Source organism: Porites lutea, chromosome 10, assembly GCF_958299795.1.
Source record: "Porites lutea chromosome 10, jaPorLute2.1, whole genome shotgun sequence".
In the NCBI taxonomy this organism is placed as follows: domain Eukaryota; kingdom Metazoa; phylum Cnidaria; class Anthozoa; order Scleractinia; family Poritidae; genus Porites; species Porites lutea.
Genome location: NC_133210.1, coordinates 1629543 through 1690490, shown reverse-complemented (window position 1 = coordinate 1690490; position 60948 = coordinate 1629543). Strand labels below are relative to the sequence as shown.

The 60948-nt window shown below is 38.3% G+C and overlaps 5 protein-coding genes across 6 annotated transcripts in view; all 5 read right to left on the bottom strand.

The window, feature by feature from the left end:
- Nucleotides 1-2406: 2406 nt before the first annotated feature.
- On the bottom strand, nucleotides 2407-35514 carry LOC140950906 (FERM, ARHGEF and pleckstrin domain-containing protein 2-like). Of its 2 annotated transcripts, XM_073400121.1 has the most exons (35): nucleotides 35215-35514; nucleotides 31286-31390; nucleotides 30352-30394; nucleotides 29206-29284; nucleotides 28556-28600; nucleotides 27345-27397; nucleotides 26960-27033; nucleotides 26765-26811; nucleotides 26348-26435; nucleotides 25355-25443; nucleotides 25216-25282; nucleotides 24171-24265; nucleotides 23773-23913; nucleotides 22148-22999; nucleotides 21392-21546; nucleotides 15087-15259; nucleotides 14895-14950; nucleotides 14769-14799; nucleotides 14386-14519; nucleotides 13639-13717; nucleotides 13304-13405; nucleotides 12936-13020; nucleotides 12182-12232; nucleotides 11207-11265; nucleotides 10817-10888; nucleotides 10356-10424; nucleotides 10005-10094; nucleotides 9530-9643; nucleotides 9007-9042; nucleotides 8334-8442; nucleotides 7735-7979; nucleotides 6679-6786; nucleotides 6109-6168; nucleotides 5006-5097; nucleotides 2407-3987 (listed from the first exon to the last, which is right to left on the bottom strand). In XM_073400121.1, the coding sequence occupies exons 1-35, from the start codon at nucleotides 35338-35340 to the stop codon at nucleotides 3906-3908; spliced, it is 3906 nt and encodes a 1301-aa protein (XP_073256222.1). In that variant the 5' UTR covers nucleotides 35341-35514; the 3' UTR covers nucleotides 2407-3905. The 2 variants fall into 2 exon arrangements, with proteins under 2 accessions (XP_073256222.1, XP_073256223.1); XM_073400122.1 differs by lacking the exons at nucleotides 30352-30394; nucleotides 35215-35514 and having other exon boundaries at nucleotides 31286-31351.
- Nucleotides 35515-40065: 4551 nt separating this feature from the next.
- LOC140950847 (extracellular protease-like) lies at nucleotides 40066-41980 on the bottom strand. Its single transcript, XM_073400068.1, has 4 exons — nucleotides 41963-41980; nucleotides 41259-41371; nucleotides 40640-41145; nucleotides 40066-40469 (listed from the first exon to the last, which is right to left on the bottom strand). The coding sequence occupies exons 1-4, from the start codon at nucleotides 41978-41980 to the stop codon at nucleotides 40066-40068; spliced, it is 1041 nt and encodes a 346-aa protein (XP_073256169.1).
- Nucleotides 41981-46136: 4156 nt separating this feature from the next.
- Nucleotides 46137-49051, bottom strand: LOC140950846 (collagenase 3-like). The gene is made up of 3 exons (XM_073400067.1): nucleotides 48971-49051; nucleotides 46743-47128; nucleotides 46137-46479 (listed from the first exon to the last, which is right to left on the bottom strand). Exons 1-3 carry the CDS (start codon nucleotides 49049-49051, stop codon nucleotides 46137-46139), a joined length of 810 nt encoding a protein of 269 aa, XP_073256168.1.
- Nucleotides 49052-51300: 2249 nt separating this feature from the next.
- Nucleotides 51301-54817, bottom strand: LOC140950588 (glutathione peroxidase-like). Its single transcript, XM_073399827.1, has 2 exons — nucleotides 54456-54817; nucleotides 51301-53067 (listed from the first exon to the last, which is right to left on the bottom strand). The coding sequence occupies exons 1-2, from the start codon at nucleotides 54746-54748 to the stop codon at nucleotides 52737-52739; spliced, it is 624 nt and encodes a 207-aa protein (XP_073255928.1). The 5' UTR covers nucleotides 54749-54817; the 3' UTR covers nucleotides 51301-52736.
- Nucleotides 54818-56242: 1425 nt separating this feature from the next.
- Nucleotides 56243-60948, bottom strand: part of LOC140949886 (X-ray radiation resistance-associated protein 1-like) — a 19242-nt gene continuing 14536 nt past the window's right edge. The window contains exons 10-16 of the mRNA XM_073399029.1: nucleotides 60716-60932; nucleotides 60480-60537; nucleotides 59183-59599; nucleotides 58339-58602; nucleotides 57551-57659; nucleotides 57126-57202; nucleotides 56243-56699 (exon numbers count right to left, since the gene is read on the bottom strand). Coding sequence (XP_073255130.1) covers nucleotides 56484-56699; nucleotides 57126-57202; nucleotides 57551-57659; nucleotides 58339-58602; nucleotides 59183-59599; nucleotides 60480-60537; nucleotides 60716-60932 — 1358 coding nt within the window. The 3' untranslated portion in view covers nucleotides 56243-56483. The remainder of the gene's footprint in view (nucleotides 56700-57125; nucleotides 57203-57550; nucleotides 57660-58338; nucleotides 58603-59182; nucleotides 59600-60479; nucleotides 60538-60715; nucleotides 60933-60948) is intronic.

Here is a 60948-nt window from a genome sequence, read left to right as displayed (position 1 = left end):
TAGTTTTCTCTAATATCATCCACAGATAAATAAATATTGTCTTGTAGAAAACTTAACAAAAAGCATAATGTTTGTTGGCATTAGGACATATTAGACGTAAAACTTGCTTCAATCAGTTTACCCAATAAAAAATTTGACTAATAAATCCATCTGTGAGAGCAAGTTTGAGTTTATGTTAATGGTTCTTTCCCTTTACGAGGAATAATAAAATTAGATAAAGCGATATCTGTACATGTAGCAGGGGAGAGCTAATTTTACCGTGATACTCCATGAGAGATTGAGATTGGCGTCAACTTCATCTTGCGTGTTTCTGCATGTGAAACAAGGGATCTTTGTGTTAGCCTTGCTTACAAAAATTTCACATACACACGCCCGAAGGTTTCCAAAGAGAAAAAATATTCGAAAGACACTCTGTACGTGAGCAGTCAAACCATAGTTATTAGAGGAGACTGGTTATGAAAAGCGGCAAACATCAATGATAAAAACAACAGTGCTGCAGTTTATGTTGGAAGCACCCTGAAAGTACACAACCCTTTGTTTTCTGTTGGCAAATTGTTACGGAATAAATTAGTGCAACGTTTTTATTGGTCAATACAATCAAAATGATAGGAATTCTTTTGAACGTTGTGCACTTACAGGTCCACAAAAACATATAACAAAGGAGTCTGACGGGTTTCATAACCATTCCACTCAATTAACTATGGTCTAACATTGCGTCGACCCTTAATTCCTTAACTTTGAATTATCTAATGAGAAAAAAGCGAGGTGGTGTCATAATTCCGGTTAATCCTAGGGCAGCGATCTTCCATGGATTATATTATTAAAGAGCAGTCCAATCAGTCTGCCCTAGATTAAAATCTTGGACTTAACTGAGTACCCATCTACTCCGCAGAGGCTCAAAGGGGCATTGCGCGGGTGAGTGAGGGCGCAATCTTTCGGTTTTCGCGCCTGCGCTCACTTCGCGCAGCAGTCAGATATCCAATAACGCCTCATTGAACCGGGTACAGGGTAAATGTCCGAAAATTTTAGATGCAATTTAACGTTTTAAGAAAGTGAGATTTTTTCTTAATCCTCTTTCCATCACATTTTTGAATCCGAGAAATTAAGGTTTCCTTTTTCTACGCAAATTAGTCCAACATGAAGAGTAAAATGTGAGAAGCCGGTTAAACTTCAGTTTTTGTATCTCTGACTTTTTTTGTTTTGACGGGACATGTACTAGACCTATATGTGAATTTAGGAGTTAAAAGTCGATTTTCTTATTACGCCACTATCTAGAGGAAATATATATGTTAATGATTCTTTGAAATAGCCAATCGGATTTCTATTGACGTAAGACTAAATTCAAAATGAGTAAGATTGACAGCCTTCAAGCGAAGGGGTCAATTTTATAAAACTTGGGAAAACGATAAGACCCTGGGGAAGAGCGAGGTTGGTGTAACACTTGTAAATTACACTTGTTAAAATTTTATGAAATTAACCCTAAAATAGAAGAAAAAACAAAGAGCTTTTGGAAGGACTTTAGAACGACTTTGATCTTTTGACTTTGGGCCTGTTTCTCGAAAAACCCGGAAACTTTTCGGGGCCCGAAGGCAAATATTAAAATCACAACCTGTTGAATAGTATCACAGTTCCCAGCCCACAAACCAGTCAATTTTGCTTCGTTAACTGATAGTTTCATTGTATTGCTTTCATTATACTACTACATGAGAAATTTCTGCAATTTGATTAGCTTAGAGCAGCGATATTTCAGCTTAATTTGAAATACCTACACGTGAAAATTACAAACCTTTTGTGGGTAGTAGTATAAACAAATAATAGCATGATTTGTACGTGATATTTGGCATAAATACCACTTGTGATATTTCAAAATTGTCTCAAATTTCACTCACCTAACGGCTCGTGAAATTTCGTATAACAATTTTGAAATATCACTCGTGATATTTATGCCAAATATCATTACAAATCATGCTATTACCTATACAAATTATGAAACTTTGATCTTGAATACAAACACAGCAAGTACAAAATATCTTTCCGGGCCCGAAAAGTTTCCAGCACTTTAGAGAAACAGGCCCCAGCCTGCCCCCCATAGTCTCCTTCGCCACAGCCGCTTAGGCTGGAGTCATGCAACGCTCCCCGCCACTTATCGAACCGCGCGAAAAGTCTTTTGGATGAAGCTATTGTGTTCTTGGCTCAACAGGATTAAAGAGGTAAAAAAAACTACTCTTCTTCTTTTTATTGACTTCGCGGTTACACACCAATGCTTCAACCTGCAGCTTTATTAAAGAGCATTAATCACTAGAATTGACAACGAAGATTCCCGAGGAATCCAGAGAAATAAAATCTTTCATGGATAACTCGTACAAATGCTACGACATCTTAGACAAAAGTGATCGCCTGTCCAAGTCGGTTGTAGATACATTAATTTAATGCAATTTCGAGTTTTTACATAAATTCTGCTGTCTTTAGAACTAAAATAAGCACTTTCCTGGGATGGGAGTGACTCATTTGCACCCTTAGGTTCCTTATACACGTCATAAGTAGCTGGTGCTTGCAAGTAATAGAAGCGCAAGAAGAGACCAGGCCCTGGAGGGAGACACGCCAGGGTAAGGGGAGCTCCCTCACCCCTGGGGTGTTCCCGGTGCGTCCCGTTTTCTATCGCACCCATTTCTTCCAAGCGCCTGCTAAACGGGGCAATAGATACAAGTTCCTTCAAATTATGCCCTTTATTAGCATGAAATAAGACAGCACAGCAAAAGCCTCTGGAACCCTGAAATGAGGTGAGGGGGGAGGGGGTTATAAGACAAAAAATTCCGGAAAAAGTTCTTACAGTGAGGGAATATCAAACGGGATTTCAAGGCTGTGAATTATCTAAAAAATAAAATTTAAATATTATTTTAGGAGAAGTAGGTTCCTCGGCTAGCCGATTAATCTTCTTCAATTCATACCAGCAAATTCGCCTGTTTCTAATTCCTTTTCCAATCTTTTGTTTCCACTGTCCAGTTATCAAGGTCACACTGGCCTGACACACGCATCACTTATACAAATTTCTATTGCTTTAAAACACCTGATTACTTTGCTAAGCAACTTGACTTTAGTACAATAATAATATAAATTCGTAACAACTTGTAAAAGCCACCAATTTAAATGCAATAGGCTGGCATTGAGAAAACCCAATAAATCTTTGAAATTACAAATATTCGAACGAATATTCGTCAACGTGTAAGCAATTAGTTACTTTTAAACCGTTACGAACATATCCTCTATTCGACACGAACGCACGTTTCTGTTTGTGATAAAGTTTTGTCCTTTCACAGTCCTAGATCCCCACACCAGAATTGTCCAATGTAAGGCAACCCAGATTCCGGAATCCGTATCTTGGACTCTGGAATTTCGAAGTCCGGAATCCAGGAGTCCACAGCGTGAAATCCAGAAAGCAAGATTGTCTTGAATTATTTCACATGGAGTAGAGGGGGAAGGTTGGGGATGGGGGTGGGGTGGGGGTCGACCAGCTACAAAGTCTCGAAGAAAGGGGAAAGGGTTTACCCTCCCTACGACTGCGAATATTGTACGCTGTTAGGAATCGCGTAAGATAATTTTGTGACGGACTTTTGTCAGAGGTCCTTCCACAACCCAGTGGTACTCTTAAGGCAATGAGTTTCCTAAAAACTTGTTATTAATTTAATTAGGGAGGGTACGAGTAATCCCTATGCTGAACAGCAAAATCCAATACGCATTTTTTTCAGCGGTTTTTTTTTTCACCCTTTCCCAGGTTTTTCTGGGAAGATTCGCATTCCGCGCGAATATACTGACAAACTATTGTCGTGGCCAACCCCGCATGACGCGACAGTATGGTCACTTGTGTTAAATTAACTGATATTGGTCCATATTACATTAATGTGTGTCTATGGAACAGCACTAGCTTGTCGGCTGAAAATACGAACTCTTGATGAGCTCTGTGTTGCACTGGCTATTACTTCCATCCACCTAAAAACAAAATCAAAACCAACCATGTCAATCGATAAACAAAAAAATGTAAAAAAAAAATCATTTTCGCTGATGGTAGGTAACCTATGAAAAATTAACCTGCGATTAGATTCGTTTAAGAGAGAGAGAGTAATTGGACAGAAAGAAAAACGCCCAGTTTAGCCATTGGGATATGCGAATGTCACCAATTAAGTTATTTTTACACCAATCTTCACGCTTTAATTAATCGAAAGTTGTTTTCCGGAGAGGTCCGCAAACTTTTATTCGGCGTTGTCAAAAGAGAATTAAACAGCCGCCATTACAGACATTCTGCATTTTTTTTTTTTTGCTTTGAGGACTTGATTTCTGGACTTGATTAAAATATGCGGACGTATCAGGAATTAAACTCCCATTTCATTGCAACCTCTAAAAATAACTTTAGTGAAATTCACATATCCCGGCCAACGCTATAAGTTTCCCTCTCTGTCCCTGATTATACTCTTTTGATTAGTGAGAGGGAGGAGCCATAAACAGCCGACGAGCTTCAGTCCCCAATCCTATCCTCATAAAAGAGTGTCTGACCGTAGTTAAATCAAGAAAAACAAAATAATAACGTCACAGGAAAGCGGGGTCAGAATATAAGGAATTTGTATGATGTAAGTGTCTTATTTCTTATCTTCGAACACCCAAGAGGAACTAAAAAAAAACCTTCCGCCCTCAAGAGCTATGATTTTCTCTGAATAAAAAAGGGTTTTAATGCTGCTGACTTTATAAAAGTTATTTCACGTAAATTAAGTACCATAAACCCTCCTCCGCGATAAACAACTGGAAGAATGGGACCGAGCTCTCCAGTGAGATTTCTGGGATTGCTTTAGTGGATGGACAATGTAATCAACGATTGGCTAATGGTTCCCTTCTGATACTACAGATCAATCATAAACAACGATTGCCCACTCTAACGACCCTGGAAATCGTTGCGCAGAAAGCTTGTACCAAATATTTTCCCTGTAGTTAATAAAAAGGTTCATTTGACTCATACCTGAAGAAGGTGTATTCGTTTTCTGCTCTGAAGAAATAGACGTGTGTCTTGTACTGGAGCTTGAACACCAGCTCCTTATCAATACCGTCAGCCTGTAACGATAACAGGCGAAAAGTGCTCAAAAATGTTATTCAATTTCAATATTCCTGATGATACCGTTGATCGACAAAAGCTTAAATTTTCAACTTTTAATTTTAACAGAAGTGAAAGGCCTCAATCTAACTTTAAAATTGTTACAAATAATATGACGTCAAATCACGACGGCGATGGTTATGGTCTTAATAAGATCAGACCATCCTTGAGAATGCTGGACATAAAGACAATTCACAAAAGATATACCTGTCGTCTTTTCACATAAAAGCTAAAATAACGCCCACAAATGTTTGGTTGACCACAGCTGAACTAGACCCACTCAAATTTGCTTTCATTTTCCTAAACCTAATTTAACTAGTCACGACTATTAGTCGCAAAAGGTGAAGAAATAAATTTTTTTTACGACCTTAAAAAACAAATGGTACGATGCAAAAGATCTCCTAGAGAGGTTGTATTTGAAGGCTAACACCATAGGATTTCGTTCAAAGATGTTATACAGTAAAAACCCGCAACTAAGAACCTACATTTTTAGGAGTTAGCCTAAACAGGTTCTTATATAAATGGTAGTTAACAGAATTTTAGGCTATTTAGGTTCTTAAAATGGGTTCTTAATCCTGGAGAAAAAGTAGTTAGTATGCTTTCTAAGTCTACATATCTTGCACTCATTTTTCTTTAAAAAACATTTTTACAACAATGGCAATCTGCTTTTTTTGTTTCAAATATGATTCTTGCAATGCAGCGGTAACGTACCAGTATGATTTTAGAAAGTAAGAACCTGTTTTAAATTTCTTAGGCTAAATAGGTTCTTGTTTATAGGGGGTATAAATGACCAATTTTAGGCTAACAGGTTCTTAATTTTTAGGTTCTTAGTTGCGGGTTTTTACTGTAGTTAGAGGGAAAGGTCACAAAGCCACATCAGTGAATCATTGCAGCGCCTTTCTAGTATCTTTCTACTTTTTTTGAAATCTTAGAAATATATTGACAAGGTGTTGAACGTTGGTTGTCCCTACCTCCACTGGTCTGCCAATAGAATAACCGAGCAGCGGCAAGCTAGCCAGCGGAAACTCGTCCTTAAAAATATAAAAATAATAATAACTATGATGATGATAAAAAACTTCTGAACAGAGGCACTCCCTCTTTACGCTTACAGAAAACAAATGAACGAAAAGCCAAAAAGTACTTAATGAGAGCACAACAGCATTTTTCAAAACTTCGCGCCGACTCGTAAGTGTTGCGGTGAGTGTGTTGGATGAAAGATTACTGCCTTTGAGGGTTTCACAAGAACTTTCTCATTTACTTCATCAAACCTTTAGAAATAGATCTATAATTACACATGACTTTTTTCAGTAATTTTAACCGTACTTTTCTTGGCCACATCAGGATGTGAGTGAGCTCCCAGTTAATTCCAAACCAAACAAAGGGAAACAGACAGCATGTTGAATTGTGTGGCTAAACTATGGTAAGATACGCAGACGGGGTTCGGAATAATTATATTAGCATTATTGTCCATGAAACATCAATGTTTGTCTGCTAACTTTCCCCTGTAATAAAAAAAACTGTTAGTTGTCCGTTGTTCATACCTCGTGTGTCTTGTTAAAGAACAAACAGAAGTTTGTAAAAACAACCCACAACTTCTGCCATCGATTTCCAGTCTTGAATTTCCTAAGCAATTCACCACTCATTTGATTCTGAAAAGATACGTTGAAAGCATCCGTGAGTTTTCCCTGTGGTCACAGCTTCATTCCCAAAGTATCTCTAATTCTCGTTCCCAGAGACGAGAACATGAGTGAGCCTTGGAACGAGATTGCTCTTCTAAATGTGACATATAAATGGCCCTTATGCATTTGTGCGCAGGTATTCTTATCAACTGCACTGCCTTGGGAACTCATTTCAGTATGCAAAACCTCGCAGCTTTACAATTTCAAAAGGAGGTTTGTTGGTTAAATTTGTTCATCTGACGTAAACATACGTAAGAACGATTTGAAAAAAAGAAATAAAACACCAGAAAGCTCAGAAAAAATTTCGAGCTTCAGCTGAAACTCGAATGATTGGCATCTGAAAAGTGGCAAAGAGTACCAGCGACTATCTCAAAAGTAACGACTTTTTCCAGGGGTCAAAAAAATGGAGCGACAATAGACTCTCTTCTCATCGACAGTTATTTAATAAGGAAACGTCCTGACACTTCTTTCCTTTCAACTCAGTGTTAAAAATACTGAATTGCAAATATCCACAAAACCAGCTGTACATTTGTGCTAGTGTTGAAAAAACAACAAGACGCGCATACTACGCGTGTATTGGACTGCAGTGGTCTAATATGTTCTATGCTGAGTTTATAGCTCCTCCAAACCCGGGTATAAAGGATAAAAAACACTTGTTTCAGCTTTCAATGAACGGAAAATTCATGGTCAAAAAGCCGGGAACCTCTCCCCTCAGAAGTCTATTCCACCACTGCAGGGGAGATAGGACACGCAACGCCTTCTGGGAGATCTGTCCGCCATTTTGTCTTTTTTGACACAGACTCGACTTCTTTTTTGATTGGGCCACAGGCAGCCCAATAATTACGCACGGAGCCTCATTTGTGATTATACATAACAAGGATTAGGGTTATGAATCCAAGCTGCCAATACAGTACTTACCCTAACTGAAAGAGAGTGTTCTATCATACTAATACTCGTGTTTCTATGCCAACAAACTCTTCGCGTCGACATGGTGTGTGTATGCGCATGTCTTTTATCCAAACTTGAGACGGGACTTGAACTAACATCCTCATCAGACCCCTCGCCGTTTGTTCTTGCTGTTATTTCCACAGGGGTGGGTAGGGGGAGCACCTTACCAATAGGCCCCGTCTGGGGGTAGGGTGAATCTCCATTTAACAAATTGGCTGAAAACAGAGGTATGTCAACATAACTAAAAAACTCACGTGTATTCCACCAAAGGGTCCATCTAATTTTTTATCAACATTGAAACGCTATCTTTAAACCTGCACAAAAGGACGTTCTACGTGTTAAGCTTCTTTTGGCCTGATAGATGTGGGTCACAATGTACTAGCAAAGCTCTAAGCACACTTGTGAAAGGAACCTTCTGAGAGATGTTGATCAACAAATATGACTACTGAACAGGTAATATTGCCATGCTGAATGAGCATCGTCTAGCTACGATTTTCTACTGATCCCCAGTATAATTCCCAAATGACATCAACTGGTCGCGAGATCACATCAGAGTGCAAAGTAGATACCTTGTTCAAGATCATTATAGCATTCTTCACACACAAATCTTGTTGATCTCATGTTGGGTGTCCTGTACGCCAAATTGGATCGTTTCTGTGAGCAACTTCCACAGGACACCTGCAAATGAACAACCTCCTCAGTTTAAGGACTGCATGGAATAAGCACATGATTGACGTTTTGACCTGGCCCAGGTTGCTCAAACGTCATGGATAGTGCTATCCACCGGATAAATAGCTATCCAGCGGATAAATATTACGAAAACCAACTGCGTCATCCACAGGAGAGAGATTTATCCTGTTGGTAGCGTTATCCACCTTTTCAACGACTGGGCCCTAATGTTCAACTCTGGATTCCTTTCAAAAGCAAATAAACGGCAATTTGAAAGAAGACACTGCAGTTAATTAGTACTTTTCCTTTTACAGCAAAGCTTTAATTAGCAATTACGGAGGGCGAAATGACACCACTATAACTGCTCAACAAAAATTTTAATTATCACATTACTCTCATGAGAGGCAATTTCAACAGCTTTTAAATCAACACCGCCGGCAAGAACTGATCAACAGCCTCCGAGGAATTAAAAGTTATATACACTTTAGTTCGTGTGAATGGCTGACCCATCTTGCAACAAGGTCGAGTAAACTAATACAAAAGTAAAGTAAACCTAAAGCATTAAAAACTCACCCTGACTTTGGCCAGTTTTACTGCTTTTTTCAGATCCTATTTCAAAATGAGCAGGTACAAGATTAAACATAGTAGACATGAGGGGATACAGTCAAGATGAAAACTTCATTTCTTTAAAAAAAGAAACAAAAGCAGCCATGGCATTGAAGCTCAAAATTACAATGACTAAGATGGCAAACAGATGAAGCGAACAATTCAAAAGACTTAGAGAAAACAACTTTTTTATCAATGGTGGAATTGGCTATTTTTTTGGCCGCGCGTGAGACTGAGCTGTGTTGTCAGGTCGAACTGCATTGTAGGACTGTTTTCAGGGGACAAATTTTAACCAGTAATGCATTTCGATACACTACCGACGCACAATCTCACGCGCCACCTAATGGGCGAATGCCAACACTTGTTCCTTTTACTAAACCGCGTAGGAATTGTCCTGCCTCAGTGCCGAAAGGTAGACTAAAACTGGAGCAAGCGGAGGAAAAAAATTAGTTACCTTACTTTCTTGACACTCAACCATTTTAAACCTTACCTCCATCCACTTGTATTTCTCCTCTTCTGAGCTGGCAGCTAACAGCAGCTCCCTGTCATCTGTGATCACCGCAAACGAATAAAGACCATGCATCTCGGGGCCATCATTATCCAACTGAGAAACAAAAACAAATTATTTACATGTTTACAAGGGGTTGGACCACATATTAAACTTTTCAAATCGTTGCCAATGCCAGTTGAAAATCCAATTTTAAACAGCAGCGTTAATTCTTAAAGAGACAAAGAAGGGTGAAGGGGACAAAAAAACCTTGATTCAGTGATTCATTCCAAGCTCGTATCCGCAACCTCCCATTCAGCCGGCAAACAGCGCTTCACTAACTAAGCTAACCGGAGGGGGGTGGGGTAGTGATAAGCCACTATGAGGAGCCACTGCCGACTAGCAAATAATACAGTAACAAATATAAAACGGTTATAGCTACTGCAAAACCTTAGTTACTTGGAGCTAATTATATTACCTCTATGGAGTCCAACGATATCTGCCCTCTTATTCTGAACTGGTTTGTTAGCGTTACACCTTTGCATGTGTAAATCAGAATATCTGAAAACTAACCACAGACAGACAATAAGACCAACTTAACAAAAATACAAAGGTAATACATCATCTCTATCTTCTTTTACTTAACATCTCTTTAAAACAAAAAGACAGAGCTGGTCCTTTCTGTTGTTTCCCTAACTGAGACAGGCACTAACAGTGCCAGTTCGCACGGGTGTTAGTAGTACATCTACAAAGATTTTCCGTATTTGAGAATAGAAGAAACAGAACGAAGCAGAACCTTAAAAGAACGATTATGCAGGTTTTATTTTACCAGGAAAAACATTCTTGGTTGTGGTCCTTTTCTATCAATCTTCTGCAAACATCCCTCTCTGATGAAGTCCTACAAGTCGAGGAAAATAATCACTGATGTTAACTTTAGTAAAGAGAGCAAGTGAATTTGGTTTTTCACTTTAACATGTGATGGCCAGGGCGAACCTACTCGCATAACGTGTCAACCTGGCGATTAGTCGAATTTGGTCATAACTAACTTGCAGGCAGGCAAGGGGATTTCGAGTATAAATCCACGCATGGAAGCACTCTCGCTCGGCCCGGCCACTTGTTCACCATTTCTTCCTAACAAGGAAACTTTATTTTAGGGCACTACGTTGCGTTTTTTGCGTTTATATCTTTACTGTATTTAATTGTAAACGCCAACAAAAATGCACACATGCATATTTGAATAACATCATATCATAGCCGTTGTCGTTATGTTTATCATAGAAAAACACCTACCCTTCCTGCTTGAACAAGGTTTTTAATTCCAATGAGATCTCTTTCAAGTTCAATGATCTTTTGGAAATTCTCCTGTAAAGCAAAGAAAAAGAAATGTAACGTTACACCTATAATATCATGGGTGACATACTACGCCTTAATTTTGGCACGAAATTTCAGCGTTAATTTATAATCAATTTCAGTCTGCATAGCTGGCGGGATTAGCAGGCGAGTGCTGTAATCTTTAGGGCGGCGGAGCCGAGTGAAGGCTGGGAGCGAGTCATATTTATTTCACATGTAAACTTACAAAATTGCTATGACAACGTTCCAAATGTCTCAGTGCCAAGATGGCGTCATGGGTGACGTCAGAATCGTTAATACGACAATTAATTATACATTCAAGTGTTTTACCAGCTTTCTGATGCTTTCCTCTACACCTTTGACTGATTCATTTACTTCATCTAAAGCGCCTAAAAAATAGATAAGAACAAGTGATCTTAAACACTGATATCATCACACAAAATTTATGTTCACATTAATGAGAGACATTGAAGAAAAGGACCAGACTACTTGGCAGATTACCATTTACACAAACCGCCCAGGGGAAAATGTTGTACAGAGACATAAAACTATAAAATCTGACGTGGTGAGAGAACAACACGCTACAAAGTACATCCAAATCTGCTGAACTGCAGATTAAATAAAGTGGTAAAATTCCATCACCTCAAATCACAACCCTTATTATCTGAAGCTTCCCAAACGGAATGGCGCGAACCATTTGATTTTCCAACCAGGCAGAATTTCCGGTTTTGCCAAGCAGATGGTAAGTACCCCTAGTCTTTTACCAGCATCATGTACTCATGACAAACAGGAGGAATGTTTTTGACAATTATTCCTCTAGCCCGAATGGCCTGTGAGTCAATAGCCCATTCGGCCTTCGGCCTCATGGGCTATTGACTCAGAGGCCATGACGGCGAGAGGAATAATTGCTTTAGTAAAATCTATCGAGAATAAAAAATTTTTTAGCTATTTAAAGCTAGACTTTACTCCTTTTTTGCCGCCAAAAAGCCGGCGCTTTTCGCTACTAGTGGGCTATAACATATAGCCTAGTCGTAGCTCAACCAATCAGAAGGCAGCATTGATAATAGACCACTAGTTGGATTTTACTAATATTTGATAGCCATGGAGCTCCGCTTTTGGCCTCCAAGATTGATACATTTACACAATGTACGTTTTCTAACGAAAATAACTCAGTGTTGGGCCTGAGGCAAAATGTTCTTTAGTTGCCAATGCCAAATTGCTGAGTTTCATCGAAAAAAAAAATTAAACTTAACAGGGTCAATGGCTATGTGAAAAGCTGTAGTTAGGACTGATTCAAATCATTACCTTGAGTGTCTTGGTAATCAACGTGCTCCTTTGGATAAAACTTAAGAAGCCCTAAAATTAGAAAACATGGCATTACTAGAGAAAAGCCGACTTTACGTAATTTGACACACCCTACACATTGTCCCCTGTGCAGATTCGACCAATTCATTATGTTTTATTTATTTATTTATTTTTGTGATAATCAGTTCTAACTTGATTTAGCTTTTTGAACAGTAGATGGGACACAACAAAAACCCACAGTATAGCCTTAGAAATTCTAATAATTTCATTTTCCTACCGGCCGAAAAAAGACGCAAGTTATTTGGAATGCACGACGCTGTACCGCTATGAAATGACAAACGACCGAACAGTCGAATCACGCAAGGTAAGACCAAAAAGATCCAGAACGAAAGAGTGTAGCTATAGTGCTTTGACCGGCAGGGAAACTGATTTTGGTATTGCACAAACAAATGCCGAAATTCCACAATGTACCTCTTAGACAGTTTAGGTCCTCTTAGAGCTTAAACCTAAAGTAGGGAGAATTCTCCATCCCCTTTTTTGTTCCCCGGCTTCTTTTTTAGCAGAAGCCTCTATTATGATTTGTTCAAGCAATTACCGTTTGTAATATATTTATGCTAGTTTTTATATTTTACTCGCACTTGAAAAAGACCTTGGAGGGGTCGAAACATCATGACTTTTTAGCGTTAACGTTTATCACAAAACGCATATCCAAGAAATTTCTCATCAATTAAAAATCATTCTCAATTCCACTCACTTTCTAGCAAGAACTTGTAATGTACTATTCTCTGTGATGGCTTCAAAAGGAAGGCATTGAATGGCAGGTAGCACACCTTTTGAGTCTTAAAAGAAAACACACAGTGTTCAACAAGTTTATATGGTTATATTAAGCTGCACTTCCATGTCGCTGTATTTGGGAGTCTAATGATCCGGTTCAAGAAGGAAGGGGTTGGTAGTGATGGAGGACAGAACGAATCAGGGCAATTTTAGAGCTGCACGTTGGGGGTTTGTGAAAGATTATAGGGGGGCAGGGTTTGGAAATATTTTGAATTTGGGGTAAAATACTCTCGCAGCTAAAATACGGACTTCAATAACTTAAACTATAACCAAATAATTTCAGCATACCTCAAATTCTTTGTAGGCTACTTCAAAGTCTTTGTAGGTTTTTGTAGCATCATCTAACTCAAGCATTACTTGATCGTGTCGCTTCACATGGTGTAAATAACGCTGAAAATTCAACCAATAAACGTACAATAAGTTACCAATATTGTACACAAACGTTTCACTAGCGCTGAGTGAGTCAAACAATATACAAACGCATAACAAGTGAAGAATAATTATTATCCATAACTGTTTCAAACAGTCCCCGATGTAAAGAGCAGTTCACTCTTGATCACCAAAAAACCGTGAAATGTTGTAGTTTTCTAGGAGGACATTGGCCAAAACGTATCAAAGCTCACCTTAATCTGCTTCATGTTACGAAGCATGATGTCTCCTATTCTTGGTGTTGTCTCAGATCTTGATGGTTCACTTGCATCCCTGGTATGTCAAAAAAACAAATGAAACCTTTTGCTTTATTTCTTCTCTGACAGAAACAACATTACAAAGGGAAACGGACTGAAATTCGCCACTTTGGAAACGGACAAGGGAACCGGGCCAAGTTCTTTATCGCAAAGACTTCTGGGAAAGTTACTAGAATTGGCCAATAGCTGGCCGGCGCATCCCAGAAATAATGCGAGAAAGCTTTCATTTAATAGCTTCGAAGATGGTGATACCTCAATTGTTAAATCCAACTGAACAAAGGGAACGGTAAAGTCATATCTGTTTATATTATATGTTCCAGTGAAAAAACTACACAAATCGATCTAGTTTTACAAAGATAGGCAAGACTTGGCAAGTGAAATCTGTTAAATTATTTGTTAGGAGACAGCTACATGCACAGAAATGGTCGCAGGCGTGTTATCCGTCATGGCAGCCAATGCCTGGCTCGAAAGGCTTCCATTTCCGTAAACATCGCCTAATCATAAAATCGAATCATGCGCTTTTGCCGCACGAACTAAACTTTTTTTTTTTCACGCGCGAAACAAAGTCACGTGGCGCTGCGGCTGGCACATGATGTTCATAGATCTGGGTAAGCTTGTTCAGTGCCCTCTGTGAAATTTAGGGTTCCGTGTGAGAATCTCCTGGGACATGAATTTATTACTTACCACACAGCCATCCTCTGCTCCAATTCTGAAAGGAACGCGCAGTGAAAGTCGTAAATAGGATCAAATGTAGAAAACAGAAGTTTTTTCGTTGGTTCTGGCAGCAATTCCTCTTCGCCGACAACGTCTCGGAAAGCCTAACACGACAAAGACAACAACCTATCAATCAGATTGACTTTTACTTGGAAAAGTAGTCTTTATTCGTTAATTTCTACTTGAAAACAGTATCTGTAGAGCTGGTATACCGCCCACAAAGAATATAAATGAAGATGCAAACCCGCTCAAGGAAATGGCTAGGTGAAACACCCCAAAATAAGAAAAAGACCAACTGCATATTAGTTGGTTATTCTCATAATAGAACAAGCCACAAGTATCATCTCACTTACTATAGTGATGACCTCTAAATCTTTAACATATCTGTTGATAAAAACCAAACAAAGATAAATTAATACTTCACAAGTGAGAAACAACTGGAACAGAAACAGCCGGTTCAGTCATGCAGTTCTACTTACGTTCTTTCCGTGTTTAAGAGCTCCCTGGCAACATTGTAGGCAGCGCCATATAATTCCTAATAATTATAAGAGGCAACACAAAACGGTTGGAACATCGTCAAGATAGCTGTTAAGATTATCTTGGAAACTAGAGGAAACGTGAGGTTTCATAAACATCATTACAAGGCAACTTAGTGTTGTTATACTATTTACCTTGGAAATATAGGCCTTTTGAAACATCGTGGGAGTGGTTGGAGAAACTGGAGGAGACATTTCCATGCTGCTTCGGAATGGCGACCCGGGCTCTTCAAACACAGTGTCTTTTGTTTCTCCAGCAGAGTCGGAAGTTGTACCACTATCTGTGCTGTGGCGAGAACCTCTGCTACCTGAATAAGAAACCAGGGCTGAGCCTTTATATCCTCACTGTAGATTCATTGAAGAACCTTTAGATTCTATAAAGACGAGTACGACTACGAAAAAAGAGATTTTCCCAATACTAAGCAATGCGCGCGCGTGAACCAGCGTCATAAGGGAATTTAAGCAACGACGACGGCGACATCAACGAGAACGGCAACTTTAGATTGGCAAAAAAACAACTCTGCACGTTCATCACGCTTTTCTGCACATATCTTTCCACATATCTTTGCCGTCACTGCACGACTAGGACGTGAATGCCTAATTTAACGTTTTGTGAAGGACGTGAGCACAAGACAACGACGTTCTTTTTTTTTCCTGAACTTTGATACAGTCTTTTAAGAGTTCAACTCAAGAAAGACGAATTAGACGAGATAGAATTAGCGCGATAAAGTTTGAAGCAGCGCGACTTCACTTTTTAAGTGCCGTTTTCGTCACCGTCGCCGTCATTGTTGCTTAAGCTCCCTATTTTGGCGGGAAAACGAGCATGATAGCCGTCGTCATTTTGTTATGAGTTTTAGCGAGAATGTCGTAGTGGCAGAAACAAGTTATCAAATGTTAGAAGTTGTATCATTTTGCAAATGTGAAAGGGCTTAACCTCCTTCGGTAAGAATGAGCGTGGTAACTTTTCTGGGGAAAAAAAGTACAATGAAGCTTTCCGGGGTGTCTATATTTTAAGAGTATGCGAAAAAAAACCTGAAGTTAAAACTCTTAGTCGTCCTCGTCCTGGAATCTAAAGGTCTCCATTAAAGTTGCTAGAGTGCAAACATGTTAGCACCACAGACAGTTTCAGACTGGCTTCTACTGTTTTATGAATAACACCTAGAGTCTTCAAGAAAGAAGTTGTGTTTTCAGGAATTTGATTTACAAACGTTCTAAAAGTGCATGTTCTCGGATCCCACTAGATCACGACCTTTCATCGCTGTGTTTTGAAAACGGTCACGTTTTTCCATGCATCAACGCTTAGACAAGTTGAATTGCAAAGATCCTGTCGAATCTTGGCTGCGGTAACAAGGTATCCTGGGTTTATTACATACTGCAAGCGATGCCACATAATTATAAACGTGCTTTGGTAACCTTTCACCCACCTCGTTCTCTTCTGACTCCACGGTTTTACCCAAGACAGTGTTAGAAAGTATGCTGTGAATGCGCTCTTTAAGGTTAAAGTCGCAGATAACAGAAGAGTAGGAGTTGGTTGGGGGACTTATGGGTGCAGCGATAATCTTAAGCCTTATGGGCTCCGAAAACGTCTGATCAGCGAGTAACACTGTACTACGCAATCGTTTCTTCACGACGATAAGACCTGTCCTTTTCGAGATAAAAAAGGAACTGCAAAACTGCAATAACAATACGCGATGTACATGTGCATGTAAAAGGTGGAGAGGAGGCTACGCTTAGCCGAGGGCGGGGTTCTTTCGAGTAAAACTGCTAATCGCCTACGAGTTTAGTCCGACTGTCGCAGGCTTCATCAAGGAGTTTTATAAGCTTGTCATTACACAGCGGAAACTACAGAAGACACTTTTCAGATCAAGATAAGAAAGCTACATTTTTAACAAGGCATGAGTATAGGGTGTGGAATATGAGTGAAATATTTCCAGGAATTTTATCTTACAAACGCGTGACACAGATTTAGTGTTGTAAGGGGGAAGGACTCAGTATAGAGTACGGCTTACTAAACAAAAGCGTCGGTCAAATAACGTACATGACAACAGTGTATACTTCTCTGCTGTTTCAAAAAAAGGGGAAACTAAAATTGAAAAGATTGCCCACAAGATGTATGATGCCCATGATGTAAAAGAGATTTTGTGGAGGATCATCAGTTATATATAATAATACAGTTTACCGAATACAAAGGTCTTTTATTTTGAAGTTTTAGTGTTAAACAAAGCGTCCAATACTAAATACTTATAAAGATACTTGCAAAACTGGACGAACTTAAAGTGGACACTTGTGAGTTAAATTAATAATCACAAGGTAAAATATTTTACAACCAATATATATATCTTTTACCTTACCAACCTAAAAAGCTATGCTTCTGAATTTATGATAATCAATAAAATCTAACCCGGCATTTCTAAGTTAAAGTCCTCTCAATTTCCGGCTCACTAATTCTCCTTTCATCTTAATTGCATATATAAAAAACATTTTGCCAACTTTAGCCTTGCATTTTTGTAACAAATACTGTTCTCTTGGGAAGCTATGTATATAAAAAACTTGACAACTTGACTTGACATCTTAAAATCTGTGTCAAAACATTCCGCTGAACCCAAATTGAGAAAACACTTTGAAAAAAGTTTGATATAAGACGTCAACACTTCCTTAACCAACACCCCTTGAAGACAAACGCACCCATTAAGCGGACATCAACAGTGAAAAAGTTTGTCTCCTGCATTCTTAATTCGTTTTCGTCAACTCTCTGTGAGGAAAACACTTCTCACACTCACACTCTTTACTCGGGTCCTAGTGAACGGCTGTAAATAATGTCTCTTTTGAGAAAGGACATATATGCGGCCGGGTCACAACTTTAATCGTATTGGAAGGAATAACTGTATACAATCCGGCGCTCATGTAAGAATACATTGCATGAACACACCATACCTAGAACTAGGGACATCTAAGTTTTCACTTGATCGGCAATGGGTTTAGCATCCAATCATTAATTCTCTGATGTCAAAAGTTACGTTACAAGCACTTTTAAGAGTATAACAAAAAAAACACACTATAGTTCCACATAATACACGATGTCTCGTACAATATGATACGACACTAGTGCTCCAAAAACCTTCACTAAATGTGGCCATTACGCTAAAGAAGGATTATCTCTTACACCAGATAAAGAAGTTGAGATTTGCTTGCACAAAGAAGAGTTAAAAGGATTATGAAAGAGACGTATTGTACCTCTCTTAAAACCTAGTCATGTGTATTATATATGTATCTGTATGTCAGCAACTCTCAATCAAGAATATTTCTCATGGAAGTAACAATATAAAAAAATCGCTTAGTCACCCAAGTCGTACCCTAAACTTATAAATAATACAAAGAACATTGCATTGTCGAATAAGTACAATTTTCCTCTTTCCTATTTTCTTTCCTGTTAGTAAGGTAAAAAGGAAGGTTCAAGTAGAACCAACAACACCATAAACAAAACACGAGGATAAACCCTTAACATTGAATTGAAATGTTTATCAGTCAAGCCTCAGTGATTTATAAGCCGCTTTTAAGCCAGATTAAAATAAAAGTGTCATTCTTTTTAACAACAGGAAACATTAGGAAAGTTTAGACACCAAAATAATACATTCTTAGCATTAGTGGAATAGTTTTAAACATCGGCAGCTTTACTCTAAATTTTGTTTGTTTAAACATTTTAATAGTTAACAATACAAACAATGCATCAGGCATTTTTGTAAATAAAGGCCTTGTTGAGAACATTACCTTGTCACTGAGTTTAAGCATGTAATTTTTCTTATGTATTCGTGTTTTAAACTCTCTTCCTTTTCTAAGAGGCAATTGGAAACTTACAAGAAAATCAATGAAAAAAGCCAACAGCAAGCCAACAACAGCTGCGAACTGTAGAAGCTTTCCACTGAATGATTGCACTTACTCTTAACCTTTAACTACAAAAGTGGCCAAAGTTGAAATTTAACAAAATTTCCAAATTTCTTTTCGTAAAATAATGAAAAACAAAAAGAACCTCGTGAAAGTACTGCAAAAGAGGTTTCATTTCATTTGAATGGTCACCTTGCAGGATTTCATCTATGGACTCGAAGGTCAGGACCACCTTGGAAGACTCCAACATTCACTCTCAGTTGGGAGCCAAGGGGTTAACATTCCATGAGCAGGTTTAAGTTAGAATTGTTTAGTGCAAGGAAAGAAACTGCGATAAGAAAGTATTGTCCTTTAGAAACTTTTCTGTGGCTCAAGGGAGAGAGTTCAATACAAGAATACATAATTTAAATATTGTCCATTCTTAGCGTGGAAACTGTTACTGTTGTTGACATCAAGGGCCACAGACTTCATCAAGATCTAAAGAAAGGTTAGGGAGAAAAGAATTAGTCAGAGAAAGAAGAGTTAAGAAGAAGAAAGTAACAAGGATTCAGAAAATGAAAGAGATTGAGAAACAGAGATACAAAGAACTGAAGAGGTGTTATTTATGAATGTGCTAAATTGACAAGAACAGAAAAGAATGTTAAAATGTGTGCATAATTTTGTGCACTACTGATTCTTTCATAAGCAAGCACCTGCAGTGATCCTGCAAAAAGTGAGGTATTTTATATTTTTATAATCATAATTGCTTTATTTTTATTTTCAACGATCTGATGGTACACTGTGAAGATATGACTTGTATTATTTTAGAAGAAACATCTGTGTTGATGATCATTATTTTAAGACTATAATATGCACCAAGAGGGCTGCCAAAAAAACATCTATCTGAAGCAAAAAAGGCTTACAATTTAACATAGGCCTTAAATAAATGTGTTTTGTGATGCATATTAAAGCCAACAATGTAAGAAATGCCTGTATGTTATGGTGCGAAAACACTACCGAAGCATTAAGTTACAGAAATTACGGTACCTCTTGTAACAACTATACTAGTAGCATTTCTTAGCTGTCATTACTTTAAATCTTTTTTAATTTTTAATTCTTTATTACCTAATGTTTTTAAACTTAGCTTCATGATTATAATGAAAGACAGTTCATAATATGACATAATCCACACAGTAAATATGAACCAAAAATAATAAGCCTGTTCACAGACCCTCTGTTTTCTCTTTAGAGACTGTCAAGCATCGTATGAAAATAAAACTGCCGGGGATTTATTGACTGCTACCAAAATTCGTTGAAAATGACAGGCAAACAAAAAAAGTTACTATCGTAGGCAACAAGATCCAAGGTGTCATTGAGAAGACACCTTGGACTTGGCAGTGATTGAGCTATTGTGCAGTGTTATTATATTACTATGTATTTGTACAGTGCAGGCAGAGATAATTGATTCACTGTTAGTAGCAAAACAAGCTACCTTGTGTACAATCCTTTTTGGGTGATTCAACAACAAGACACACAACAAGATCCGCATTACACAATTTACTTGAAAAATAAGTTTGCTAATTTCAAGAGCAACCACAAGGAACACACAAAACCTGATTTAATAAATTGCAGTTTCTGGGAGCCGCAGATGTTGTAATAACCAAACAACAAAATACAAATTCATGAAAACACATTCAAAATAAATCATCCCTACAACACAACACATTGCAAATAAACAACCATACAACAGTGGTCTCTGTAACACAAACGCAAAGTCCGCCCAAACCAAAACACAACTTCAGTTACACTCCTATCCTATTTTACGTAAAACGTTTTTCCGCAGTTAATAATATTATTAATAACTGGTGCAATCTCAAAAATAATAAAAATTGTTATTATAATTATTGTTGTTTCCGCATTAACTAAAGCATTATTGCACAGAAGCCCCCTGGAACAGCTCCCATCATCCACTTGTATGAGTATTAAGTTGCCAGTTATAATAATTTATTGTACCTACTTACTGACCCCTTGCAAGAGAAAGAAACTCTGAGACAACTTTGTTGAATAAGGAGACAAACAAAAACAAGGAGAGTGACTGTCATGCTGCAAACAACCCTCACCCAAGAGCCCAGCCAGTATAATGCTGCCATTTTTACTTCAAAGTAAACAAGTACAGTGAACAAATGTATTACACAAAACCTCTCAGCAGAGTCAGTGCTGTAGTAAGGATAGAATTAAATGGCCAGTGGTTAACAAAACCATGATCCATGCCATTTTTAATCTGTCAAACTCCAATAACAAAACTTCATCTACTGTTACCATGTTCAAGATGGTGTTGAAGGCAGACTAAAATAAATTCTTTTTCCAACTCAAAATAACCCATTTACAAACACAAATGCAACTCCAAAATCTGTTTTAAACCATCATGATCCAGATTATAGACTTTGTTCAAATAACTGGCGCATATCTTTGCCTTGAAGTATGATGGCAGATGATAGATGTAGTAAAACATGTGTAAGTACTCATCATTACCCTGGCTAATCTTATCATTAATCTTATTAATATGATTTTGTACAAACCTTTACTGTGTCTGGTCACTCCTCCATTTTGCACTTTTGTTACTATGCTACTGCACGTGATGCTCAACTTTGCAGAATCACGTTTGCTTTCATTGTTTACAGTTTCAGTGCCATTGTGTGGTACAACTGCCTCCGGGGCTTTTGTTTCCTCTGTCCTATAAGGTCAATGCCATAATACATGAACAGCTGTATAAGACAATATTGTATGCTTTAATGGGACTTAACAGAGCCTTCAAGTCTCTCAGGTGCATGGTAGTAGACTATGGCTCAGTCGCCATGGCGACCTCCTTGCTGCTAACGAGATTGCTACCTAGCCTCCCGTCTTGCTAGCTTGACAGCAACCTACACCTTAACATCCATTGGCTTAATGATAATAAATATATTATTAAAAACCAAGGTGAAGTTTACTACATGTAGATACAGCTCAGATTATTAATTTAGCAATTCAACTCACGCATGAATTTGACTGAATTAAAATAACGCATTATTATTCTAAATCAAAGTGTTAGCTGGGTACATGTATGCATGTGACATTAGCTTTTTATAAACTGAGCAAGAGCAACACGGTCTTTTACTGTAAAATATACATTTTGTCCTTTTTTAACTCATTGAAATCTACACAGCCAATCTTCAGCTTTAAATAAATTACAAAAGCATAGGGTTTCTGTTCAGTCACATAACTACATCTTATATAACCTCTTTCACTTTTGCAAAGTGCAATTAGTGCACTGTATTATTATAACCTCCACAACTTACTTTTGAAACTCATTTGTTAGCTCTGGTGGCGGTGATGGTAGAAGTTCTGGTGGCGGTGATGGCAGAAGCTCTGGTGGTGGAGAAGGAAATTCTTGTCCAACACCCTCATCTCGCTCTTCGTTAGGTATTTCTCCATCTTCATCATTCTCAGGTGGAGGAGGGGGAGGAGGAAGAGGAGGAGATTGTGGTGGAGGAGATAATGTCTCAACATCGCTCACCTCTATTGGGGAAGGTGGCTTTGGTTGAGGTTGGTACTCAATGCGAACGCAACCTTCAGGGATAACAAGTTCTTGTTCTTTAGCATCTTCATCTCCGTAGTAATTCAAAGGTGTACCATGTTCGAACCCTTCATCTTCGTCTTCATCTTTAACCTTGCCTTGCCCTTCATGTTCCACCACTGGTGATTCATGCATGTTACCAGCTGCTTCCACTGTGTTGGAGACAGCCTGATTTACCGGTTCTGCTTGCCACTCTAAATCTGGCTCTGACGCAGCTTCTGATGGTGTGTCAGACTCCTCTTTCATCATATCGGGTTCATCATCAAGATCTTGCAGAGGAATGACACCCTTTGGATCTGATAATGGCTCCTTGATTATTTCTTCTGCAAGTGTAGGATCTTGTATTCTTGGAATTTCTTCACGTTCTGAATTCACAGAAGTAGTTGGTCCATTTAAGTGTAAAGAAAGAGGAATAGTTTCCTCCTGTTCTTGGAGGGGTATTAGTGGCCGTGGAGGAGTGCTCTCTCCTATTCTACTTTCATTGCCATATCCAGCAAAATTTAATACTCTGGGTGACGGCTGTGAGGAGTTTCCAAAAGAATTTATTCTGGCGGGTGATTTTAGGCTTTGGGATCTGAAGAAGAGAACAAATAATAATTCAACTTGAAATAAACTTGGAAGTTAATGGGTATGGTGAACAGACCAGTTCTAAGTTGTCCCAAACCTCTGTTTCAAAGCACGGCTAATGTGCAAAGCCACTGATATCAAAATGATTTTTTACCCTCGTTTTGAAAATGAGAAGTTTTTGGAAGTCGGAAATGGCCTATTTACCAATAATACAGATTTTACCCGGACACTGTTTACCTACTTAGTCTACTTGGCAGTGGTTCTAGCAACATACAATATTTTATTGTACAATAACTGATCAAGTAACTTCTTGCACACTGCTCAGAGCTACATGTACATGTTGTGTCTGTAAGAGCATAGAAAATGTAAATTAATGATGCAATGATGAAGCAAATGTTTCTCTCTGTCTCTTGTGGGCAAGTTTCCAAGAAAATTTGCCAGACATAGAAGTTTTACATGTTGTTTACCATGTTAAAGTTCATGTTAAACATGTTAACATGATTGATGGTATTGTAACAAGAAACACAACTTGACAACAAATCTTCATTGTCCAATGTTCACCACTGCAATGATATGCTCACTTGAATTTTGAACATTAGTAATGTTTTAACACCATTTCCATGATCTGTATGAGTGTGGACAATGGAAAATAATAGTTGCCAATAAGTATATCTGAAGCTAAAAAATGTCAAATGTCCACTCATAAAAAGTTGGCATGTTTAAATTTAGAATTTGAGCTCTCAGTGTGAAAAGACTTTACTTTCTTTTAGAGATGCAAACCTTTCAAACGCTGGCTGTTGTCGAAAAGAAGTCCGACATCCCTCTATAATCTGCTTTTGTGTTCTTCCGCTGTATCTATAAGAAGAACCTCGACTTAAAAGTCTTGGGCGAGGTTTGGTGACTGGTTTGACCTGATTTTGCCTGAAAATGAACATAGGACAACAACAATAATCATTATAATTATCTCCAGGTATTAATGTCAACAAGGGGGCACTGAAGTTGGCTTAGCAAAAAGAACTATTTTGATTTCATTTTATTGTAGTTTGAAATTGTTTTTTTTTCATGATACTCAGTTATCATACATTCAACAAAGAACAAAAGTAAAATTAACAGTACACGCAACCAAAGATACATGTAATGTACAATAAAACCACAACATCATAATGGAATTGACCTACCGGAAGAAAGCATGGGTAGTTATAGCTATTTTCCAGAAGCTTTTACAAGCATTTCTACTGGCCATTTGGAATTCCACAATATCTTTGTAGTGACCCTATGGAAAAAAAATGAAAGACAATCACATGCTCCTTGGTGCTTCAAGCTCAACTACTTTGGCAACAACCGAGTTATGCTAAAAACGGTTTTGGTTGAGTAATCTATAAATGGGCAACTTTTGAGTGTGTGACAGCTCTATGAAGACTAGAGATGTTAAATTTGACAATGCTATTGTCCTGGGCCCAGTTGTTCGAAGGCCGATTAGCGCTAACCCAGGGTTAAATTTTAACCCGGGTTTCTTTTTTCTTTTGTTCAAAAGTATTTTCCAGGGTAATTTCCTCTCTTCTTTTTAGAGCATCCAATCATCAAATTGTTGGCAGAAAGAATAAAACTGAATTTGCTTCGCAAGGTTTCATACCTGAAATCAAATTTCGCACTAATCCTGGGTTAACTTAACCCTTCTTTGAACAACCCGGCCCTGAATATTAAAATTCTCTGGTGTTTTGTTCAAATAAAAGGTGCCTTTTTGACTTAAATAACATGACCCACTTAATACAGGCACCCTGTTAATACCAACACTTTCTATGGCTTTCTCTGTGTCCATATTAGGGGCTGACCATTAGAAAACTTATGGGGGGGGGGGGGGTGGGCAAAGTACAAAAAAATATATTTGTGCAAGGGAAAATTGAATGAAAAAAAATTCGTGCACGCCAATTAATCCTAAAAAATATTCATGCTATAGCCTAAAAAATTCATACAAGGAATTTGATAACAAGAAAATTCCTGCGGCTCGAAAATTTCCCTCCCCCCCACCCCATAACTTTTCTGATGGTCCATCCCTTAATGGGGACGTTTGACTGTGATAAAAATCTAAGGCTTGGTACATGACAGCCAAACACAGGTAAGGAATGTTTTTCTAATTGCCATGACAGCCAAAATGGTTTCCATCACGTAAACAAATAAAGGGTTGGTCAACAGAATAATGTAAATGATTGAATAAGTACTTACAAATATTTCAGGATGAAGCTTGACAAGAAATCTTTTTCTCTTGAAACTAAGTTTTCTAATTTTTGCCCTAAAACAGACAAAATTATTCACAGTTAAGAAACAATAGTGACTCGAATGCTTACAAATAAACACAACTTACCATGAAAATGTGTTAATTTTTGATCCATTTTGAAACACACAAACACCCAAATGAGCAGCAGCAAGGAAAAGCTCAACCTGATCCTTGTCCTGCAAAAAATATTTAAATAAATAAATGATACTGATAATGATGATGATGATGATGACAGTAACCTTACATTGTACACTGCACATTTTGATGACCCAGGTTAAATTACATGTACAGCTACAGTATCTCAGAGGTTTTATTATTTTAACTCAAAAAGGTTCTCTGTAAGGTAATGCACTATGAAATTTGGCTCACTCACAAATTAAAGTAAACTCTAGTTAGTCAGCAGTGCCAGTCTGCAGGTGCTTGAGACAACAAAATTACATCACCCTGACCAATACTAAACATTATACTTATTTTTTTTACAGTTTGTACCTGTAAAGGCTGGTTTTCACTAGCGACGGAGTCGGAGTCGAAGTCGTAATCAGAAGCGTAGAGCTTATGATCTAGTGAAAACAGCGTTCCGATTCCGCTTACGACTCCGTCGCTTACGTTCCGCTTATGATCTAGTGAAAACCAGATTGTCGGAGTCGGAAGCAGAAGCAGAAGAACCAAACCAATCACAAAGCGTGGGAACGTGCATTCTGATTGGCTTATCCTTCCGCTTCTGCTTCCGACTCCGACAATCTGGTTTTCACTAGATCATAAGCGGAACGTAAGCGATGGAGTCGTAAGCGGAGTCGGCAGAAAATGGAAACTTTCTGATTCTTCTGACTCCGACTCCATCGCGCTTATGACTCCGCTTACGACTCCGATTTTTGATTTTCACTAGGTCATAAGCGCTCTTACTACTCCGCTTACGACTCCGACTCCGACTCCGACTTCATCGCTAGTGAAAACCAGCCTTCAGTGATGTATACTTTTTTCACAGACTTTTGAAAGTTGTGAGAACAGTAACCCCTGTCATTCATTCCTTGTCTTGAATGGCTTGTGAACAAAAGATATTCAAACAGAAAAAATGCCAACCTTTGCTGGGTAAAGCATCATGCCATACATCTCTAGCCTTCTTGCAACATCAAGTAGATTATAATCAGCATCCGCTGGCATAAGCCCCCTGGATCATAATATACATAATACCATGGGTGAAAAACATTACCATGTTGATGGTCCCAAAGCTAAATTCACAAAACTCTATTGTATGATAACTATAGAGGCCAACATAATAACTTTTAACGGAGGGAGGAGGGGTTGAGTTCTTTTCCTTTTTTGGTAAATAATTAAAAGAATTGTTTCAGGATATTCTTTAATAAAATCAGTTGCAACACAGAAACATTAAACAACAATTCTAGTTTGCAAGGTTTTCAAAGTCTGACAGTAAACAATTTATTTGTTAAAGGTCTTCAAATTAAATAATATTGTACATGTAGTTTTAAAGTGACATACCTGTGTTCTTTGTGGTAAGTTGATATTCTTTTCTCTGAGTCTGTTGTCTGAAAAAAAAATTATGATGATGATCGTAGGATCAAGCTTGTTGAAGATAAAATACATGAACCAGTAAATCTAATATTTAATCTAACAAGGGGATTACATTAATGGTGAAAGGTCTCAAAGAACAAAAAAAGGTTTTTTGAAACACACCTGACCAGGGAAAAACTGATACTCCGATAAATATCCCGTTCTGCAATTCAATGCATCATAATCACCTAATTCTCCTGAAAAAGAGAAAAGAAAAACAGATTTACACTGTAACTAGCAAAAATACTAACACTTTCCTCTAAGCACCATTTGAGATGTCCACTTGATGTAACTCAAAGAATGACATTGTAGAAACAAATATTAAATATATATATAACATTATCATAAAATGGCTGTAAAAACATACATGTATGTATGTTTCAAGTGTAAAACCTTTCTTCAGATTAATAAAAAACTGTGGCCCTTGGTGATTTCAAGGTTCCACTGTAATAAAAAAACACCAACCAATATCCCAGTCACTATTATAAGGAGCTCTTGTAGAACTTACCTTGCACAATATAAGAAGCCAAAAGTGCAGCTGTGTTCTCCGAACATTTTAACCTTAAATAATTAACAAATTAAACAGTACATTACTCAAACACTAAGCTGTTACATGTATTTGAACATGATATTGTTTAAAATGAATTCCACGCTAAAACAGGTTAAACCTTCAGTATAGTGAATAACAACGTTTGTATTATACCGTTTGTCTCTGACAAACCACGAGCCAATCAATTAGCCGTCTATACTTTATTTTCTTTTGCCAGTCATAACCCTTCGTAAATCAAGTTGCAATAATTTCAGGTTTACCTCAGTGTAAAAACCTGTGAAGTTTTTCTTTGTTTTCTAGCTATTATTTTCCTTGGCTTTATTGTGTTGACTTCTCAATGGCTTATTTGTATGTTCATTGTTTTACATCACTTGTGAGTTTTACAGGTTTATACACTGAGGATGAGCCATAATTTCTGCACTTGTCATGATCATACAGCACTAGCATTAACATAGAGGGGCAATAACAAATATTATTATTCATTCAAAATGTTTCACCAATTCTGATTGGCTAAAAGCACACGTATAATTCACCACAACCAGCTACGAATGACTAAATTTGGAAGAATCAACCCATGACGTCAAAAGTGCAGCTTCCTTGCAGGTTGACGCAAAGTTAACCGAGAAGACCTGGGGATGAGGTTGAGTTGTTTTGGTTGTGAAAACAAAAATGGCGGACATTTCACTCATTTCAAGAGTAAGAACTAGGCAAAATAATAGCTAAAAACATGGCAAGAACAGCAAGAAGACAACTCGAAGGGCAACATCTGCTATTTGGAGAATATTTGCGGAGCTGAACAACCCTAAACAAGCACTATCAAAGATGACCTTAACATCGATGGAGGTAAGCATGTTTAAGCTACGTTTTTAAACTACAAATTATTTTGAATGAATAATAAAACAATCATTGAATTTGGCTTTCGTATTATATGTGGAATTATGGAGATCTTGGAGGGTGTTATCTTCCTTGGCCTACAGCCTGAACATGTTCGATCTCCATAATTCTTCATAAGATACTCAGCTTGTTCATTATTCCACATATGTAAAGGGAAAGCAACGTTTCTATAGAGATAACCATATTATCACCCTTTTTTATTGGACTTAAAAGAACAGTAAGAAAAAAATAACACATTATCCAGTGACTGCAAATGCACAACCAACTAATCCTACCTTCCATTAAGAAGATCTCGTTTTATCTGTAGACCAAACAAATACCTGCAACAAAACACACAGTCAAACTGTAGGCCTCGTCTGGACTGATCCAAAGAATTATATTAACAACAAACTGAATAATGCAGCACTGCAGTTTATATCTTGTAGGTACCATTATGTTATATTACTATAGTACGAGGGACTAAATTAGGGTATGACATGGCCGCAATAACAGGAGATGTACATGTCTTTACAGTGTATGCAAAGAGGGACCAGGCATTAATGTCTCCGCTAACCAAAGTTACATGTACATAAGGAAATATCAATGCTTTTTGTCATTAATCTTCAATGTACAGCCTGTACTTGATGTCTGCGCAATCCCTGGAAAATTGGGTCCTCTTATGAGATAATATACATGTATATGTACAGGGAGACCACATAAGTCCTTTACCAGCCAAGTCAAGGAATGGATCGACCCAAATAGGCATTTCTCAGAGGATGATATGCCCAAGACCAAGCCAGCTGCAGACGACTTACAGTCGACTACTCTTCGGTCAACCGATAATGATGATGATGTATAATGTAACAAGAATCAAACATATTGCTAAGTATATTATATTTACACCAGATGAGCTTGGCAGATTTGAGTTCTTAACAAAGGCACTAACCTAGTGTACTCTTCTTGAAGAAGTGCAGGATCAGGCGGATAAAATTTCATGCAAAATCTAAAGATTGTTGCTCGGGGATCTATAAGCAAAACAAGATAGTGTGTGCTCACTGTCAGGCAATAAAAAAATAATTTTGAAACTGTCCAACAAAAGACATAAAATTAATATACAACATATCCAAGTCTTACGACTGTGCATCAAACTGTTATTTAGTTATTTACAGGTATTATTATTATTATTATTATTATTATATTATTATTGGATGTGGTTTTTGTGATATCCGGAATAATCAAGGTCGAGGTAAGTGTTATCAGCCGAAGCGGAAGGCTGAGGCTGATAACACTAACTGAGACCTTGATTATTCCGGATATCACAAAAACTGAATCTAATAATTGTTTTATTATACATTGTTTTGAAGAAAATAACGACAAACGCATTATCGCAGCGATCACAGTTTATTTTCAAACACTTAAACACTTGACATTGCTCTTGGAAATCCTGCATTGCGCGTGCAACCTACAGATTATTCACTAATCTGTAGGTACAGATTAGTGAATAATCTGTAGGTTGCGCTGTTTCCCAGAATTAACTGTAGGCTTTTAGCCAATGAGAAGACAGATGGTTACTAAAATGTATAATAATTATTATTATTCACTGAACAGTTTCGCCCATTTCTATAGAGCTTTGTATAGAGACACCATGCTGGTGTACATGTACCAACATGGGACACAAATATGCATGGAATTTCACTATTGCGATAAAACTGCTTTCTTTTTACTTGTGAGCTGATTAATCAACATGTGCACAGACACTTTTTTCACTGCTTAAAATGTTTAAACTACTGAACATCATAAGGAGAGAGTTTTTCTTTAACCAGACATCTCTGCCAAGACTACTACCATGGTGTCAAGTACTGTAAAAATTTGGAAAATTCAAAATGCTATATTTTCAAAATGACAGATGCCACAGGGCTGGAAACTTCTAGAAAGATTTATTTCTCGGTCACCTTCAACCTGATGTCAATAAAAATTAAGAAGGCCTCCCTATTAAATTTTGATTTTAGACTAGTTAAACACTCTTAGGGTATAAAAGGCTTATAGTACATTGCACACTGTAGAACACGTAAGTTACGAAACAAATTCTCACTTTTCACTTGCTTGTTTATAGCTTTCAAGTCATCCAACCAAAACTGAAATTAAAACACACAATACAAAAGCATCAAAACAAGTACACACTTCGCACTACCACCACTTGTAACAGACCATTTTCACTTAAAGCCACAACTGAAATGATCGATCATTGTTTATTTTGAGTCAGCTCAGTATATACAATCCGTATATTTCACCAAACAAACAAGGCTAAAATTCAATTCCTTTGTTTTTGGGTATGGTAATGTACAGTATGATAATGAGTTTGAAACAAAGGGAAAGAAAATTTTAACCAGGGATAAAATTGAACTACAATAATCCCCAACAGGTTTGCCTCTGGCAATTCTGAATTGGTGGTAGTGGTAGCCATAGTGTTAATGGCAGTGAAAGTGGTGGTACATGTAGTTATAATTAGTACATGCTATAGTATTTTTATTTTTTTTATTTACAGTATAAGTATATAAGTATCTTGCAAATCTTAACATCCATAAGAAGATGCAAAACTAAAACCATTGGAAACGGTGCATGCTCCACCCCAGTCAAAGAAAATGTAAGGTGTCTTGTCAACAGTATACAATGACATACTAATTCTCAGTTTATACTACTGTAGGTTCACCCTTTCCCATAGTAATGTTTACTGTGTTACAGAACAACTTTGATTTCAGGTAGGTTGATTCTCAATTTCCTTTGTCTCCTAGCCCTAGAAGTCAACGGAAATTGACAATCAACCCAGATTAAAAACTATTAAATTTGACCTGTGACAAATATATTTAATTAACAAAAAGTGATGTGCATAACATGCCTACATTGTATGGTTTCACTGATAAGAAGGTAAAACAAACACAAAATCGGAAAAAGCTCAGCTGAACTACAAACACTGTCAGTAACATTGCTTATTCATGCATGCATTTTCTGCTTATGAATGTACTTACCAAGTTTTCACTTTTGTCATAGAAATTCAATCCAAAGTATTCACGTTCCTCCAAGTTTAAATGCTCATACACACTGTCATACAAAGCTTTGCCTTTACATTTGGGCTAAAATTAAAGTCCAAAATAATATTATAACATAATTTGCAAAACCCTAACAAAATTATTTGTTGGGCAATGTGTGCATTTATATTAAGATATATTATAACAAAAATAATAAAAATAATAATAATAATAGTAATAAAAATTGTGCATTTGAAAAGCACACACATCGATTAGTTGCTTTTCACAAGGATTAAAAATTTAATAAAACAAATAATTATGCTAGAAACTAAGACCAAGAAATCATACTTGTTACCAAGTAATAATATGACAGTAATAATGATAATGATAAAAACAATAATGATGATAATGAAAATAATAATAATAGTAATAATAATAATAATAATAATAATAATTAATGTTATAATAAACATGTAAGTGTATGGCAAGACAAAAGTTTTCACACTATTTAAAGAAAAAAGCAAAAAACTTGAATTCTATACTGTGCTGCATTCAAAATAAACCTTTGAGAAATAAAGGCTACTGGGATCATACACTGTATACTGGTAGTTAATGGATCATCTTGATAGACCTGGCTGTCTTACACTGACGCCCTGCATAACATTTCCATCAAAAAACTAAGGTTTCCTAGCTGCCCAAGGGCAAAAGTACAATGCAACGGGACAGGGTCCACTGGGCAATGTAAGAGTGCAGCCCTGATTTTTTTTCTGATCACCTAATCGTCTGGATAAATTTCTTATCTATTTGCTTGCAGGGCAATCGTCCCCCATTGTCTTAGTGCCCCCATCACAACAAAACTCAAGTGACCACAGCATGAAATAAAAGAGCATTTCCACACTAAAATTTGTGACCTGAATTATTTTGATTTGAATCTCAGTTTAGGATTTTTCACTAGGAAAAGAAATGGAAAGTTTCAAAAACGAATCATTTTCTATTCATTTCAACAGAAATAGTGCAAAGTACATGTATCAACATTACTCCACAAAAAAAAGATAAATATTAACACAGCTGCTGAAAATGTTGAATGTTAACAGATCTTTCATTTGTATATTTAGTGATAAGCTAAAGGATACAGCTTTAAATGGGCTGCATGAAACCAAGTCTACTCTTGTAAAAGAGGTGTATTACAGTTTGTGCAAGGCACCAAAAGATTGTTTGCCAGTTTGAATTGACTTAATAACATTGAAGGTTTGTCCATGTCGACCTTGTCGCCCTTTTTGTGTTGCAATTTAATTTAACTTTAAAATGAATAAATATGTCAAGACTGATTGATTAGTCAATGCTTTGCATGCAAAGTGGCCATAAAATTGGCTGACATATATGATCAAATAGGTCAACACAATAATCTAAATAATTATTTTTAGTTATCGATCAGTATGCAAAGAAAGTATTGTCCGATAGCCCAGGGCTAGTTGATTTTGCTATCGGGCTAGTGAATTTTGTTTTTAACTCGCCCGATGGGCAAGTGAAGTTTTTTTGAGGAATTCAAATTACAGAAGAACTGTGAAATCACTTCTGCTCATCAAAATGTTTTTTGGGGCTACTTGAAATGACGTTTGGGCTAGTATATTCCAGCTTCAGCTTGCCCAAGGGCAGGGTTTAAAAATGACTTTCTTTGCACCCTGTGGATTCACTCTTTTCAGAATGAATTGGGCCATGTGCCTTAAGTATCTGCTTTTAGATAAATGTATGGTCCAAGACACCACCTGCAGCAAAGATAATTCGGATCAATCATCTAATTTCTATAATTTAATGAAGAAAAATATAAATTTTCAGATTAAAAATCCTTCATTAATATGGGGAAAATAATAATAATAAATGCAAATAAATAAATTTAGACAGGCAAAATTATGCAATAAAGTGTAAAAATTAATAAAAAAATCTGGTTTATCCTGCATCGCATACATAATTTAACCTCGGTAAGTAACGCCTGTGCCGATATCCTAGTTTGGGGCCCCAGCAGACTCAACAAATTACCAGAAAAGCGTTTCAGATTTCCTTTCATCTTGATTGGCAAATCCACAATGGCTTAAAACAGGCCAATCATAGCGTGTACTCAAATCCGGGTACACAGGTGGGGGCTCTGAACAAGGATTTTGGCACTGTTTCACAGACACACTAAACCTGAGTTTAGTTTCGTCTGCAGCGCAGGCTAACACTGATGCTGTTTTCTGTCTTTCTACAAAGTTTGAGCACACTTTTAGCGTTTTCACACACTAGAAGCTAAAACAACACCCACACCATGTCATTTGCACTTTGCTGAAGAATTTGCCCATTTAAGGCTTTTTATTTATTCTAAATATATATGTTGTGGTTCAATTTTATCCTTGGTTTAAATTTTATTTTTCTTCGTTTTGGGGTATGGTAATCTATGATAATGAGTTTAAAACAAAGAGAAATAAAATTTAAACCAAGGATAAAATTGAACCACAACATATATCTATTTTCTTATTTCCCATACAAACTCTTGAACGTAATTTTATATATGCTTGGGTCACCTTCATACCATAGAAGTCAAAAACACCACATATACTGTATACTACACAATGTTGCTTTAGAAACAGCTCTCAGCTGAAGAATTACAAAGAATACTCAATAAAAAACACTCGACATCACAATAACGCTTTTGCCACAACAAGGCTACACAATTATTGTATAGCGAGGATTCAATAAACTGGAGATCAATAATAATTAGCTGCCAGCACACTAATGTCCCACAAACGTAATCTAAATTCAAAGGTCCACACATCTAATATATTTCCAATATAACTACAAAGTGACATTTTTTAAATGTGCTAAAAATCGTGTGATGATATTTTTCCTCCATTGTATTTATTTTCGGAAGTTACACTGTATCTTTTTCAAATTGGTTAAATATTTGAGGACGTTCAATTCGTTTTCAGAAGTAATATAATCACCTACATTGGTCGATTGGCGGAGAAAACCGGATTGTAAATTACAAACAATGTTTACTTCTGGTTCAAACACAAACTAGCAATAACGCACTTGAAAGTGCACCATACTACTTCGAAACGAACTAATCTAAGAATGGTAAAATACCGTGGTAATTTAGCTTCAGACGCAATCGTGCGAAATTCATGGCGTTTTGTTTTGATCACCCGCTGGAGAGAAAAATGGAAAAACGGCTTCCGACATTGGCATATGCATGATCGTGAGCTGAAATCAAACGGTGATTTCATTTTCTGGCATGAGATTGAGATCAGGTGCTGTATATGGCAGTTCTGTTTACATAATTGTGCAAGACATTTTAAAGTTTGACATTTTCGACTTGAATTTTCCAAATGAAATGAATCGCCATGCACGAGGATCATTCAAAGACATTAAAATACAAATTACACGCGTTTTAAAAGATAATGCTTGAAGAGAACCAAAATATTTCTACTCCCCAATTCAAAACAACAAGCTAACACAATTCCTGTTAGAAATATTCACTAGCGTAAAAGCTTTGGAAAATTCGAGGCGTATGTGAGCATTTTAAAGGCAAAACATTCCAAAGAAAGAATTTGAATGCAATTTTCAGATCTTCCATTCTTAGAAAGAAAACATCCGAAAAATTCAATCACGCATAACGCTGGCCACCTTGTTCGAAAAACGCGAGATTAGCCCTTAATTGGCGACAAAGGGACGGCAAGAAATATCTGTTTTTCTCAACAACAGCTGTTGAAAATAATCTAATGCCTCATTTGGTGTCGTGAGGATGTAAGTCTAAGTGGTAGTTCGAAAGCCGCCAACAGAGGACGGCCGCAAAAAGCAAAACTGACACGACAAATGTGAAGCAAGCAACATTTCAGTATCATTTACGGGCCCTAGGGAATATAACTTAATTTCAGAAGAAAAAAAGTCCTTACCTCTAAATCAAATTTAACCACAGAATCATCTAACATGCAAACTTTTACACTGACTTTGTGTCGATTTGCTTTAGATCCTCCGTAAGACCTTGCATCTTGCTCGCTCAACTCATAACGGCGAGACATTTTGCTCGACTTGCGAGCACTCAACGCTCACGAGGAAAATGAAAAATACGTTATCCCTCCTGCAAAACACTATAATTCAAGAGCAGACAATCCAAAGGAAATTCTAATCTAAAATCACAACAACAAAACGTGCATAAAAGTCCGCGACAGCAACATGGCTTCAAGGCCTTCAGTCAAAACTTGTTCCTGATTGGTCAAAAGTCAAGACAATAACGTTCATTCCAAATATGGGAGTGTTCAGGTGATATGTATTACCATATACCGCCGGAAGTGAGGTTTGCGTGCGGTATAATGTAAATATTTTTCAATCGCCTATCGATAGGCATTGTTATCAGCTATTATAAAACCTCTCGAATGTCTCAAAATGTTTAATAAATTAACAACAGGATGCGTATTTCGGCGTGTCAATTGTATTAAACGATGAAGTACCAAGTAAACATGAAAATTAATCTAATAAGTATAATTATTCAGCACAAGAATGCATCATTTCCGCCAACGCCTTTAACTTGCATCACTGACTGAAGAGCTCCCGAAATACGGTAATTATGAATACTTTTTTCTTCCTCGTGGTGTGTCCTGTTGTAAGTAAATGGAAGTCATGTATAGGGACTTCACGCGGGGGTTTGTGATGGGCAATGAGATAACCTGAGATCGGCCCGGCAGGTCTTCTATGTTCTCAAATTTATACGTAGTTGCGCTTTCCTGCCGAAATTTTGCTTTCCTACCGAAACAAAAATAGAGCCTGATCTCAGGTTTATAGCAATGATAGGAGCTTGGAAGGTCCCTGAGTAACTTTGGTCTCCCTCGTCAAGGCCTTTTTTGTCTCGTCACGCAACGCTACTGCTGGGGAGGATGGCTGCGTGATGAAACAAAAACGGCTCTGATGCGATAGATAAGACATATTTAGTAGGGGAGATTGGTTAGGAAAGCCGGCAAACATCAAAGTTGAAAACTATGGTGCTGTGGGTTATGTTGGAAGCTCTCTGACCGTGCACAATCCTTTGTTTTTTGTTCAAAAAATCTGACTGAATAAATTGTTGCGACGTCAGTAATCAAAATTGAACATTGTGCATGCACGGTCAGGTCCAAAAAAGAAAACAAAAACATATAACGAAGGGTTTCTTTAATGAATTATGGATAAAATAAAAATGGATTTTCATTTTCGCAATGGGAAAATGGCGAGGGAGGGCGGGGCCTGAGCATGAGATATCGCTACCCGGCGGGTTAATAGGGAGCTTAAGTAACGACGACGGCGACGGCGACGGCGACGGCGACGAAAACGTCTCTTAAAAAGTTATTAATTCGCGCCGCCTGAAACTTTATCACGCTTATTCCATCACGTACGTTTAATTCTTCAAATATTGGAAAATTTCTTTGGAGTTGAATTCTAAAGGATTGCATCAAAGTTCAGGAGAAGCACAAGAAAATTATTGTTTTGTGTTCCAGTCCTCGACAAAACGTGAAATTAGGCACATTATTTCACACGACGTATAAAAAAGGGTGATGCACGCGCAAAGTTGTCTGTTTTGTCAATCTAAACCTACTGGGTTTTTTTTTTTTTTGGCGTTCTCATTGCCGGCGCTGTTGTCACTGCTCCCTTTTAGGGATCGAAGGAAGCCTGAGGCGTGGCTGCTATGGATTGATAGCATTTAGTCGGCCTCCTCAAAGACCCTCCAATTCCCCCTGATTTCAAAGTCCAGACAAAGTCAAAGATAGTGACCAAAGTGAAGAATGATCATCGCAGTAAATTTTCCAATTTAAGCAATTGGAAAGAAGAGGCCCTGTTTCAAGAAGCCCCGTTGAAGCCCTGATTTTTTTTTTTTTTTCAGGCTTCTTCTTTCCAATTGCTTAAATTGGAATATTTACTGCGATGATCATTCTTCACTTTCATCTACAACCGCAGTTCAAAAATGAATTATTTCATATACTTCACATCAATAAAGTCTTTATTCATCAAAAGATAAAAATACATATCTTTTGTTACAAGTAAGTGTAAGAAATTTTAAAAAAGTAAAAAGTAAGCATTAAAAACAAAAAAAATCTAGCATATTACATAGCTAATTCATATTTAAAAACTAAACGATTAATAAAAGAGTTTTAAAAACGCATAGTGTTAATATTAGGTTTAAATTAAGTTTCTTTCCTAAGATTGTACCTGGACGGTTAAACGCGAGGCATAATAAATGAAAGTGGACGCCCTTTAGCATTAAACTTTTTTTGAAAATTTTACGGTCTTGCCTCTCTAAGAAATCATAAACAGACTTACAGGCTTAGACGTATGTTTCCTTTTAAAACAGCGGTCTGAGAAACATTGTACAGGTGTAAGATCGAACTCGGACGCGGCGTAGACAGATAATGCATAATTAATATAAGGTAGAACTATCTACTTCTAACTGATTGTACCCCTCTTTGCTCAGCGTTCTAAGGATATGTAGGGATTTGTTAGCCTTAATAAGTTTGTTTTTCACGTGCACTGAAAATTTGCTGTTCAGGTAAGTTAAGGAGTGGGTCACGCATTATTCTGTAAAGGAGCTACAGGGGGTGGTCTTTCTCCGAAAGTAAACGTCCGATCAACATGAAACTAGGCCACGACTTAAAACTTGTCAAGGGAGCTTTATTCACAATAGTGTTTCCATAGTAACCTATCACGTGACCACTTATGGCTTGACTTCCGGTTTGTTCTTTTAGCTCTTCTGCACACTAGGAAAAATTAACTTTACTGAAATTTTTTTGCAATATTGTTTTTAGTATGTAAGGCCTCTTCTCAAATGTAACTGAAATAGAAGTCCATCTAGGCGACATCAACTTTTAACGGCTATTGCGTGACAAAACAATGTCACATTTTATTGGTCACGTGACCTGGACGCCCATCCAATTGGTTTCGCGTAGAATTTCGTGCACATGAAACCACGGAAGCGTCATTTTGCATGTCACTTTGTGTTAGTGTGCGCTTAACCTAAAGAAAAATAAGGAAACTTGATATCATTTACGATCAAGTGACTCATTGGTGACAGATTCTTGTCAACTTGATTCACCTTGTCGAGTGTAAGTCCTTGACAACGTTTCATTGTCTTGAATACTGTAGAAGATAGACCACCACGCTTCGTTTTCACACATGCCTTAATTCAGAGTGTCACATTGGAAGGTAACGCCCAAAATCTCTACTTCTTTACAGCTTAGTATCACCCCAATAGGTGAACAGAGATCGCGGTTGCCTCTCTTTTTGATCGTCAACTCTTTACATTTGCTTGGATTATTCGTCAAATCTAAAAACTGTAACACTAACTGATCGGAGTAGTCTACTTCCTTCCACGTAGGAGCAATAATTGTGGAATCACCAGCGTACTAAAATAGCGCGTCATGATTACCTAATTAAAGTGATGTTAAGATCATTGAGAAAGATGTTAAAAAGGTAAAAACCGCTGACGCTACCTTGGATTATTCGTCAAATCTAAAAACTGTAACACTAACTGCTCGGAGTAGTCTACTTCCTTCCATGCAGGAGCAATAATTGTGGAATCACCAGCGTACTAAAATAGCGCGTCATGATTACCTAATTAAAGTGATGTTAAGATCATTGAGAAAGATGTTAAAAAGGTAAAAACCGCTGACGCTACCTTGGATTATTCGTCAAATCTAAAAACTGTAACACTAACTGATCGGAGTAGTCTACTTCCTTCCATGCAGGAGCAATAATTGTGGAATCACCAGTGTACTTAAATAGCGCGTCATGATTACCTAATTAAAGTGATGTTAAGATCATTGAGAAAGATGTTAAAAAGGTAAAAACCGCTGACGCTACCTTGAGTTGTCCCTTTGTCAAACGGTTTCCAGTCACATTCAAAGTTGTTGCAACATACTCTTTGTTTTCTATCCTTTTTCAAGTACCGATTGGTAATATATGGATTCAGTGGGAGCTTTTTTAATTTATTAGCAAGAAGTTCATGTTTCACAGAGTCAAAAGCTTTGCTGAAGTCCATAGTAAAAAGGCGAACTGCTTTACGATCCGGGTTATCCAAGTAGCTCAGTGTTGATCCTATGTTGAATTGACAAGAGAGCATCGGTACAGTTTCCTCCTTTTTCCACCTTTTATTACAGCTGTTTGTGTTTTATTTTTATTTAAGCTAGCATGGCCCAAGAACAAAAGTGCACATTGCTTGGACTAGTAAGATTGAAGCCGCGGGGCATTGAAGTTAAAAACTCGACTGATTAACTACCCCCTTTCCTCTCTCCTGACCACTTCGATGACCTGTTTCATCTTACTGAAAAGTTTGCAACACAAGAGTCAAAAACGCTAGTTGGCATCATGGCAAGCCGGGCAACTACGGCTGTAACTGTTCAACAGTAGTACGTTGTGCATACGAGAAGAAAAGTTGGTCGGGTTAGCTTTGGAAAAGACTTCTGGGATCGCCGGGGAAACGCTGGTCAGCTATTGGCCACTGAATTTTTCAGTTCCCCTGTCACCAATAATAGTCCCAGAAGTCTTAGCGAAAGTTAACTCAACCCAGTCTCCTACTTGCTTCTAAGGTGGCGGAGTGACGTCAGGGCGGGCAGAGATCGGTCAATATGTTGGAAGTTTCCTTTGATAATCTGATTATATGAGGGCTGACAGAGAAAATAACAACCACGAGAAACACTTCCTTTTTACGTTCATACATAAGTTTGTTGAAGCTCCCAATAAGGACATTTACTTTAATTCTCCCAAAGCTTAATATAACCTTGAAGTCATTTTAAACTAGAGTATAAACTTTCAGGAAAATACTCATAATTATCAGCATTCTTAACAGCTCGGTCAGGGGCTCTCTTAGCGAGTTTCTTGCATTTGCATACACCAAATACTTTGTCGTCTGTTCTAGTCAAAGCATGGCTCAACTCTTGCGTTAGGATTCCCATCTTGCTGTCAAAACCAGAGAGTTTTTCGGCTTTTTCATAGCCGTTGTACAAGATAAATTTTTCGCGTATAATAAAGGTGTATGCAAGAGTATCTTGGTGACAGTATTTGCCTCCAAAAACATATGTTATCTTGTCGATTTTTACTATCTCTTCCATTTGTTCAAAAACGCCGATGGCGATGTCCGTATAACCTATTCCAAACCACGTTTTAGCGCGTTCCTGGTTTTCTTTAAGGTCTATAATAGAAGCTTTTACAACACTATATGCAACACGATGAGCGTCTTTAGTTGCTTTTCGCTGCGCTTTTGTTCCCCCTTTGACCACAGGGTCAACTGGCGCACTAGGCTCGTCAAGAGACGTATTTTTTTGCGCTGGAAATTTGAGTCTGCCCCATTTCATCTTGTACTAGAAGAATTGCTCTCCAAATTAGAACGCTCCGTTTGACCTAATGTTCTCTTAGTAGAATTTTCCCCTACTACCTGAAATATCTCTTTTGGGGAAGACAGGTGACTAACTTTTGCTGGCAAGGCATGCTTGCCAGGCATGTTTATGTTCCTAATACTACCCGGTATATATTCTAAATACGTGTCTAGTGAAACTGAGTACTTTCCACTCTTGCTTACGTCATACCCAGCTGAAACATCAAACGTTGAAGAGACGGTTTGCCCAGCGGCAACGAACAGGAACTGGTCAGGGCCAGGAGAATTACGCTTTTTCATGAAGATTCCATCATAATCTAGCCTCTTTCCTTTGTACATTACAGTCAGGAAATCAGAAGTCATTCCCGACAACGGTGTGCGCCATTTTAGGACCGAATAGTCTCTGTGGTCGTTATTCGTCAAGTGAAAACTGCAGATAATTTTCTGAGTACTGTCATACTTGGGTGAACACGCTGCAATGGCAGAGAAAACTCTGTGATAGAAAACAGAAAATAAAGGAGATTACAGAGAAAAATGCTTTTCAATTCTATCAGATGTTTTTATTTTAGTATGAATTATACTTAAGAGATCAGGAATGTTAATTACTTTGCTTCAGATTCGTCAAGTTTGAAGTGTTCATCACATGCCCCAGTTCCCAGGAGGAACGGCAAAATCCACCTGCATAACTGCATATCGTAATTACGATTGAGGTGGAAGGTCTGTGAAAGGACAAAAATATTCCAGTTCATCAAATACTTTATTATTATTATTATTATTTGCATCATTAACATTACTCGGCATATAAATCATATAGCTCGAGATTAAAAGTGCTTGATGGAAAACCAGGTTTGTAGTATCGTTCACGAGGCCTAAGTAAGACGAAAAAGAGAATTCTTCGTCAAGAAAGCAAGAGCTGTTTTCCATCCAATTACTAATAATTTCGTTCCAAAAGGATTTAGCGAAAGGAAGTTCCCAAAAGAGGTGCAAAAGAGTTTCCGAGCTTTCTTTACAGAAACTGCATTGATCATTAGATTTGACCTCCTTCGGGGTCCGCAAAATGTTTCAGAATTGGAAATTGAAAATTGTTGTTGAACAGTGCCTTTTCTATAGCAACGCCGGCCTGCCCTAGAGCTTGAGAAGGTTGTAAAAATAGTTGAATATCCCCATTCAGAATGCCAATAAGGTTCTGTCTCATTGGTGCTATGCACCTCTTGCAAAAAGTTTAAAAAAAAAATTTTTCTTTAACCATAAAAACGTTCTCTCCGTTTAGTATTGTTTGACAAATCTCTTACGTTTAGGGAGCAAATTACCATATCATCAGAATGCATGGTGAAAAGGTGTGAAATGAAATCCTTTGATGAGAGTGTCAGGAGAGCAGCTATGTAATTTAGTATTGTGATTACTAGGCCTTGATATTTGCAAATTGTGCAAGGTACATGACAAATAATAACACACCGAAGAACGTAAACACAGATACAGACACACTCACAGAAATAAATCCTTTTGGGTTCCGTCGTCTTTGGTAACGGCCTGATCGATATTCGTTGCTACATATAGAACTCCCTGATATCGTTATGCATAAAATTGAAAGAAAAAATTAAATTAGTGGAAAAGCAGCCCCAAAGAGATTATTTGGCATTCGCAGAGAAAAACCTTCTTACTGAAAGGTTATATCACTCTATTGGATCACCAGGGGCAAAGTACTTTCCACTGACAAACAGTTTGTCTGGCTGAGCTTTACTTAAAGTAGGCGGTAAAGCCTTTTTCCCTGGCTTTCTGCGACTTCTTCATTTTCCTTTCCTCGAGTCGTACAACAATTTCGGGATGTCATCGTAGACATGGACCTATTTTTGTTTCGTTAAAACTAATGAATATATATGAACTTTACACTTTTCATGTATCTGTATTTCCATGATAAACTACCCATATCAAAAATTACTTTAAAACAAACGATAAAGTACATACCCATACTCACACGATCAGCCTCAAGTATACACATTACTTATAAAAGGGCTATAATTATGGCAAAGAGGAGCTACAGTATGGAACAGCTTAACGACTCATTTAAAGGAATTAAATCTTATAACAAATTTGAAACATCATTAAAAGTATATCCAAAATGATTTACATTTAGTTGGTTAGTTCAGGCCGTTAGATAGACCTTGGATTGTCATTAATGTAATGTGATGAATTAACTTCTACATACATATTAAATTACATCCTTATCTCGACGCCTTTTACCGTACGTTACCGTAATACACAACTATGTACAAGTACGGGAGATTTTTACAAAAAGCCGGTTCAATGGAGCTTGTTTAAAATCTTCCGGCCTTATGTTTCTTGATATTATTATCTTATGTCAAGCCTAAGACTAGATTTGATGTAAAGGATGAAAGGCAAATAAAGAAATCTTGAAATCTTGTTTATGGAAGTCAGTGTCCTTCAGATGTTTTTGCGCCAAACCCATCAGTAGTTCCTTATCTCCATAACGCAAAAAACGTGAAATAATCGGACGCGAGCTTCCACTTTTCGGTTTTCCTGAGCGTTGAAGCCTTTGAAATTCTATTTTTTCTCGCGCATTTGTAATCTTGAGTAATGCTTTTTGAGAAATTTGTACACTGCAATTTCTCCTGTGTCTTCTATTTGTGCTTGGGCGCCATTGTGATTTTCTTCACCACCATTCATGTTGTCAACGTGCTCTTCCACTGAGTAGCCCCACAAATTTTACATTTTCTCTCCTTGAGTAAGTCTCCATGTAAAGAAGTTGTTTCTGGAGCTCGCAGACATCCTGTGGTAACCGTTTAAGGTTTTCAAGCTTTAAGTCGGATATGTCCTCCTCATTAAATTGGACGCTCTATCTCTTTCAATTCATTGACTGTTGAGCCAAGCTGTTTGGACTTTGTTTTGAGATCTTCGACTTTCGAATCCAGCCTGCTTACAATTTCTTCAATACTTGCTAGCGTTGTGTGTATCTGTCATAGCGGCTTTCAATAGTATCAAGCTTTTCTAATTTTTTAAGTACAGCCTCAGACTTCATCCCTACACCTTGCGCCATTTCTTGTCGGTCTCCGAAGCAGTCGGTGTGCCTTTACTTCGTCTCTCCGGCTTTTTTTCATCTGAAGATGGCGAAGAATCTTTGGAAGCTTTTGACCGGTTTTTGCGTTTATCCAGCATTAAAGACTATAAATTTTCCACGACGATTTAGGGAGCTCGGCGAAACACGTTTACTCGCCCATGTTACCAGTCCCCGGGTCTCTACTCATTAACTTGACTGAACACGATGAATACGATAAAATAGGCCTTTCACTTAATCGTTAATATGAGCGGCTAAAAAAAGACACTGCTCACGTTCTAATACGAATGATTGCTGTTATAGGCCTAGAGGGCCACTAAAAAGTCCCCACCGTAAGGTAAAGTAACCTTTAAGAGTCATAGAAGGCTATACAAGGAAAGAAAAAAATTATCGTTGAGACAAACTTACCGCACTAAGAGTAATCCACAAACTGCGTTGCAGAATTCAGTGGCAGAATAGAATTTAAATTGCCAGCTGGTCACTAAATTAAATGACATCAAGCCATTCAGTCGCTCATCATTGAGAGACGTACAATTGTTCGAAACACCTCAAAAATACCATGCCTAGTTCATTTGTCTAATAGGAGATCTATTTCAGGCTAACTGGAGATTCAGTTGTTCTAAGTGTGGTCAGTAAAGAAAATTGAAAATGAACGTCTCATTGTACCGTTACACATGCATGCAGAATATTTCTTACATCGATCGTTGGATAATAATTTGTTTCAGTTTATTTTTACATTCTTGCAAGCTGCACTTTAAGGTAACGTTTACATTTGCCTAACTAAAACGTGTTGCTAGGAAACTGGCAAATTTCAGCAGTGATTTGTTCGTTACAAGCATTTTCAAGACAGCCTCCCTTGCAGCCCCCCCACCCCCCCCCCCCCCCCCTCTTTCTAAACCATCCCCTCCAATCCCAACTCAATTTCAGCGTGACGTGAGTAGCCCTAGCACATGAAAGACTTCTTTGGGGTCCTGCCAAAAAATTTAAGCAAAATGATAATTAGAAAGTTCTCTAAGGTAATCTTCATTAATGAGTTGCTTTTGCTGACGTTTTTGTAAACATTAAGTCTGCCTTTATATGTCATAAATTGAAAACCGCTCGATCGATGAATCTTTTTCTCTTAAAAGTTTATATAATAAGGGTGTACTCCCATTTTGTGTGCCGTATGTGCGGCTTATGCCGCAACTGCAGGAAAGAGTGCCTTTCATTATCATTTCCGAGGTACAGACGGGGGTGGGGGGGAAGAAAGGAGAGCAAAGGGACCAACATGGAAATGAAAAGTTCACTGGTAAAAGTCGAAACAAAAACAAACTAAAGTGTTTCTTCATTCCAGTTTTATTAATTTGCAGTATCAGCGAGACGACATCCACCGGCTTCACCTGTTGTCAATGGCCATGGGTAACAATGGCATGACTATGATCAACCTTAAAAAAAGAAAATAATATTTACAAAAAATAGTTCATTTTACAGTTTTGGGTTTAGTCCCTTAGCCTTTGAATGAACGTGAAGGTAACTTTCACAACGTTTCGATAAAAACCTTTCGTTTTTTAATGAACAAAATTGCCCAGTATGAGAACAACATGATTTACATAATAAAAAAGCAGGAAGGTTTTTTCAAAACAAGGTCAACTCCAGCCTCGTCTCCTCCTGTACCTATAAACTTCAGGAATTTAAAAGTTGTCCAAACACCTACACAGTCAGAGATCTGTCTTGGATTGTTATGAAAAAGGAAAAAATCGTAAGTCCTCGAAATGGCATCAAACCAAGGCACCGGACAGCTGGATGCCTTTTACTCTACTGCATGGAGCTATGAAGAAACCCATGGAGAAAGAGGCCGTTTACTATTCCCTATGCGTAACACTCATGCTGGCCTCGGTTGTCATCGGACGTTGAATCACGGAGCTATCCACCGGATAAATCACTATCCAGCGGATAAGTATTAGGGAAAGCAGTTGCACTATATATTCGATAGAGATTTATCCACCTTTTGAACAAGTCGAGCCAGTTTACTATTTTGTATGATCAGCAGTCAGACTATAGACTACAGAGGCAGACTGTGGTGTACAGCGGTTTTCCGTGACTAACATCCGGGACTTGCAGCGGGAACTTATTAATATGAGAGAGCGCGCGAAAAGTGGTGCAATGAGTGTAACGGCGGTCATTATGAAGGGTCCATAATCGTATCTCATTGTTGTATTGGTAACCCAGTGTCTTAATTTTACAAGCCTCTGTGGCGGGGATATACTTGACAGACATGTTAGGTGTTGCACTTAAAACTGAAGGCAAGGCTGATCGGACAGCTGAGGGTTGATAATTGTCAAATTTATTTGCCTAATATTTCGACTACACAAAACTAGTCTTCACCAGGGGCGAGAAAAGCTAAGTGGTTAGGTGTTAGGTGTTAGGTGTTGCTAGAGCATACCGTATAAAGACCTGATGCCTTTAATGTCATCATCGTGTAGCTTCGGTGTGCCCCGACTGGCAGTTGGCCACATCACCGATCCTTTGACATCTGAGTGATGAAGCCCCAAAATATGACCTATCTCGTGAACTGCCACGTGAATCAGACTTTTGGCTCCCCAAATGGAGCCTTCTTCAGTGAATTTTTCGTCGTCGTCGAAATGCAGTCGACCATTTTCGGGGAAGAAAGCATGGGCTAGCACTAATCCTCCACCAAACATCCCGGATTTACCGTCAAATGGATCGTAACATTTGCCTTCACCTGGAACACCATAATGTTCCCTTCTTCCAAAACTGTAAAATAATATTCATTAAATCAAATTTATGTTACAGAAAGGCTGAATTGGTCGAGCACTTCCTTCCTAAAAGAGATTACTTGCAGCTGCATGGGGAGACAAAAGGTTAATATAAATTTTTAATTTTCATTGTGCTTAGATCGGATTGGGTCCCAGAAATAGTACATGCCAACTACTAGTTTGCTTAAAAAATTACTTCGTTAGTTTAGTAACCTAGCTAGAGCTGTTATTATCTAACATGCTTTGACTAATGTCTTGTACCTGATTTTTATGTCTGCCTCACTGACTCTGAATGTCCTGGTAAAACGAAGCTTTGGTGCTGCATCACTCCACATTTTAAACGCTTTGGCGATGATTCTTGCCTGTTTGCTCTCTGACATGTCGTCACCGTACGTCATGTAGTATTTCAAAGATGTTTTGCGCCATTTAGTCCAGGAAGTAGAGTATCTCTTCGCACGCATGCTATTCTTGCCTGCCACAAAATCCTTAACTCCACATCGCGGCTTCCTCATCTCTTCCAGTGTCCTCTCATCAAGCCTTCCAGTCACGGGAAGACCAAAGAATTCCTGAAACCTTTTGATCGCCGAGATAGCATCATTACTGCCTGATCTGCTGTGCGAAGTGTATCCAAAGTTGGAGAGATAATTCTGAAAAAGAAGAACAGTCTGAAACATCAATCAGCTGGGCCGGGTTGTTCAAGACGTTCAATGCTGGGTTAGGATAACCCAGGGTCTGAGTACGAAATTTGAATTCAGATGTGAAAGGAAAAAAGGAAATTCCGTTTAATTCTTTTTGTCTACAATATGATGATTGGATGATGGTAAAAGTATAGAGAAAGTTACCCGCGAAAATGCTTTCGAAAGAGAAAAAGAAACCGGGATTGAAATTTAACCTGTAGTTAGCGCTAATCAGAGGCCTTAGAACAACTAGGCCCTGCAGGTGGGTAAAGCATGCGGATAACTCGCCTGACTTAAAACTGATCCTTGAAGACTCGTCCAAGGAAAATCCACGGCCAAAGAATAATTATATAATTGTTAATTTTATTACAACGTTTCTTTTTTAAAAACCAATTGAGGGAGAAGAAAGTGCATCCCCTGAATCTAGTCAATTAGTTTCATTCCGAATTTTTTTTTTTGAGTTTTAGGTCTGTAAGACTTCTTCTCGAAAAGTGGTCGTTACATTCTTCGAAAGGCAACGCCCAAATGACACCTGAAGTACTTAATGCATCATGATACCATAATTATCAGTCCAATATCGCTTCTGCAGAGAAACCCATGATACATCAGGGGCGGATCTAGGGGGAGGGTGCAGGGGGTGCGCACCCCCCCCCCCCCCCCTTAGATGACCTGCGGTTTTCTAATACAACTGGTATTCTGCCAAAACAAAAAACTATGTGGTTTATTGGTGTTGAAGTAGAGCAAAAGACGAGTGCACCCCCTCCTAACAAAAAACCTGGATCCGCCCCTGTACATGTATAACGAAACTCTATATAACGAAGTTGATCCTAGGTATAACGAATTATTTTCCTTACCTTAGTAATAGTGATATACTGATATGAAAAAGAACCTCGTTATAGCGAAAAGCTTTTGCCAGTCCCTAGGTCCTTCGTTATATCGAGTTTCCTTTGTAGTGATTTCAATCAGTGCCTCCATCAGATATTTTTCTAACGCGCTGGAAATCCAAGCTTACAGATCCAAAATGGCCTTAATCTGGAGTCGTACGACGTCATCAAAATCATTAAATTACATTTTTTTACGCCATTTATAAATTATAAATCTTATTGTCATTACTTTATAGTTAAGATCACAAACTTGCCAACAGTTGCCTCTCTATGTCTAACTATACCCCAAAACTCCACTCGCCTTTAATATAGCTCCAGAATATCAACTTTATCAAATTCACGACTTTTAAACTTAATTATACGAGGTGGAAATAAGGACAATGGGTACAAATAAAATTGACTCTTGCATTACTGACCACTTTTACAGTGTGTAATTCTCTGATGGCGAATAATAACGATCGGTATTCTGAACTTCTTAGTACTCAACTTAGAACGAATACTCACGTCTCAGTTAACGTTCCTGTAATTTTGGCCATCAACCGTAACTTGCGCTGTGGTCCCAGCCAAGCTCAGCCAAACACAAACACGACTGTATTTTTTACTCCTTAGTTAATAAGGAGTACTCCTCTCTTACAAAAGCACTTTTTCAGTTACTTATAAGGGAGTGTCAGTTGATGACGGACACTTGACGGTATTTTACGTTGTGCAGCATTTCTTTCTTGCATCAAGAAAATCACAGAGCTTAGAACAAGGCAACTGTTGAAAATTTTTCTTTATAGGAAAAGGGGCTCGAACAAGGCATCCGACCCAATTTCTTATGAAATAACTATTACGTGTTGCCTCGGGGGCGCGTTTAAAGAGTGATTTAAGTTAGGGTTTCGCGCCACCAGATGAGAAAACATCTCGAAATCAGTAATTTCATACTTACCAAAGCAAATTCTGTTTCGTCCTCTTCGCAAACTGCAGCCTGGAAAAGAAACAGCGACGCGAAAATCACAAGGAAAAACATCTTGAGCAGTTTTATTTTCAGTAGAGAGCTTGGGACGTAAGTAATGGAGCCGCAGTAACTGGCTTCCTTTTATTTCAGAAGTCATGTATAATGTTACGTTAGAGGAGCAGCTAAAATAACATTGTTAATTGGACTGTAAATTAAATTTTAGCAAAGTTTATTCTTAAGCAAATATCGGCGGAGATTATTGCTAAGTGTAGAGAAGTGCCATTGGTTTTTGAACTACACTGTTATTGAGTTTTCAGAGCTAATAACTATCCTATTAGCTGACAATTTCTCTAACATAATTTTTGAGGTCCACAAAAGTTTGTGAATAGGGGTAAAAAAGAATACATTGAAATGAAACAGCTGTGTAAAACTAATAAAACTAGTAAACATGCGGTTTCTCTAGATCAAAATAACTTAACCGAACCTCTACAAAGTGTACCAGGAGTTAACAGCTTAAAAGAAATGATGTAAATGTAGTTGGTGTGCAAATTTATCGGCCAGTCTGCTTAAGCTTTGCGTTAAGACAGGAACTCGGTAGTAATCTACAATGTATAACTAAAAGAAAGCACAGGCTAAGATTCAACTCTGGATTTGAAATTATTATTTGAATGAGAGGTGAAAAGATGATACATTTTTTTAAGTTTATAATTTATTTACAAAATTATTGTGTTTGCTTCTAGCTACTCAAACAAAATTTGGGCAAAACTGAACGTTCCTCGTTGACAAGACAGCAAAAAAGTAGATTGATTCGAATTCATCAGTTTTGATCTTTTAAATTCTATTTTTCTGTTTATTATTGTCATGTCCTCTCATTTGTCGCTCAACCATTTTTTGTCGTTTAAAAACTTCCATTGGGTCGGGGTTCTTTAAGCAAAAAGTCTAACTTTGGCTGGGTTCTGTGAGAAATTTATTAGTCCCCGAGATTTATTCCCAAGCCATGGATTATTTTAAGAGGATAAATGTTAAAGTACTTGGGAGATGTTTAGAAATTTACCGGCGAATTTGGCTGCGTTATATTGACCCACAATACATTTTCATCTTGCCTTGCATCTGAAAATCATGTAAAAGATTCCTTTCACGCCCAGGAAACACAAAATTTTTAGACTTCCAAAGGTGAAATGAGAATCGGAACATCTCTAGAACATGCTACAATTTCAAGGACTCCTTGTAAGACTGTAGCGTATGCTTCGTTGCAGGCGTCGAAAGGGCAAAAGGCAGAGAGGATCGGGGAGAGAAGTCTCTTCCTTTTCCTTATCGTGCTTTTCCTCCTTCCCCTCCCATTTCCGGTTTTCGCGCCTGCCATGCAGGCTTACTGTACTGCATAATCAAATACTCAGATTAGAGGGATGACCTGATATGGAATTGCCACACTTGATGGCTTCAAAGGAGTTGTACAAATAAATCGCCTTAGTCCCAATCGTTACCAACGTCTAGACTCCGTGGGGGAGGGTGGGGAGTATTAAGCGACTCCAGCCCGAGCAGCTGTAAACTCCTAACATTTTCCATACATGAAGAGAAGAGGTTGTGAGAATTAATAAAATGATCACCTAGGGGGAAATGCTCTATCGTATCAAATTCTCTCAACTTATTCTTCAAGGACATGTGATGAGATCAGACTGAGGAATTTGCATGGGAATATTGAGGCTTAAACAATTAAGAGAGTAGGGGACGTAGTCCCTGGTGTTGTGGTCTATCTCTCATGGGGGGAGGGACTGTTACGGGCCCGCAGTAATTGGTGTCATGCTGTTGCCGTGACCCTACCAATAATTGGCAAATCTAATAAAATAAAATAAAATATTACTCTCTCTTGGGCTTAAACGGTTTTAGCAGTCACTCTAAGGGAATAAGGGAGAAATAGCTGCTTTTAAGCCTTTTATGACCACCCAGAAGATACTCAATAAACTTTCATGCAGGGAAACTCTGCCTCATGTTCCAGCCCCAAAACCTTTCATATACCATCACTGAGTGAAAAAAGTACCCCTTTTATACACCTTCTATTGAAAAATAGTACCCCTTCCACTAGCCTGCGGACACAGACATATTTCCGGTGGGTGGAGAGAAGCAATGACTGGAAACACTTCGGTGTTTGCAGGCTACTCTTCCACCTAACAATGCAATCCTTTTATTAAGCCTTTCATATACTTCAACTTGTGAATTCCTTTGCCTTTCATATACCTGAAGTCTGAAAAAGGTACCCCTTTTGGGTGGAACCTCCCTTACGGGCAACTATTCCTATGGAACACAAATCCACAACTTAAACAGAAAGTTCAGAATGATGTTGTAATTTCTTTTCAAAATCATATTTCACATGTAAAGAAATGCTTGCATTCCAGCATCTCATCTTGTAAGCATTCTGCACTTGCCTACAATGTTCAATTCTGTTCACACTCAAACTGGGCTTTTATAAACAGAATATCATACGCTGAGATCAATGGAATGTAAATACAAATAAAAATGACACCTGTGGACAATTTTCACATCAATATATCAATAATAAATATAACAAATAATTCCAGGCTTTTTGTTATCAGCCGCTTTGAGATAAGTAGGGGCCTCAAAAATTAAAGAAATTATAAATAAAGTTGTGTCAGTGGAAAAGAATTTCAATAATATTTTAGCACTGGAGCACACATACCAACTCCGCAGTATGGCTACTACCTTACGCATGTGTACAGCCATATCACCCTGGCAGTGGCAGTCATGGAGAGCTGGGGGTCAATGAACACTACTAAGACCTCTTGCCTGGGGCTATGCCATGCTGATGGGTCCAATGAGGACAAAACAGCTGTCCATGGCTTGCGTAAGGTAATGACCATACTGCGGAGCTGGTACATGTGCTTCAGTGCTGAAATTGGTATTGTTCAGTAGAAAAGCTCTAAGTGATGTCTGATGAATTTCCCATACTAAACTGACTTGTGTTTTCTTGCAAAACAAAATCATTGATGATTGAACATTACATCAAGAGACATTTCAACCCTGTTCCATGCAACTACTCAAGTGCTAGAAAAATATCAATCAAATAATGGTCTGCCAGATAAGAGGCTGACTCTCATACACGTATGTACTTTATAAAAAGGTGGATGAAAATTCATTAAACCTAACAGTCTTTACCATCAAGAAAAATAAAAAGATCTATTTTGACATACCATAAAATTCCGAAAATAAGCCCCTCCATGTATAGGCCCCTCCAAATATAAGCCCCCAAACTCATAACGCAAAAAACCCTCCGTTAAATCACCCCTCCAAATATAAGTCCCCCTGGGGGCTTGTACTTGGAAATTGCCCTCAAATACAAAGTAAAACAAAGCAAAAACAGTAAATTTCCTTTCAACTATAATGCTAGCCCAATCGATTCTGAAATGCAAATTTCCCTCCGTAGATAAGCTCCTCCGAATATAAGCCCCTCCAAAAATAAGCCTCTCAAAAAAGGCCTTTGAAAAATATAAGCCCCGGGGCTTATTTTCGGAATTTTACGGTATTGTATTCTTATAAAATAAATGGTCTTTAAACCTCTGTATTTCAAATACCAATGTGGATAACTTCTTTTCATTCTTCATATCCTATTTGATAATTAGCTTCAACCTTATCGATTGCAGTATTATTCAAGAACTTTCACACACACAGGACACAATATTTAACAAGCATATTTCCAACACCCTCCTCATTCACTAAATGTTTTTCAATTTAAATTGATAACTTAATCTTTATTGAGTTCCTTTTCAATGTCTTTTTCTAAATCAAGAGGGGCTACAGTAGGTGCATATCTCTTCACAGGCACCCCATGTTTGTCACACAAAAACTTAGTGAAGTTCCATTTGATACTGTTGGTCAGAAAGCCATGTTTTGCATTCTTTAGGAACACATACAAAGGGTCTGCTGTGGGCCCATTAACATCAATTTTGCTGAACATATCAAACTTGACATGGTAGCCTCTTGCAAATTCCTTGATTTCTGCATCTGTGCCTGGTTCTTGTCCACCAAACTGATTGCAGGGAAAGGCGAGGATACGAAGTCCTTGCTCAGCATATCTGTGTTGCACAAATTAATGAAAGATGAAAATAATGAAAGCAACTTGCTACATGTATTTGCATCCACTAATAAGAGTTAGACTTGGTGGGATCCTTGATCAGGAGAGAAATAGTTATTACTTTACTTCATTCTAACAATAGTGTATATGATATGAAGTAACATTATTAATTTTCCTTTACAGTTAAGTTTTCTGTGTATGTCTTACCAATAATCCCTTAAACTCTACAAATATACTGAAATCACCAGTGACTCAAAAGACACTACCATTGTTTGCAATTACCAATAATTTAAGGCAAGCAACAAAACTCTTAACCATTATTTTTGCACTTACCAATTTTTTTCTATGCCTGTTCTCTCCATCTCCCTGTTGTTCATAAGATGGATTGCACTATCCACTGGATAGATTACTATTCACTGGATAACACATTATTTATTGGTTTCCCTGTTACTCATCCACTAGGTAGCAATTTATCCTGTGAATAGCACTTATATCCAACTTTTGAACAACCGGGCTCAGGTTAATGGTAAAAGAAATTTAAATGAAATATATTTACTGTTTGCTTTCAAAGAAGTAATAAAATTTATTGGAGGTTTCTAAACTTATGCAAAATCAAGAGAGAGAGAAAACTGCACTTGGTCAATTTCCTTCATTTTGAGAAGTCACTGTATTATGTAAACCTTTTTCCATAACCTAGTATGGAATGGTTCCTTGAAATAATTTATAATTCAAACTGGCAGCTGAATTAATGAACAAATATTCACAATAATGGTGTAAATAACTCAGAAATCCAAAATCAAGCCGGTTAAGGTTTGGGGTTATGCTTCATTCTTAAAATCATGTGATTTTGATCTGACCATGCTCAGATTTACAAGTGTTACATAACAGCATCAAAGGTGCAGTAAAATTAAAAATTAGTTCATACTGAAGAGACTGGCTCAGCTCTTAACTCAGTTAAGCAGCATTTCTGAGTCTAATATTGAGTATAATTATTACAACTGAAAAATTACTTCTCGTTCAGATGTCTCTTATGACGGTTTTACAAGGTATGCGTTTACACAGTATATTACTGTAGACTGCCCAGCTTTTGCATTCCCATGAAACTGTTTACTGTTCTAAAGAGGATATGTTTAAAAATTTAACTGCAAATGTTTTTAATTCAATAATTGAATATGTATAAACGAGAGTTCTTCTCCATGCCATGGTGTGGAGCGTAGCGTAGACTGAACATTTTTTTTTTAGTAAGAATTTAGTGGGCCGGGTATTCTGCAATCTAGCCTTATTAAATGTTAGCACTTTGACTACTTAACTTATTCTCTTCTCGCATAAATAAAATCGGTTGAAAATTAGTGAATTTTGATCGAAAGGCAGTAATTTTAGCAAACTCACTTGGAGTGCAGTTCCTCTAGCTGAGTGTAGTTTTTCTTCGTAAGTCCTCATTTGGATGCCACGTTAACAATCAGCGTCACATAGCCTCTGTACTTGGATAAACTCACAAGGTTCTCGTCAATATCTTTCACTTCAAAATCGAAGATAGTCTTGTGTTGCACTGCTCCGGCAGTCGCCATTTTCGTACCGTACAAAAGACCCAAAGAACCAAGGGAAAAAGCGGCGTACTTCACCAAACTATTCTTCGAATGATTCTTCAAACCACTAAGCAGCTGCCTGTTAAAACGCAACATTAACAGGCAGGCTTATTTTAGAAGATGACACCTGCAACAAGGGACGAAACTGGCAATCAGCGTGATTTGGCAAAACCAAACTACTTGATCAGCGGATGATGTCTTTGGCTAGATACATTATATATGTCATTTTTTGGCGTCCTTCAATGAAGGAAAATTATTTTTCTCTCCTCAGAGTTTGACAAGAAGAAATAAACATATGAAAAGAGTAAAAGGGAAGCGACAAGAGCCTCTGGGAACCAGTTTGCATATGGGTATACAGTCAACTCTGTTTAAGACGGACACCTTTGGGACCGGCACTAAGTGTCCGTCTTAGAGACAGAGGTGTCCGTCTTATAGAGAGTCAAATAAAGGAAGTAAAGAAAGGCAGGGACCAATTCTAAGTGTCCGTTTTTTAGAGGTGTCCGTCTTATAGAGGTGTCCGTTAAGAGAGAGTCGACTGTACCAGACTCTGTTGTCCTCAGAGGTTTCCGCTGGGTATTCCAATAAAATAGCCGTCACTGGTACAAAGCAAGGATGGGAGACCTGTGCAGAGGAGAGATTATATTAGGGAACAAGCAATAACAACGGCGACGGCTACGAAAACGTCAGTTGAAAATGGCGTTCGCGCTGCTTCAAACTTTATCACGCGTTTTCCATCTCGTTCAATTCGTGAAATGTTGGCGAATTTTTCTGGAGTTGAATTCTAAAGCCGACTGTAATTGCACAGTTTAGAAAAAGAAAACGGGGGTCGTTGTCCGTGTCTTCACGTACTCCACATAAACGTGAAATTAGGCAGTTTCACGTCGCAGTCGGACAATGACGGCAAAGTAATGCACAAAAGAGCGTGAAGTACGGGCAAAGTTTTTGTTTTGCCGATCTAAACTATTGTTTTTTGCCGTTCTCGTTGATAGGGAGCTTAAGCAACAACGGCGACGTCAACGAGAACAGCAAAAAGCAATTGGTTTAGATCGGCAAAACAATAGCTTTGCACGTGCATCACGCTTTTTTGTACATTTCCTTTCCGTCACTGCTCGACTACGACATGAAAATGCCTAATTTCACGTTTTGTGGAGGACGTGTGATCTCGTACCCAGATCTCCCACGGTAAAACAGAGTGAGATCTGGGTGCGAGATTAGAGGACGTGAACACAAGGCAACGACTTTCTTCTTCTTTTTCTAAACTTCGATACAGTCTTTTAGAATTCAAGTCCAATCTTTCTCCGCTTTCAAAACTAAAGATGGCAACTATTAACACAGGAAAATCGACTTTTACTCAGAATTCCGATATCTTTGAGATATCTCTTAAACAGTGCCGGCAGCTATCATAAGACCTTTGTCTTAAGTCATGTGGTTACGTGCACCAAACCAGGGGCCCATAACCAAACTGCATCAAGTCAACGCCTGGAACAACGCGCGACAAAAAGAAACTGCGAAACGTGAGGACTGGGGAAAAGACAAGTCACGGCTCCTACGCCTTATGGCAAACCGAGGAAACACACTTTAATTGAATTTATTTTCTCATTTTTCTCTCTCAAAGGTGAATAAACTAAAGTACTGGCATTCTCTCATTCTCTTTTAAAAAATTTTATGTACAACTTATTTACAATCTTTGTACAGTATATACCTGTCAGATGCACTGACTAGCTTTTATATGCACACAAAATCACTATGTACGGCAAGAAACTAGCTAGAAATACGGCGATGAATTGGAGCGATTCCATGATCATTGGCTCTCTATTGTTGAAACCTAATTTCATAACCGGCTATCGACTTTTTCTTTAAATCTTTTCAGTTCCTTTCCAATATTCTTTTCGCCTCCTAAACTTTCCATAAGATCGTGACCAGTTTCTCCGCCAGACTCTTTGTTCTCTGCACTTCTTCTTCTTTCAGGTTTTGTTCCTAACAGATCCCGCGCAGTAGCAGCAGGTTTCAGTGAAGCAACACGAACCTCGTTGTATATTGTTTGCACCTGAGGGAAGCAAAATAATATGAAGGGGGAAAGTGAGCTTTTTCTCAAGGTATAATAAGAAATTAACTAGCATAAGCTTCCAAACAACTGGCCTGAAAAAAAGGGCGAGTCTTAGATTCTTAGGTGCAGCCCGCCTACACCCATCTTCTTACTCCAGATATACTTGGAACTTATAACCCCTCGTCGGCTTAACCCCAGAACGCACCCGCCTAAAACAAAATCCTAGAACTGCCCTTCAAACAGGACCTTCCTTCTGTATTCCTCGATCAACACTCTCTCCTTCTTCCTCACTTACGGTGATCTAGCAAGACACTTCAGGCCCGCCAATTGCAAGGAAAACTGATTAACACATCATGTCTAGGCCATTTCTAATTCAAATTCAAAGTTAAAAAATCAAGGAGTGAAAACGCAGAGAATTTTACTCACCTCATTTAAAAGCTTTTTGGCCTCCTTGTACTCTTGTTTGTGTTTAGGGTCTTTCTTGAAATCTTGAAGAGCGGTTGCTAAAGCAAAGCAGACAGAAAGTGACAATCATGTTAGTCAACCATCGTTTACGCTGGAAAAGCTGCTTTTTGGGTTAACTCTTCCGGTTGAGATGTCTGGTACTGTTGAAATATTGTGAAATTGTAAGATAGTGGCTGTTCACACTTGGTATCCGACCACAAGTGCCGCGCCTAAGACCGGCACAACATGGTGTAATCTGTTGAAATATTATGAAGTTGTAAGATAGGAACTGTTCACAATTGGAATCCGACCACAAGTGCCGCGCCCAGAACCGGCACAATATGGTGTAATCACACTTTGGGTACCCAATATCTAACTGAATGCAGTCTCGCTGACAAGAAACTCACCTAGGTTAGACTCTTTTGTCTTGGATTGAACTCTCATTTTGTCCAAGATCCCACCGAGCTCTTCAACTTTACTTTGTCGTGATTTGGACCCAACTGATATCGATACAGTCTGAAAAACAAGAACAAGAAAGGTACTTCAATCCGTGGCATAACACATCAGATTGCACACAAAAAGCAGTTAAGAAGGTTATATTAAGAACTGACGGAGCTGATTGTCCCCCGCAAATAAAAAACTCTGACATTCTCAAGATACGACAAAGAAAAAACAACAACTACTACAAGGGCGACCAGTTTTTGTATTGCGTACGAGTGTTCCAAGCGATAAGGAAACACGCTAGTTTTGAGACAGCCAACGGTATTTTTTCATATAGTTTATACCTTAGTCTTTGTAATTCTCTTTTTTTTATATGCACCATTTGACTTAAGGCCCTAACACTTCCTTACACGACATGCAGGATACGATTTACCGTCCGATTATATGGGAGCTCCGCTTTTAGCTTTGCCTATGTGTTAAAATTATAAGACAAAAAAGAGCAATAAAACAGCTGCCTGTATTGCTTACAATGAAACGGACGTGTTTTGAGGCAACCAAGGCAGCTTTGATTTAAAATCGACATATAGACTACCTCTGCCTTTTTCACTCTCTTTTGTTTGTATGTACCGTGCGACTCACTAAAGATCAGAGGGTGCAGCAAAGCATAATTCAAAGCCCTGACCACGCGGAATACGGGGGCTTCGCTGTTAGCTTTGCCTAAGTGTTTGTATCACAGAATCAGCATGTAGATTACCTTTTCCTTCTTCAATCTCCCTTCTTTGTATGTACCGTGCGGCTCACTAAAGATCAAAGGGTGTGCCAAAGCGTAATTTAAAGCCCTGACACTTCCTTGCACGTCACGCGGAATAAGAATGTCCGGGTCATCTTCATCAACATCCAACAGTTCTTCGTAGCCTTTGTATTTTGTTTCCACGCTAAATGGTCGCTCGTTTTGTTTTGTTTTCTTCGATTTTTGTTTTGGAGGCTCCACTTCTTGTCCTTCTTCAAGGTCATCTACCTGTTGGCGTAAATGGCAATGAATGAACAAACCTTACGCAAGACGGGGCCAAAAAAATCGACAAAAAATTGTTAATAGTCAGTTTATACAGTTCGCGAAATAGTGAGATGAAACTGAAAGCTCTGTGATTTACTGTGGAACGATGTTTTTCTGTTGGAAGTGGTTCTGACTTTTGAGCCTGTCAATGAAGTCCTAAGGCTGATAACTAAACAGTGCTAGAATCTAGTTGGTATGTTGAGTAGGTCTTTTTTTTTTCAAATGAAAAGTAACACTAGCTACTTCCTATGACTCGGAAGTGTTCACGTTACTGTAAAAATAGTTTTCCTGTATGAATTTTAAATGCACATTTTCCATCTTACTCCCGTGGAAATCCAAATGCAATCCACCTTTCTCTTAATTTAAGTTTAACATGATCACTCTGTTCGTTTATAAACTTGTCCTGACGTATTATAGGCCCAGCTTAACCAGAGAAATTATCGGCGAGAAATTCATGTTTGAAAAACCCGACCATATGTAATGCATGGACCTCGAATATCAAAAATGCTAGGGGAACAAACCTCAGGAAATTAAAAAGTCTTACTTGCGTCATGAAAAATCCATCTTCAGAGTTAATCTGTCGATCAGCACGTGGCTGACCACGCCCATCAGCAGTGCCGACGCTCTCACCAACAGTAGCTTGTCCATCTGTCTTCACGGTCTGCCTTGTGCTGAGGTCAGACCTGTACTGAGAAGACCCTGGCATCTCTGGAGGCATGCTGTTAGTGCGTTCATACTGAGGTCGTACACTGTCTCTCGGTGTGGTCTCCGTCAGACCAGGAGCTGTGGAGAGCTTCCTAGGGCTGGTGGATTTCGAGCGTCGGCCAGTGGGCGGGGCAGATCCTATTGGTGGCAACGTTCTGTACGGTGATCCAATGTATTCGTCTGATGTCTTCTCAGGAGGGCCCTCCAACATAGCGAGAAATTGTTTCTTGGGCATTGGAGGAAGAGCGTCTTTCACCTGGGGTTCGAAAAAGAGGAAATTAAATAAATTTTACCGTCATGCAAATACAAAACATGATAACACGGGAATAGCTAGCGGAGCTAAATTTCCTTACAGTACGTGGAAAGGTGATTCCCTGGACCGTGCCAGAGCTTAGGCCTTTGGCAGATAACGTAGCCGACCACGAACTCAACATCTCCACAGTACTCGAACGTCGCATGCGACAAAAAACTCCAATACCCTAGCCTGCAAGCAAGCTCTTCAACCATAGAGAGCGAAAATCTCTTTTCGCGTGTGGCTCTCGCGTGAATTCTCGCGACTCCCCCAAATAGAGAGCTTGCTGGCAGGCTACTAATACCCAGGGTAGCGGGGTGGATGCCCACGGTTAGAAAACGCCGCAGAAGAATGGAGCATTAGCAGACCAACGAATATCCGGATAACTTCTCTTTCCCGCCGGAACATAGAGGAGTGTATCAAACCCCTGCGATCATTGTAGTCGTAGAAATAGTACTTCGTTTCAAGTCCATCTTACCGCCTGAAGACCGACGCGATCTGCACTAAGACACCTCTCTTCATTATCACAAACGTTTCGGGCAATTGCTTGACCAAACACTTTATAACCTTTCTCGAAAGCGTTTTCAGGGGAGGGAGAAAATACGACTCTCCTAAAAACACCTGCGTGGGAGGCTAAACACTTTGGGGATTTACAACAGCACGACAATGAAGAAAAGGACCACCACTGGATGACCGAAATTCGGCCATCAATCTCTATTTGCGGTAACAGTCACGGATAAATGGGATCTAACTAATTTTACGCCGCATCGTTCTAAAAGTCAGGCAGACACACTACCTGAACAAGACCAGGGACCATGGGAGAGTTTCTTGAAAATCAACTTACTTTTCTATTAGTGTTCGCAAGATTCAAAACTGGCTTGGGCCTTTTCGGGGGCTTTTGCCTGCAAAGAAGAAGGAGAAAAATAAACCGTCAAAACGTGTTCACGGCGCGTCCTGCAAAACGAAGGAGCAGAGGGATACTTTCGATTTGTACGGCTGGACATATGAAGGCGCAAAACCGTTTTACCGCAAGATCTCTTTTTATAACCTTGACTATAAAACTTCAGAAGTGTTCCTCACCTGAAAATTCTCACACCTTTAAGTCTTCCGAGCTGGAATGAAAGAATTGGTGGGTCTCCCTTGAATGCAGTGGTAAGCGGATTGCCCCACAACACAAGTTCTCTAAGAGAAGGCCAGCCCATCAAAGCCAAGAGCCCTTCTTCCTCAAAGATGAGATTATTTGCAAGGTTTAGGTGAAGTAAGTGGGCGAAAGGCATCGGTGGATTATATTGGTCACCTGAAATATCAAAAGC

Coding starts and splice junctions, on each gene's coding strand:
- LOC140950846 (XM_073400067.1), bottom strand. CDS start 49,051: ATGTTTTTCCTTGTGATTTTCGCGTCGCTGTTTCTTTTCCAGGCTGCA. Junction 47,129..48,970: donor ACGAAACAGAATTTGCTTTG/GTAAGTATGAAA, acceptor CTTCTTTTTCAG/AATTATCTCTCCAACTTTGG. Junction 46,480..46,742: donor GAGGCAGACATAAAAATCAG/GTACAAGACATT, acceptor ATTATTTTACAG/TTTTGGAAGAAGGGAACATT.
- LOC140950906 (XM_073400121.1), bottom strand. CDS start 35,340: ATGTCTCGCCGTTATGAGTTGAGCGAGCAAGATGCAAGGTCTTACGGA. Junction 13,406..13,638: donor GTAACATGAAGCAGATTAAG/GTGAGCTTTGAT, acceptor TTGAATTTTCAG/CGTTATTTACACCATGTGAA. Junction 9,644..10,004: donor TATCGTTGGACTCCATAGAG/GTAATATAATTA, acceptor TTTGTTTCTCAG/TTGGATAATGATGGCCCCGA.
- LOC140950847 (XM_073400068.1), bottom strand. Junction 41,146..41,258: donor CTTGACGAATCTGAAGCAAA/GTAATTAACATT, acceptor TTTCTATCACAG/AGTTTTCTCTGCCATTGCAG. Junction 40,470..40,639: donor TTTGGAGAGCAATTCTTCTA/GTACAAGATGAA, acceptor CTTCTATTATAG/ACCTTAAAGAAAACCAGGAA.